The sequence below is a fragment of the Ochotona curzoniae genome, unplaced genomic scaffold, assembly GCF_017591425.1.
Source record: "Ochotona curzoniae isolate NIBS_2020 unplaced genomic scaffold, NIBS_Ocur_1.0 contig_2404, whole genome shotgun sequence".
In the NCBI taxonomy this organism is placed as follows: domain Eukaryota; kingdom Metazoa; phylum Chordata; class Mammalia; order Lagomorpha; family Ochotonidae; genus Ochotona; species Ochotona curzoniae.
The window spans coordinates 12,033,015-12,103,700 of NW_024465451.1; the positions used below are offsets into that span (position 1 = coordinate 12,033,015).

A 70,686-nucleotide genomic window follows, 5' to 3' on the forward strand; every position below is an offset into this window, starting at 1 on the left:
CTGTGTAATCCATGAGCCAGTAATAAATTTGACAACTGAAAAGAAAGTATTTGGAATAAATGAAACTGAAATAAAAAACATCAAAACACATGAGATACAGCCAAAAAAAAAAAACCCCAGTATGGATCAGGTTATTGGTTACACTTTCTATGATGGTTTCCTTATATTAGAGAAAACATATGGTATTTGTTCTTTTGTGATTGACTCATTTCACTGAGCAAAATGGTCTCTTGTTGGGACTACCTAAGTTGTAAATGGCATACTTTCATTCTTCTTAATAGCTGAATAATATTCCATGGAGTAGATGTACCAGTTTCTTAAATCACTCTTCTTTGGAGACACATCTGCTTTGTTTCCATGTCTTTGCTATTGCAGATTGTGTTGCTGCAAATATAAGATTACAGATCCCCTTCTCACATGCAGATTTCACTTCTATTGGGTATATTCCTAGGAGTGGGATAGCTGGGTCATATGGCAGATTTATTTGCAATTTTCCAAGCACTCTCCATACTGATTTCCACAGTAGTTGTGCTAACCTACACTCCCACCAGTAGTGAAGGAGGGTGCCTTTTCCCCATATCCATGCCAGCAGGTATTATTACTTGTTCTGAATGTAGGCGAATCTCACTGGAGTTAGGTGGTACCTTATTGTGGTTGTCATTTGTATCTCTCTGATGGCTAGGGAGCCCGAGCATCTTTTCATATGTCTGTTAGCCACTTGAATCTGTTCTTTTGAAAAATGGCTATTCATTTCCTTTGCCCATTTTATTACAGTGTTTTTGTTGTTGTTGTTGTTGTTGTTTATTGTCCCTAGGTTTCTGAGGCTCTTTGTAAATTCTGAATATTAATCCCCTATCACTTGTGTAGTGTGCAAAATTTTTCTCCCGTTCTATTGGTTGCTTCCTCACTTTGTTAATTGTTTCTTTCGTTGTACAGACACTTTTTAGTTTGATGTAGTCCCATTGGTTCATTTTGGCTCTGATTGCCTGTGCTTTTGGCATCTTTTCTAAGAAGTCTTTCCCTGTTCCTTTATTTTGGAGAGTGCTTCCTATGTTTTCCTGTAATAATTCGATGGTTTCTGGGTGTAGATTTAGGTCCTTGATCCAGTTAGAGTTGATTTTCGTATGATGTAACAGGTGTGGGTCTTGCTTCTTAATTATGCAACCTGCTATCCAGTTGTTCCGACAGCATTTGTTGAATAGATGAGGATTTTTGCCTAGATTGTTCTCAGTTTTCTTGTCAAAGATTAGTTGACTATACATGTGTGGGCTCCCTTCTGGTGTTTCTATTCTGTTCCACTGATTTTCTCTGTTTCTGTACCAGTACCAGACTGTTTTGATAACCACTGCTCTGTAGTATGTCTTGAGGTCTGGAATTGCAATTCCTCCAGTTTGGTTTTTGCCTTTTTTTTTTTTTTAAGATTTATTTATTTATTGGAAAGTCAGATATACAGAGAGGAGGAGAGACAGAGAGGAAGATCTTCCGTCCGATGATTCACTCTGCAAGTGAGCACAACAGCCGATGCTATGCCGATCCAAAGCCAGGATCCAGGAATTTCTTCCAGGTATCCCACACAGGTGCAGGGTCCCAAAGCTTTGGGCCGTCCTTGACTGCTTTCCCGGGCCACAAGCAGGGAGCTGGATGGGAAGTGGAGCTGTTGGGATTAGACCCAGAGTGCCCATATGGGATCCCGGCATGTTCAAGGTGAGGACTTTAGCTGTTAGGCCACGCTACCGGGCCCAACTCCAGCTTGGTTTTTATCCTTCAGGAATAAATACATTTTTTTAATCCTCTAAAACCTTCTTTATTTTATTTATTTATTTTTTCCATATTGCTTCCTTCATGTTTAAAGGCGGGTATTAAGGGAGAAGGCCCACCCAATTTCCCACCCTCCCCAGGTCCCGCATGTAGGGTATGCTCTGAGGTTCTTGCTCAAGTGGTTCTGAGAATCACTGCCCATCTTGCCACTCCATGCCCAGTTATGAATCACTGCCCATCTTGCCACTCCAAGCACGATGAGGTCCTTGAAGAATCCACTGATTGACATAGTCCATCACAGAGTCTCTGTTTGCCCCATATTTCGCTGCCAAGATATGGCTGAGATGGTTGGTTGACCTGTTCTGTCTTCTCTCTTTTCTTGGTTAGGGTTCTGAGTCCAGCATTTTGATTGGGGAGATCTCCAAAGAAATGTTGTCTGAGGTGTTCTCACAGTCCATTGCCCTGATCAGCTGATGGTTGCAATTGCTGGGTTGGTTCTGTTTTCACTCCCGACTTCCACTGGAATCAATGGGTGTTGCAGTCTAGCTTGGTTCTGCCCAGCACACACTCGGCCCTCGCATAAACCAGTGGGAGCTGCAGCCTAGTGGGAACGAACCACAATAACCCCCACCAGGCCCGCCCCCTACCCTGGTTTGCCAGTATGTGTAGCAGTAGTCCAGTCTGTCTCACACCCCATTCGGCTCTCGTACATGTCACTGGGTATTAAAGTTTTGTTCCATCTAACCAGCTCAACTATGCAGCCCACACCGATGCTGTTGGGTGTCTGTCTAGCCACCCTGGCCTCTATCCTAGTTTTCATGCCTTCCCATGGAAGTGGTAACCCAAGATGGAGGAGCCCACTATTTCCCTCCCAGGCCTCTCCACTCCCAGATTATGCACTCTCCAGATAGTTCTGTGGTTTGACTTCACAGAATTAGCCCCCAGTGCCAGCTTCTGCTAGCTGATGGTGTGGCTAAGCCCAAAAAACCCTCACCCACTCTAATTTTGTTTGCACCAGAAGGAATAATCAGCCCAGCCTGGCTTTTCCCTGATCTAGTCCACATGAGGTACACAGGTGTTGTAGCCCTGCCTAGTCTGGTCTGCCCTCATCCCAGCCCACGCTCTCCAGTGGGAGTAGCTGTCCAGCAAAGGAACCCTCCCTTATTCCCCTGCCGGCTCTGCCCCCTCTCTTTCTTGTTCTCATGCTTGCTGGTTGGGCACTGCGGTCCCTTCCAGTACAGGCAACCTCACCTTGGCATTCCGTATTGGGCACAAGTCTTTGCTGCGACCGAACCTGGCTCGACCCACACTGTCTTTGCAGGCAGCAAGTGAGGACTCAAGAAGCTGGGTTCCTGCCACCCATCTGGGGGACCTGGACTGGGCTCCTAGCTCTTTACCTTCATCTGACCCAGCCCCAACCCCAGCTCTTGTAGGCATCTGAGTGGTGAATAACAGGGGGGAATTTTTTCTCTTTCTTTCCTTTATCTCTCAAAGGGAAAAAAAAAAGGCAAAGATATATCACACTAAGAAATGCAAAGAAAATTGGAGTAGCTAAATTTCAGACACAGTAAACTTTAGAACAAATGACATTAGCAGGGACCAAGGGGGGGGGGTTACATATTGATAACAGAGCAATGTTCCAGGAAGACATAGCAGTCCTCAATGTGTATGTATGTAACAACAGTGTGTTAAAATACATAAGGCCGACGCTGAGACAACCACAAGAAGGGACTGATGAATCTACTAGTATAGCTGATAACTTTCAAAGTCATTTACTTGTTACATATACACAGATTTGGACAGAAATTCATCAAGCACAGAGCTGAACTCAATAGCACTACCCATTGACTGCCTATAACTGAGGTCTATTTATTACTTCATTTAATTTTTTTAAAGATTTTTTTTTTTATTGGAAAGGCAGATTTACAGAGAGGAAAGACAGAGAAAGATCTTCTGTCTGCTGGTTCACTCCCCAAATGGTCACAATGGCCAGAGCTGAACCGATTCAAAGCCAGGAGTCAGGTGCTTCTTCTGGGTCTCGCACAGGGTTCAGGGGGTCCCAATGCTTTGGGCCATCCTTGACTGCTTTCCCAGGTCACAAGCAGGAAGCTGGATGGGAAGTGGAGCAGCTGGGATATGAACCAGTGCCCATATGAGATCCTGGTACATGCAAGATGAGGACTTTAGCCACTAGGCTACCACACTGGGTCCTAATTATTACTTCATTTAACAACAGTACTTGCATATTCTTCTGAAACACACATGGAATATTCACTAAGATATATCACATTTTGGGCTATCTATAATCCACACCTTAATAGAAATCATACAATGTCCTTATTAAAAAAAAAAAAGTGGTTGGAAAATCCCAAAAGAGTTGTAGATTAAATGACACAGTTCTGGAGTTGTGGTGCAGTGTGTTGAGTCACCACCTGCAATGTGGGCCTCCCATATGTGTCCTGGTTGGAGTTGTGGCTGTTCGACTTGTGATTGGCTTGCATGCTAACCAGCCTGGGAGAGCAGCAGAAGTGCTTGGGCTCTTGCAACCACGTGGGAGACGCACACAGAGTTCTGGGCTCTGGCTTAGACTTGTCCCAACGCTGGCATGGCAGCGATTTGGAACCAATAAACAGAAGATCTCCCTCTCTGTCTCTTCTTCTCTTTGTAACTCTGTCTTTCAAATAAATAAAGACATAAAATCTTTAACAAACACACCTACTTCTAAATAACACAGGACTTAAGAATAAGTCTTCTCAAGAGAATTTGTTTTTAAGTATTTTGAACTCCATGAAAATGAAAACACAACTTATTCAGACTTTGAAGATGTGGGAGATGTAGTACTTAGGAAGAAATTTAACAGAATTAAATGTATGTATTAGAAAGAAGAAAAATATGAAATCAACAATAAAGCATCCATCTCAGAACATCAGATAGAGTAAACTAAATCTAAAATAAGCCAAAGAAAATAATCAAATTTAGATTAGAAAGCAATGAAATTAAAAATGAAATCAATAGGAAAAAAAAAAGTAACAAAATCAGAAGCTGGATCTTTGTAAAAATCAAGAAACAGGACAAATTCTTTAGCCAAACTACGAAAATAAGAGAAGAAAAAAAACATAAATTAGTAAAATCTCAGATGAAACATGTTATAAGCCCCATACAAGCCCCACGAGTGTTGAAATGACAATCAGGGTGGTGAGGCCCCATGCCACAATGGACCCCTTGAGTTTACTACTCATCGCTAGCTTCTGGTTCCTGCTTGCTGTTTGTGCAGCCCCTGGGAGGCAGCAGTGATGGCTCAGTGACAGACTTCCAGTCACCAGTGCAGAAAACCTGGATGGAATACTGGTCCTTATGGCTTCACCCTGGCCCTTGCAGGTATCTGGGGAGTCACTCACCTAATGAGAGTTCATCTTTTTTTTTTTTTAAAGATTTATTTATTTTTATTGCAAAGTCAGGTATACCGAGAGGAGAAGAGACAGGAAAATCTTCCGTCTGATGATTCCCTCCCCAAGTGGCCACAACAGCTAAAGCTGAGCCGATCCGAAGCCAGGAGCTTCTTCTGGGTCTCCCACACAGGTGCAGAGTCCCAAAGCTTTGGGCCATCCTCGACTGCTTTCCCAGGCCACAAGCAGGGAGCTGGATGGGAAGTGGAGTTGCCAGGATTAGAACCGGCGCCCATATGGGATCCCAGCGCTTTCAAGGCGAGGACTTTAGCTGCTAGGCCATTGCACTGGGCCCAAGAGTTCATATTTTATTCTCCCTCTCTCTGCTTCCCTTTCTCTCAAATAAATACGTCTTCATATAAAATGTATATTATCTTTTTTGAAAAAATGTATAAGGTAACCAAGAAACAGTATAAACAGCTTCATGTCCACAAACTGACTTAGCTCAAATAGACCAAATCCTTGAAACACAAAATCTGTTAGAACTGACACAAACATAAGCAGACAATCTAAATAGGTTTATATCCATGAAGTAATTTGAATTAAATCTCAATTAGTAAACTAACCCTAAAGAAAACACTAGAACCAAATGGGCTGACTGGTGAATTCTACCAGGCATTTAAGGAAGAAATTTTAACAAATCTCTACTGTATTGTCCAGGAGATTGCAGAAACAATATTTTCCAACTATTTTTTTCTTTAAATGATTTATTGCCGGAGTCCAGCTCCAGCTGAGGCGTAAAGAGGAAAGAAATGGACCACTGTGATTTCATGATCATAATGGACAACGTGAGAAAGCTGTCCCCTTTATTTGTACAGAAGCAGTCAAACTCTGGCTGAAACTTTTTACATCATGGTCAAGTGGGTGTTCCCAAGGATAATTCTGCCGTTTGTTTCACCTAAAAACTCTAGAAGTTCCTGCTACAATTCTTATTCTACAACTCAATCTTATTTCACAAATGAGAACCTAAAGATCAAGGAAAGAACGAAACACTAAATACAGGTCCCATGATTAGTATAAAGTCTTTGGGGACAGCCAAGACAGTATGAATAATAAAAGACACTTTTGCAAGACACTATTATTGACATTAACCTCCAAGCTCACATTGAGTGAAAAAGCCAACTCCACAGTAGCAAACAATGCCTGAATGGATTAGAATTCTTCCGCAGAGTGGTCCGGTGTCACTGCAAAGGGAGGTGGAGCTGCATTCAGGTGGTTGTAGAGACATCCAATGGGCCCTGCCATACAGCGGGAAATTCCTTGCGGCCCTGCCTGCAATGGAACAAAACTCTTCACACCTTCGTGTCCCCCACATCCACTGCACCGACCCCAACAATTTATTTATTTTTATTGGAAAGACAGATTTCTAGAGACAGAGACAAAGATCTTCCATCTATTGGCTCACTCCCCACATGGTTGCACTGAAGCCAATCTGAAGCCGGAGATTCTTTTGGGTCTCTCACTTGGGCACAGGGTCCCAAGGTTTTGGGTCATCCTCCACTGCTTTTCCAGGCCATAAGCAGGGATCTTAATGGGGCACAAACTGGTGTCCATATGGGATGCTGACACTTACAGGCAGAAGATTAGCCAGTTGAGCCATCCTACCAGCCCCCTCCAACTATTTCTATGGGGACAGCCTTATCTCAATACCAAGCTTTATTTAAGATTTATTTTTAAAGCCATCACAAGAAAAATGTAGACCAATATTTCTTATGAACATATATTAAAAAATTCTCAACAAAATAATGAATCAAATCCCATGATATGTAAGTAAAATATGCTATGAATAAGTGGGCTTTATTCTAGATTTATGAGGCTGATCAGCATTCAGAAGTCAGTCGATGTAATGCATCACATCAGCAGGCTAAAGAATAATAATCACATAATCATATCAGCGGAGACAGGAAAAGTATTTGGCAAAATCCAACATCCGTCCATCCATGATTTAAAAAAGAAGAGACTCAGTAAAGTAGGAGAAGAGGAAAACTTCTCCAACTGGATAAAGGATAGCTATAAAAACACTGGAGCCAATATCATCACCTAGGAGTGAGGAATTTGAAAGCTCTGGCTGAGACCAGAAACAGGACCAGGATCCCTCTTCTGACTACACCTTTTCAGCATGTACTGAATGTCCTCGTTTATGCAATAAGACCAGAAAAGGAAGTGAACATCCACAGAGCAGGAAGGAAGAAATAAAAGTATCTTTGTAAACGGATTACATGATTACTTACGTGGAAAAATCACAAAGAATCAACAGTAAGTTGGCAGAATATGAGGTTAACATACAAACTTTCCTATAGCTTGTCAATGAATAACTTTCATCTCAAAGTTCAAGTATATCATCATTTACTGCCTCCCAAATATGCATAGCATGAAATGCATATTAGGAATACAAAACTACTTCAAAAAGTTTGTGGACAGAAGCCAGTGTTGTGGTGTCGGTAAAAATGCCAGCAGGGACAGCAGCACTCCTTCAGGTGTAGGCTTGTGTCCTGGCTGCTGCACCTGTGATGGAGCTCCCAGCTAATACACATGGGAAGGCAGAGAAGCCTGGCCAAGTATTGGGGTTCCTGCACCTACATGGGCATCCCAGATGAACCCCTGACTCCTGGTTGGCTTTAGCTGATGGAAGATCTCTCTCTTCTCTCTGTAACTCTTTCAAATAAATAAATAAATAAATAAATAGATCTTTAAAAAGATTTTTGTGGGGGCCAGAACAGCAGCCTAGTGGCTAAAATCCTTACATGGCACACATCAGGATCCCACATGGGTGCCAGTTCGTATCCTGGCATGCCCACTTCCCATCCAGCTCCCTGCTTGTGGCCTGAGAAAGCAGTCGAGGACGGCCCAAAACCTTGGGACCTTGCTCCCGCATGGGAGATCCGGAGGAGGCTCTGGAATCCTGGTTTCAGATTGGTGCAGCTCCAGCTATTGTGGCCAATTGGGGAATGACATTGGACAGAAGATCCTCTTTCTCTTTTTATCTCTGTATATCTTACATTCCAATAAAAATAAAAATATATTTTAAAAAGATTTGTAGGCAGTGGAGTTAACAGTATTGTTGTAGGGTTTTTGACCCGAGTATGGCAGCAACCACAATTCTTGTCTCGCAGGAAAGAAGGATTTTCGTGCGGATACAGTTTAGTTTTAAAGCAAGATTTATTAGAAAAGTTGAGAAGAGAGGCTCCCGTCCTAGTGATGGGAGGGAGCTCTGAGATAGGAAGGACCCTTACCCCCTGCCATAGTGGCAGGAGGAAAAGTGGAAGAGAACGCCCTAGTCCTCTGCCATTGTGGCCGGAGGAAAAACAAGAAGAACCCGTATCAATGGTGGGGAAAGCATCTTTTAAAAGTTTACCTTGAAGATGTTTCTCCATAAACAAAGAAAATTCCTGGTTTCCATGGTACCTGGCCTTGGGACAAAAGGCCAGAAAGGTGTCGCTGGCCAACTTCCTTGGTCCCTTTCTGATGATAAAGAGGCCAGTCTGAAGCCCTCCCACAATGGCAATGGCTGGAGACAGAATCACAGAATCGGGCTGAGGGTTCAGGTGGGGAACTGCTATGTTCATGTCGCCCTTGTCTCTTGGGGAAGGGTGTTCCTGGTATGTTAAAATATGCACTTGTCTCAGGAGAGATGTGCTCTGGTGAATCCAAGACATGGTGAGGGGTTTTATATTTGAGAAAAAAATGACTTGGGGACCCAGAATACCCTAACTGCCTACTACCCAGTCTAACTCCTCTCGCAGTATGAGCATTTGACCTAGTAGTTACGCTACCAGTTGGGGTGCCTGTACCCCATTCTGGAATCCTGAGTTTGAACATGGGCTCTGCTTCTGATTCCAGGTTCCTGCTAATACAGACCAGCTCCCATCTGCGTCCTCCACTTCGTTTCTCTTGAGAAAGAAAACTTAAGGAACCGGCACAGTAGCCTAATGGTTAAGGTCCTCGCCTTGAATTTGCCGGGATCCCATATAGGCACCGGTTCTAATCCTGGCAGCTCCACTCCCATCCAGCTCCCTGCTTGTGACCTGGGAATGCAGTCAAGGATGGCCCAGAGCCATCCTGCATGGGAGACCTGGAAGAAGTTCCTGGCTCCTGGCTTCGCATTGGCGCAGAACTGGCCGTTGTGGCCACTTGGGGAGTGAATCATCGGACAGAAGACCTTCCTCTCTGTCTCTCCTCTCTGTACATCTGCCTTTCCAATAAAATAAACAAATTAGGAAAAAAAAAAAAAAAAAAGAAAGAAAGAAAATTACCTTGTTTCAAAAAAAAAAAAGTTGAGTGTCCAAGCTCCAGTGCAATGGCCTAGAGGCTAAAGTCCTTGCATTGAACGTGCCGGATCCCATGTGGGTGTTGATTCTAATCCTGGCAGCTCCACTTCCCCCCATCCAGCTCCCTGCTTGTGACCTGGGAAAGCAGTCGAGGGTGGCCCAAAACCTCGAGACCCTGCACCCATGTGGGAGACCTGGAGGAAGCTCTTGGCTCCTGGCTTCAGATTGGCACAACACCGACCATTGCAGTCATTTGAAGAATGAATCATCGAAGAGAAGATCTTCGTCTCTGTCTCTCCTCTTCTCTGTGTATCTGACTTTGCAATAAAAACAAAATAAATCTTAAAACAAAGTTGAGTGCCCAGTGCGATAGCATGGAGGTTAAAGTCCTTGCCTTGCACACGCCAGGATCCTATATGGGCGCTGGCTCTAGTCCTGGCAGCCCTGCTTCCCATCCAGCTCTCTGCTTATGGCCTGGAAAGCAGTCAAGGACAGTCCAAGGCTTTGGGACTCTGTACCCGTGTGGAAGACACGGAAGAAGCTCCTGGCTTCGGATTCGCTCAGCTTTAGCTGTTGTGGCCGCTTGGGGAGTGAATCATCGGATGGAAAATTTTCCTCTCTGTCTCTCTCCTCTCTGTATATCTGACTTTGCAATAAAAATAAATAAATCTTTTTAAAAAAGTTGAAATCTTGACATAGCTTTTTTGATTAAAAAGTTCATAGAAAATTCATATTATGCAAGATTGCTGTATGACTTTCAACTCTTTTTACACCAAAATAAAATTTTAATTCTATTTTCCATGAACTTTTTGAAGTACCTTTGTAAATCAAACAAAATAAGAATATACATATTTGAAAGGCAGAGTGTTGAGGGGAGAAAGAGAGACCTTCCATTTGCTGATTCATTCCAAACAGCCACAGTAGGCAGGGTGGGTCAGGCTGCAGTGGGAGCAGAACTCCATCCATACGGATACCAGAGGCCTAAATGCGTGGACTTGAAGAACCCAGCGTTTTCTGCCTTTTGTGATTCTGCCTTAATGGCTTGGCTGGGGGCTGTGTGAACTCCAGGCCTGACAGTCTATGTGACACCCGGCAGGACCCCTGGCAGGTCACGTAGGCAGAGCACTCCTCAGGAAGGAGGAACCTGGTGTTAGATAAGATCCACTGCCCTATAGCTCATCCATTTGTACTGTTTGAAAGTTGCTTGTTTCAAATCTACCAATAGCAGCCTGCTAAATCATGACTAAATAATTAATAGCCTGAAATGTATAAGAACTGGGGGGCTTGGGCTCTCTTTCTCTCTGGCTCGCGCTTTTTTTTGCCCTCCCTGCAGGCAGCTGCCCCTCCCCTGGCCCTGGGCTAACCTGAATAAACCACCTTTATGCCTCAGCACTGACTTCAGACTTGATGATTACCTAGGGATTTCAAAATCCAGCACAACAGACCATTTTCCACTGCTCTTCCAGGTCTATTAAAAGGGAGCTGGAGCAGAAATGGAGCAGCCAGACTTGACAGTGCTCATATAGAATGCCGACGCAACAGATGGCGGCTCTACCTATGATGACACAACGCTGATTCCAGATTGCCTAAGTCACGGATATGGATATCATATCACTGTGGCATGTGGTTGAAAATAGTTAGAAGGGTAATATAACAGTTTCGTTTTTAAATGGCAATATGAGAAGTTAAGCTTTCCTACAAATATTGACATTTAGGATTAAAAAAAAATTATGTCAATCTTCAAGTGTGCAGAGTTTTTCAAAATTCTTTTGCAAAACATGTGAGCAAAATGAGTTTAAAGATAACTAGGATAGTGCCTGGCGTGGTAGCCTGGCAGCTAAAGTCCGTGCCCATATGGGATGCTGGTGCTGCAGGCAGGAGGATTAGCCTGTTGAGCTACTGAGCCAGCTTCCTCTTGGACCATAAGTGAAAATCAACCCTTTGTCCATGAAGATGCTGAGGCACTAGAAGCCAGCTCTTCAGGAGAACGGGATCAAAACAGGGCATCCTAGAAGGGAAGGAATCCATTACCACCTCACGCATGCCCGGGGGCTTCTCAACCATGGCTTAATGGAAACATGCAGGATAAGTTTTTCAAAAGAGTGCAAATTGTATTCAGGGGAGGACTGTGATTCCCCAAACTCCCTCCTAAAAACCGGTTAAAGGGCAGTGCAAACAGTTAGACGGGCAGATCCAGCTGTCTAGCCCCTGGACATCCGAAAGCATGAGCCATGATCTCTGCTAAGGAAGGAGTAGGGCAAACTGGCTGGAGTTCAGGCCAAGAGCTGGCGCTGAGGAAGAGGCCCAGGGCTCTACATGACTGAAACTCAATTTTAGGTCACACTGCTGTAACTTAAATCGCTCTGCCTTAAGCGTTCTGAAAAGACCTATGGGCGGGGCTGGCGCAGTGGTACATTTAGGTTAATCCTCTGCCGGCAGCACCGACATCCCAGAGGGGCACTGGTTTTGTGTTCTGGCTGCTCCACTTCTGATCTAGCTCCCTATTTACGGGAACGCAGCAGAGGATGGGCTAAGACCTTGAGCCCCTGGATCCATGTGGGAGATCTGGAGGAAGCTCCTGGTTTCCAGTTTGGGATCAGCTCAGCTCAGGCTGCTGTAGCCATGTGGGGAGTGAACCAGCAACTTAAAAACCTCTCCCTTTCTGTCTCTCTTTTTCTCTCTGTAAAAATCTACCTTTTAAATAAAAATAAATCTTTAAGAAAATCCCCAGATTTCTGGGAAGTTTAGACCAGTGTATTTATCTGCCTTCCACCCAGCGTCTTTGTTCCAATGTGCACAGGCATCCAACTCAACACAGCCAATTTCCATGATGCTCTCCTTTCTCAGTTAACAGCACCACCACCAACTGAGTTGATCCTGCTACGTTTTATTTCTCTTATTCTAGAACCACCCAGTCAACCCTATAAGCAAATGCTATTGGCTGAAATGTTTAGATTCATCCTCACTTTGACCATATCTACTTGCTGCTACCTATGTGAGGCAAGCCACTGTCACCTCTCACCTGGACAACTTTAACTGCCTCTTTCCTCATCTTCCCACTCTTCTCTCTCTCCCGTAGTTTATGGCAGCCAGATGATTCTATCAATATAGCGGTACCCTTCTGGCCAATATTCTCTAGTGGCTTCCCATGATCACTGAAATAAAACGCCAAATCCTCATGTGATCCACGTGGTCCTACATGATCTAGTGTCCACCCCTCCGCCTCCTCTGGGGCTCTGGTCCAGTTGCTCTGCTTCCTTGCAGACTTTTCAACTAAGCAAAGTGGTCCTGCCCTAGTAGCTTGGAACTGAATTACAAACTCGGCTCCAGATTTGTGTCTGATTGGTTCGCTTCTTGACTTCACTCAAGTCTGAATTCAAACATCATTTCTTCAGGGAGGCCTTCGCATGATCTCACTTAAAGCTGACACCCTCCCTCTTACATAATCCCTTACCCGCTCTCTCCTTAGATTGCCGCCTTCTATATATTTTCTATATGGGACACTGTTCTTGTACATATGTTGATTGTTTATTGGATTTTCCCGCAGCAGAATATAAGGTCCACGAAGGTAAATCTATGTCTTCTTATTAGTGTGTCCTTGGCACTAAACAGCCTCAGTAAATGAACACGTTGAATGAAAAGCCACAAAAGATGAGTCCCATGACAGGCAACATGCTGGAACCTTGTACCAGGCAACTTAGGGGATGGCAACCCGCAGAGCCGAAGGATGACCTTAAAATGAGAGGACAGCTCGGGATTGCCCAGAAACCTTAGGGGAAAGTGCCCAGTTTCTGAAACACATAGAAGGGGGGGGGAGGGCCCAATTCCAGCAGACACCTGCACTCTACCTATCTTAATTCTTACGTCGCAACGGACAAGGATGCCCAGGAAGTCATGTTTAGCTAAGTGTTAACAGGGAAAGCATCTGAAATTAGTTCTTTTGCACTCTGGAAATCATGGTCTATGCAACAACTAGTTCAGGAGAGAACAGTACATATTAGGAATGTGTGCTCAGCAAAACAACAGTGAAAGGAACAAGCAAATGCTTCATAGAGAAAGTGAGAGCTAACTGGTCTTCTGCAATCCGACAACCCCACAGAGACTGAAGGCAGCTCAGGAGAAAGGAGACAACCAGAGTGGGACAGGCTGAGCAGCGGGCCGTTTAATAATGAACAGGTCAGGATGGCTGCAGCTTAGGGTGCTGGAGGAGTCCAGTGGCAGCTAAAGGCTGTAAGGCCCCGAGTGTGGCCAAGGATTTGGTTTGGAATTTACCATGAGGCAGGAGTGAGCAGAAAGCCACAGGGTCACAGGGTTAGCACACTATTTTCCTAAGATTAGTCGTGACACTGGGTTACAGTAGCTGGAGTAGGACCAGGGATCCTTCCCAAGCAACCCGTGCCTCTTAATCCCCCGGTTGTGGTAAAAACTGGCCTTCACCTCAACGTTCACACGGCTACCACCAGTTGGCAGCAGTGTGCCGAGTGGTGGAGGAGCCAGCCCTGAGCCCGCCGCGCGGAGTGTTCAGCTTAACTACTCCTCGGTTTGTGTTGGAGTCATCACTAGGGGACAACAGGAATATGGGAGGGCAGACTGTGTGGCGGCAATCCCAAACGCCCGGAGAGGGACAAAGGGAGGAGCCTCGCGGCTGGAGGACACGGACAGGGTGGCCTTGACTTTTCAGGCTAAGGAAGGGAAATGGGGACTGACAGAAGGTTTCTATTTTTTTTAAAGATTCATTTATTTTTTTATTACAAAGTGAGATACACCGGGAGGAGGAGAGACAGAGAGGAAGATCTTCCATCCGATGATTCACTCCACAAGTGAGCGCAACAGCTGGTGCTATGTCGATCCGAAGCCAGGAGCCAGGAACTTCTTCCAGGCATCCCACATGGGTGCAGGGTCCCAATGCTTTGGGCCATCCTTGACTGCTTTCTCAGGCCACAGTAGGGAGCTGGATGGGAAGTGGAGCTGCTGGGATTAGAACTGGCACCCTTATGGGATCTCGGAACTTTCAAGGCAAGGACTTTAGCCACTAGGCCACGCCACCAGGCCCAACAGGTTTTTAAATAGGAGAGAAGTATGAATAACTTGGCTTTTGAAAACACAGTTAAAATGGGAGTGTTCACAAATGGGTGGGGTGGGGTAAAGAAATAGGAAATAGAAGAATGGAAAGGCATCTCTGTTAGCTGTGTGTGCGTGTGGATGTGCACGTGGGGGGCATGAGTGGCCTGTAGCAAACTTGAAATAACCTGGAGTGCGAAAGAGGCCATGTGGTTTTGTCAGAAGAAAATGAATATGATTTCCTTATCATTAAAAACAATTTTGGGGGGACAGTGGTATGGCATAATGGGTTAAACTGGTTCAAAATCAGGCTGTTCCACTTCTGATCTAGCTTCCTATTCATGTGCTTTGGAAAACGGTGGAGGATGGTCCAAGCCCTTGTGTCCCTGTACCCACGTGGGAAACCCAGGAGAAGCTCCTGACTTCGGAATGGCACAACTCTGGCTTTTGCGGCTATTAGGGAGTGAACCAGTGGATGGAAGACCTCTCTTTGTAACTCTCAGATAACTACACACACACACACACACACACATACACTTTCTGGACATTTGGACACTCTTCCTGAAATGGCACTGGAAGATATTAGGTTTCAGAAGTTTTTTGGACCTAAAGTCTAAATCCTAAAACGTTCATTTAATTCCAGCCAGCTCTGCTGTGGCAACCGAGGCCCCAGGAATGCCCTGACGCCTACTGCTCGCCCACTCCGGGGAGCCCGCCAGGGGAATCTCACTCAGTAGGCTTCCGGGTGCAATTCTGAGCCTAGGATTTCAAAGGGTCTCACAGAACAGCGAGTGATTTACATCATCTCTGAGAGGTGAGGACCTGGCGGGCAGCGCCGTTACCTATCAGCCCTTTCCGTCAGAAAGCGTAGACGTCACCTGATGCGCAACTGGTTCCCAGAAGTTACGTTGCCCGGAGCGCTCGGCGCGGAACAGGCCCCGCCCTCCCCGAGCGGAACGCACCCCCCAGAAGGCAGTCACGGGGTGGGGGCTTCCACAGAGGTTGACGTCAACGGCCAGGCTGCTATTGGTGGAAGGCTGAAGTCCGTCTTAGCTCCAAGGCGGCTGATTGGTGAAAATCCCTCCAGGCCCCGCCTCCTCTTGCCCTGCCGCGGCGCCACAGCGAGGCGGGGCCTGCCGTGGCGCGGTAGGGTCTCGCCGGGTGGAGGAGGATCGCCCTTCCGCAGGAGGCAGTCCTTTCCCGGCCCCACATCTTCCACTCTGAGATAGGGTGGTGGTCTCCATTGAAAAGCAGTAGGGGACCGGAAGCTGTGTCTCCCCGAGCCTCCCTGCGCCTGCGCATCATTTCTCATTAGGGAAATGGCGCCTTTCTTGGGATTTGGATGCTAACTGGCTGCGGGAGGGAAGCCGGAATGGGTAGGGACCTTAGGGCCTGGGCGGGATGCTGAGGGGCGGTGCCATGGTTGCATCAGGGTTTCTGGGATCTTGGACACGGAGGGAGTAGAACGATCCGGCACTCTGCCATCTTTTTACTCCGTTGCCCCCAACAAGCCCGCTGGTGGTTCCCGCCCATCCGCACCTCAGCCGGTTTTAGGATGCAGGGAGACCAGCCATTGGGTAACGCGGAGTGTGTACCAGGGTTGTCTGCCTGGCAACCTCTCAAGGTCCCTTCACTGATCCATGAAACCGGACAGTGACTCCTCCAAGAAGCCTTGGGGGGAACACATGATAGTTTCCCTTTTGAGGCCCCAGACTCCGGCAGGCCCACTGTCTTTTGAAAGATGGCCAAGTTGTCATAAATTCCATTACCTCATAATTATACACTCGGGCACTGCCAAGGACTGATTTTCCCTTTTCATCCCCTCTTTCATTGTCAGGATCTTACAGATCTAACCTATGTGTGGTTACTGCCCCACCCCACCCTGCCGCTCAGCTTTTGTCATCTAAAGAATTAAACCCTTAATGTTTTACTTCCTCTATGTGTGAATTACTTTATACTGAATGATGCTGGGGCCCCAAGTAAACCAAAGGGCTTTTTCACCGTGACATTTAGACTTAATGGGACAAGGACCTGTGACAGAGGGCAGTGTCCCCAGAAAGGAGCCAATCAGGTGCTCTTACATACAAGCCAAGGGCTGAGAGGATGGGTTGGCTGTCTTCAGAGGTGGCAGTGGCCAGTCCCCGTGAGGTGGAAAGTGGGCAGCAGTGTGTTAGCTCACTGAGACAAAGACCACCGAGTAGGGGGCATGGGGCTGTCCAGCCTAAACGTCAAAAGCTGGATTTTTAGTGTATCTGCTAGGATGCTTGAAGACGCAACCTGACTCTCTAACCTGTCAAATGAAGACACAGTGAACACACTTCCTGCTTTCCATCTGAGATAGCGCCTATCATGCCTGAGCAGAAATGTTGGCACCAGACTCTATGGTTTGCTGAGCAGCAGCTATGAGTGAATATTGTATCACGGAATGCCTTGAAGGTCAAGATAAAGAACTTAGATTTCCGGGGGCGGGTGGGGGTGTCGCAGGACTCATGCAGATTTCTGGGCAATATAAGGCACAGACCAATAGGTGCTGAGGAGGAAGGTGAAGCTCTGGCCACGGAAATAGTGCAGCCTGCCACTCTCCCACTCCCACCCAACCCACCCCCTTACCCTCAATCCACAAGCATTCCAAAGCCACGTTTCTAAAAACCAGCCATTTATATCTGTTTAGGTAAGTTACAGAAGGAGTGTGTTGGTGTATTTACAAGTTGGTTTGTCCAGATATAACTATAACTTAGTGTCTGTATTTAATATTGACAACCAAAAAAATATATAAATATCTTGCATCTATTCACAGCAGGGCAGGAGTGTCCGTGTCTTCTTGCCTGGTGAGTTTCCGCCTTGCAGGGCTCTCCTCTCTCGGTGATCATCTGGCCCTCAGTGCAATGGAGGCTAGAACCTGGCAGCCCAGCCTGGCTCGTCCCCTTCTCCTCCCTGCTCTCCAGTGCTCCCAACTGGTCTCAGGCAAGGAAAGATTAATCTGAGTGGTTTGAGTAGGAAGAGAAGGGGAGGGAGGTGGGTGAATTCTATCGGAGCCTGACTACCCCTCCCCCCCCGGAAGGGAGAGCCAGGCTTGCAGAAGTGGGTGGCCACAGCCACCTCCTGGGGTTGAAGCCTTGAAGTTCGGAGTTCGATTAGTGTGTCCTGGGTCAGAAGTCCAGCCCTACAGATTAGCTTGGTGGAGAAGGCAAGTGTCTGGACAGGGCTTGGTCCCCACACTCAGGCACTGAGCCATTCAGCCTGGGGTGTGGGGACAGGAGACTCTGGCTGATAAAAAAATAATAACAAAATCAGTAATAAAAAACTTATAAAACCTGTTGCCCATCTGAATAGATTGGAGCAACAGTCTTGGTTTTGTTAAAATCCTGGTGCCATGGAAAGTCCTGAATGTTCTTGCGGACATTGCTGCTAAGAAAAGAAGGCCCGGCCTGGCTTGGTTGAGATCTGTCCATCTGGAAGTCTCACCCAGCTGCCTGTGCTCCAGGGAGATCCTGGGGGCTGTGGGGAACAGGCCGGGCTGGCGGCGTGGGGCGCCTCACACCTGGGAATCAGCCCCCAGAGGGTGGAAGAGCTCCTCAGGTGTCTTGTCGCTCTGGCTAGCTCCCCCCTGTCGGAAGCCGGAAGCAATCTCGTCGAAGGTCCGGCCTTTAGTCTCGGGGACTTTGAAGTAGGTAAAGATGAAGAACAGAACCAGGAGCACGGTGAAGATGATGAACACATAGGGACCGCACAGTTGCTGGAAAGAGACAGACACGTGTCGTCATGGTATGATCCCACCGCCCGGCTGTAGGAATGGGGACACCCACCTGCCACCCAGGGATGTTCTGTTGATTACAGGGGACTGTGTCTGGCACCCATCAGAGCAAAAAAGGACAGGACATAGTCAGGGAACCAGGGCCTGGGTTATTCCTAATGGAATGCCAGGACGGGGAGTCCCCAGCACTGTGCAGTGGTGCACACAGGCAGGAGATGGGGTCCTCACCTCCACATACTGGAAGCACATGCCCACAATGAAATTTGAGGTCCAGTTGGAGAAGCCAGCAACAGCAACAGCAGCTGGGCGAGGACCCTGGCTGAAGAGTTCAGCCACGATGAACCATGGGATGGGGCCAGGGCCCACTTCAAAGAAGGCCACAAAGCCGAAGATGGCCACGATGCTCAGATAGGACATCCAGGGAAGCTGCTCCTGTTGAGGGGGAAGGGAGAGGAGCACCAGGCATTAGGCATCAGGATATAGCAACAGCAGGCCAAGAGCCTTGGGCGGCCCTGGCTTCCCCAAGTCTGTTTTCTTACCCTGAAGTGTGTGGCTTCCAGCCAGAGTTCACCCTCTGGGACTGGTAGTAGAGTGTGCATGCATGGGTTGCTACAAGGAGGCCCCTGTGGCACCCTGGCTTTAGCAGGAGAATGGAGAACACAGGGAGGGGGCTGGCAGGGAGTAGGCACAAGACTTCCCCAGGTGGTTCTGCACACAGTCCTCCAAGAGGAAGCCATGGCAGGGATGTTAGGGAAGGGACTTTGGTGTGATTCAGCCTCACATCTAGTGCTCTTCACTCACCGCACTCATCCCTGACCTCAACAACTACCAGACTTTCCAAGCTTGGGTTTAGATATAAAATGAGAGCAATGCTTTCCTTGCCCAAAGGATGGACAAGTGAGTATTCCTGTGTGTGGGTGCTGAGGGAAGGTTATTCACAATGTCCACAGTCACAGGCTGAAGTTGATTCCTGGCTTCAGCCCTTATCTGACACATTACTAACCTCACTGGGAGTTAGGTTATGAAGAAGGGAAATACAGGCTGGACATCCCTGATCTGAAAATCCAGAATCCCAAATTTCTGAGTGCTGACAAGCCACTGCTACAAGTAGAAAATTCTACACTTGGCCTTACATGATGGGTTGCAATCAAACTCAAGCATGCTAAAAATACCAAACGAAATTATCTTCAATGGTGGATGTCTAGTATGGCAGCTAATGCAGACCCAGGGAGGGAGTGGTCATGCACAAGAAGACCTGGATTGTGTTTCTGGCTCCCAACTCCAGCTGGGGCCCAGTCCTGGCCACTGTTGCCATTGGGAGGTCAAACAGCAAAGGGAGGCTGTCTGTACCTCAAGCAAGAAAATTCAAACTGAAAATTACCTTCAGGATAGATGTATAAGATGTATAGGAAACATAAATGAATTTCACATTTAGACTTGGGGCCTAAGATTTCTTACTATGTACAGGAACATAGCCTAAAAGTAAAAAAAAAATCTGAAGTCCATGGGTCCCAAGCATCTCCAGCAAGGGATGCCCAACCTGTAATAGCTGAACTACACCTGAGGTGTACAGCTGTTGGGACAGGTGGCTCTGCACCTCTGTGCTGATGCTCTGGAGGAGTGGAGGCTGTAGATCACTCTAACACTGGACGTGGAACTACCCTAGGGAGACAACAGCCTGGGGTTTGTTTGTGGCCAGGGGTGTTGTGTTGAGAAACTACCCACCTACTAGAGAGGAGCAAATTTAAGACAAAAGGCAAATGGGTTGGATAGAGACAGCCTCAAAAGCCGGAGGTCAGACCCAAGGATCAGGGACAAGACAACACCCATGTGGCCTGCCAGGCCAGGGCTAAGACAGGCAAACTTGCCACTATCTTCTTCTACCTTCTGGGTCACCTCTCACAGTGGGGTCACTTACCAGCAGAGCCAGTGCGATGGTCATGAGCACGGCACAGCCCGCCATGCCCGCCAGGCCAATGAGGTGCAGGGTCCGCCGGCCAGCTCGCTCCACCACAAACAGCTGTGGGCAGGGACAGTGTCAGTGCCACCCCTGCCTGACCCCCCTGGGAACTCCCCCACTCGGAAGACTGCACCAACAGCACTGGTGTGGAAGACAGTCCCACCTCCTCCCTGGAGCTATGCCTGGAGGCCAGACAGGAGGAGAGGGGCAGTTCCTGACAGAAGGGGATGGAAGGGAGTGGAACAGGTGGCCCTGGAGACTCAAGATAGTGTCCCTTGGCTGTGATGTTGGGAACCTCCATGTCAGCCAGGCAAGATGAGTAATGAACTTGACAAGTTGTTGTTGGTGAAAGGAGATATGGGTTACAGAGCAGGTGACACATGCCTGACTCTCAGCAAACGCTGCCCTTCTGTCATGAGGCCTTGAGTTGCACCCTGCCAGCTGACCAAGGGTAAGCCAAGACTCACCGACACAACAGTGAAGGCAGTGTTGACGATGCCAGAGCCGATGGTGGCATACACAGGCTGCTGCACCCCTGCCTTCTCGAAGATGCTCGTGGAATAGTAGAAAACCTGTCAGGGTCAGCAAAGGCATGAGGTTCAGCTGGGCGCTGGGGCCCTGCCCCTACCAGTGTGCCAGCCTGTGTGGGACTGGGTGAGAGGAACGAAGAGGACCGATGCCTCCTCCTTGACAGGCGTCTCCTGGCAGAGGCCAGTTTGTTGCCTTGTCTGGGATTTAGTGGCAGCCCCCACTCGATCATGGGTTTGTCTAGAAAGGGCGGGGGATGGTACTCACAGCATTGATGCCGGACAGCTGCTGGGACAGCTGCAGCACCACAGCGATGAGGATGGGCTGGCGGTAGGCAGGCGAGCGGAACAGCTCCAAGATGGTGACCTTCTTCTCCCGCATCATCTGTCGGCTCTCCTCCTTCATCTCTTGCAGGTCTCGGGTCACGTCAGCATTCCCACGCAGCTTCTTCAGCACTACGGTGGAGGAAAGGGGACATGGCTCAAGATGGGAAGGCAAACATGGCTGGGATGGGGGCCACTGGGGAAAAGGGCAAGCCCTGCCCATACCACTCTTGGCCCGGTTCTCCTCGTTTCGGTTGATGAGCAGGAAGCGGGGGCTCTCGGGGCACAGGGGCAGCAGGATGCACTGCAGCAGGGCTGGGACGAAGATGATGCTCAGCAGCAGGGGCCACAGATCCTCGTTGCCCATGATGGAGTCAAGGCCAAACACCTGGGGGAAGCAGGGGAGGCTATCAGTGCCCCACTCACCATGGAGCCCCTCCCTGCTGCAGAACAGGAGGCCTGACCACTGGGAGGACTAGCTGGCTGGATATTGGGGGCTGCTCTGCAGCCACAGGGACATTTCAAGGACGAGAGGGGAGAGCCAGAAAGCATGTGGGCCTGTAGGAGTGAGAGAGCTCAGCATGCTGAAAGATCCGTGGGGTCCCCTGTGCTGGGGGTCCCAGAGTTGAGAGGGTGGGACACCTTGCTCTCCTGCCAAGGATGTCCCCCTGGGACAGGGCATCCCTGTCCTTCCGAGAGATGAAGAGGGCTGGAGGGAGGACTCGTGGGCAAAGCTCTTTTCTGTTACACCCAGACACTGTAGCTTACCTGGGCAATGAGGATGCCGACGACGATGCCCAGCTGGTGCAGGGTACCTAGGGCTCCACGCAGGGCGGTGGGCGACACCTCCCCAACATACATGGGCACAAAGCCGGTGGTCAGGCCACAGTACACACCAATGATGAAGCGACCCAGGATAAGCATCTCGAAGGACTTGGCCAGCTTTGAGAAGCCCATGAGCACAGCGGACACAAAGGCCAGCAGGTTCATCATCAGCATGGAGTTCCGCCTGTGGTGGGGTTACAGGTCAGGCAGATGCTGGGGCATAGGTCACACCCTACAGTAGGTGGGGCACAATGGGAGGCCCTCCTCCACCTCCCACTCCCTTGCAGGACACCCCCTGGCAGGGGCAGGGCCCTCCTGCTCACCGGCCAAAGCGGTTAACGAAGAGGCCCACAGAGAAGGAGCCAATCATCCCACCAACAGAGAAGATGGCCACTGAGAGGGACCAGAGCGTGGTGAGCGTGGTGGGCAAGATGCGCTCCCCGTAGCGGTGGATCCATGTCTGGTTGTAGAATTCCTCAATCACCTACAGGGGCGAAGCAGCCGGGGTGAGCAAGTGCTGGACCATGCACCCCTCCCTCGGGGGTGTTCTTGAGCCAGCTGCTTCTTTCTGGGCAGGCCTTGCTTTCCCCAGAAACAATAGGGAGTGGACAGAAGCACAGAGACACCACGATCCTTGTCACTGGCCTCCTTTCCTTCCTCCTCCCTGTGCCCTAAGGCCCCAGTTCCTGCCACCAAGCCTTCTGTTGCCAACCCCTTGCTGGGGAGGAAACACAGCTGGACAGACAGGTTCTGCCATTCCCTGGGCTCTGAAGGAAGTGAGTGCGGGTGAGGGCATTGCACCCAGGGCCTGATGGGTCAGGCTCATGCCAGGACTCTTCAGCCAAGCCCTGGAGTCTCAGTACTGTCTGCTGTCCCCTGGCCCCAGCTCTCCCCTGGCTAGCCTGGGAGGGCTACCTGGAAGCACTGTGGCTTCCTCCCTCTCCCAGGTACCCAGCTGAGAAAGATATAGGGAAACACTGGACAAGGAAGCAGTTCCAGGAACTGGAGCCACCTGTCCTGGTACATGCTTGCCAGCCCTGCCCCCACCCTAGGGAGGGCCTGGACGGAAGCCAGCTATGTGGCAGGCAGGCAGTACTGCTTCTGAGCAGACTTGCTATATTTCGGGCGACACAGACACAATCGCGGTACCATGGGACTGGCTAGCCTTGCCCAGCAGACAGGTAGCTAGCTGGTCCTAGGCCCAGTCACCTAGCAGCAGCTGCCCGCATACACATCTCCTCAACACATACTCATTTCATCTGAATGTACCTGACCTCAGCCAGTCACATGCCTACATGCCTTCCTCCTCCACTCTCCCGCCCCCGCTGGGTCCCTTGCAGCTCATACCTGATACCAGGCCAACCCAATCCACCCACAGCCCCTCCCCAGACTCTTATCACAAATTCACACACAGCAGTGTGCAGCCCCCTCATCCCCCACTGCTCTCCTTCCTCCCTGGAGTCTGACAGAAGAGGTTGGGGGGCAGCCACACTTGCGGGCGGGAATAACAAAGTCCATACTCCCAGGAATGCTGCCATGGTCTGCCCCAAGTCTGAGGACACCTGACAGGGAAGCCAGACAGGGTGGGGCTTATTAGGAACCTGTGAATTCAGACACCGTGAATTAGATCCCAGCTCTGCTCCTTATTTCCAGTGTGACTAAAGGCAAGTTATCTTTACAGGAGGGACAGCGCTGCAGGGAATTAGGGAAGTGGACTCATCTGGTTCTAAAGCCTCATCCCAGCATGTGCTGGGAACAACCCCAAGACAGTGCAGACCACTGACCATGTCCAGCTAAGACCTCACCTCACAACTCGAAATCAAGGCCTCTCTCCCACATTGCTCCCCACCACCACCACCACCTTCCACCCTCAACTCTGTGGCCACCCCTTGGCTCCACTCGCCTCCTCCCCACTGGGCAAGCCTCTGTGAGGGCTGTCACTGCTGCTGGGAGGGCCACAGAGCCAAGAGACTAGGAGGAAATGGAGGAATCGCTCTTTAGATTCTCTCTAGAAAGGCTCCGTTCGTGCTGGGGGAAAGAGAAGGGTGATTTTCACTGAAGCAAAACACAAAGTGCCTGTGTTCTTCAAGGCACAACACCAACTCCAGGCGACTGGCTGGGAACGGCCAGGTCCCCTCTATCAGGCCCTGCATGGAGGGAACAAGCCGTCCTGGAGATAGAGGATGCTAGTCCCCTGGGAAGGCCGCACTGCCCTCAGCCATCATGGGGCTCCCCATAGGGACAGGGGAGAAGCTGCTTCATGGTGCTTTTGGTTTCTACATCCTAGGGTTCTCGGGGTCTTCTTCCATATCATTCTGACAGCTCAGTCTGCCAAGAAGCCAGCTGATGGGACTTCTGATTTGAATGCAAGTAAGTGCTAGAAGGGCTTCCACAACCTGCAGGTTTCTGCTTTGGCGGCTGGGTCTACAGCTCACTCCCCGAAATATCCAGCAGCTGAATAGCTGACTACATATAAAGGAGGTCTTATCAGAGCCCCACCACCAGCTGAGTCTCTTGCCTTGGGAAACACCATTAGAGAGGGCCCAAAGTTTAGGGCCACAGCCCTAACAAGACCCAACAGACCAGGTTCCAAAGGCTCCGGATTCCCTCCTTGGTCGGTCCTGGCTCACATGTGAGGCAAGGCCAGGCACGTGCCTATTCTGAACACTATCCATGTGCCATCACAAGCCTGGGCAATACCCTGGGTTCTGGCACTGCCCCTGCAGGCAGCCATCACCAGCTCTGATCGATTCAGCCCCCCTGGGCTGTGCTGCTTCTCCATGCATGCAGCACTTGGCCTAGGTTTCGCCTGGCTTCTGCTCAGTATCCTCCCCATCCAAAGCCAGATCCATTTCCCATGACTCACTCGTCAGCATGGCACAGCCCCACAGCCGCCACCACTTCCCAGCCCATCTATCCCCTTTGCACCCTGTGGAGGGGTCTGTGTGTGAGTGGGTGTGTGCCGGGGAAGGAAGGGAAGTACTGGTCAGTTATTTTCAGGGGTGGAGATGGTAGGTGCTGTCTTGGCATTGGCCTGCCTAGAGCTGAGGGACTATCAGAGCTCTCTGTCCAAGCCCCACAGTGAGCCTAGAGACAAAAGAGGGGGATGCTGTTGGGGCTGGCAGGGAGCATACACTCTGGCAGCTGAAATGTCTGGGGATGGATGGTTTCCAATGAATAACTGTTCCTCACCTGGGCAGCTGGGAGGCCTACAGGTGCCCAGGTATGTTGCGGAAAGCCCCCTGTTGCCCCTACCTCATGGTGCCTACCCACAGAGAGGAAGTCCTCACTTCCTCTCGGAGTGCAGGCTGGGTCTGTAAAAGGGGCAGGTGGCAAGCACACTGCTTGGTGCACAAATGGCTGGTTTCTGCCTTCACTGCTGTTCTCTCCAAGACGGAAGCCTCTGCCTCTGCGAGCAAGTGTTTTAGCCTGGTGGTCAAGACAGTGCTTGGGGGTGCTGGCGTGCCATTGGAGAGTGCCTAGGTTCATGCCCCGGCTCCCCTCCAGATTCCAGCTTGCTGTCAATGTGCATCCTGATGGCTCTTGTGCCTGGACCCCTGCCACCCAGAGAGGAGACCTGAGATAGAGTTCCTGGCTCCGGGATTCAGCGGGGCCCCATCTAGGAGAAGGAAGATGGCCATTTCTGTCTTTCAAAAGGCGCAGTGGCAGCCACTATTCTCAGAGAGGCCCTTGTGACGGGGTTCCTGTGTCTGCTGCCAAGAAGAGGCCCAGTTACCACCTAAGGTCTACAGAGGGCAAGGAGGAGAGAGCCTGCTCAGGGAGGTTCAGCTTGGCGCTGGCCGAGCTGCCCGGTGGAGGGGCCATGCAGATACAGAGGGCAGAGCCCAAGGCCTGGCTTCAGCTCAGGGGGAGGAAGAACAGTGCAGTTCTAGGGTGCCCAGTTCCAGGTAGCGAGCTCCCTGTTTGGAGGAGCATGCTCAGCTCAGAGAAGGGGTCCTGTTTCAGACTTGGCCTTACCTTCCTTCCCTGTGGACTCCCCCCAACCCGGGTAGCCTGCATTTCCTCCCTTGACCAACTTCCTCTCTCCTAGGTGGTACTGTGGGGAAGAATGGATTAAACAGGCAACCAAACTTTCAGCTGCAGTTGGAGAAAAGGTTAGCTTGTCCAGCTCAGTCCTTCAGCCTGACCTTGACCTCCTCTCAGCCTTCCTTCCCAGTTGGGCTGGCCTCCCTGCCTGCTCCACCCACCATGCAGAGCTCCTATCTCCATAGCAACTCAGACACCCAGAGGGTCAGTTGTTGGTGTCCACAGCCAGATGCCTAGGTGGGGCTGGACAGATAACTGCCGGCACTGGGTCCCTGGAGGTCCCTCTGAGGCTGGGAGAAGAGTCCCAGGGTAGAGCCAGAACAGAGACCACCTCTGTGTAGACACAGCAGCCTCCCCATCATGGTGGCAGCCCCCGATGAGGTGGCTGCTCTGCCCACACCTGGACACTCACGTGCTGTGCCCTTCCCTTGGCAGACAGTGACCCCTGCACCTGACCAGGGAACCCACATCACTGAGCTCCGCTCAAGCTCCATCATGTTTCAGAAGACACGCTGGGACTCCCGCCAAAAGCCAGCCAGGTCTAAAATGGGTGCCCTTGTTCTCCTCTGCAGGAAGACATTGGCCCAGGTCCAGAGACACTTTCTGGTTGTCACACTGGCTCATGGCACCTGGGAGGGCAGCAGCCAGGGATGGTTGCTGAACCCTGTGATGCATCAGACAGCCCACCACACCAAGGCACCGGCTAGCCAGCAAAAATATCAATGGTCCCCAGGTGGCTGTCAGGGCAACTTTCTTGTCCCTCACCCATCTCAGCTGCTTCCGCTGCCTGTCCTATGTGGCTGTCACTGTCTTCAGAAGAATCCAGCTCAGTCACTTGACTGTTGCTGGTACAGAGGACGAGGAGGGTGATCACCAGTGGACTGTGTGTGCATCCGATTGAGGGACTTGTGAGAAGAGGTGGTTTGTGGCAAGGTGTGGTGGTGTAAGAGATTATGCAATTGTGTGTGGGAAACTGTTGAGACGTCTGTACAAGACTGGGCTTGACTCAGGTCCCCAGTCAGAGCATGGGGTGGGGAGGAGGGTGGCAGCAGTGGTAGATGAGAGAATGCATCGGTACCCATTTTCTTTGGACTCCCAGCCCTGCCACCTTCTAGCTGTGCAGCCTGGTCTTTGTAGCTTAGCGCCTCTGTGAGCTGCAGTTTCTTACAAACCAGGGATTACAAGAACAGGGTTACAAGGAACTGAATTACTACGGTTTGTGGTAGCGGGACAGGGCAAAGGGGAAGTGGAACCCAGGATTCTCAGGACAATTGGGAGGAGCTACCTGGAGACAAAGTGGGAGGGGTGGGGAGGTGTGTCTTGCATGCAGCCCAGAAGACAGGCTGTTCTACTCAAAGTCAGCTCACCAAGCAGACTTTCACTCCAGCGAGGAGCAAGGTGGAGCTGACAGCCACCAGGCCCCTCCCAGCCCCAACTCTGCCTTCTCAGACAAGCCTGCCACTGTCCCTTGGCCAAGACCTCAGAGTTTCTCAATGGCCTTTAGTCATCCGGATTGGCAACTGAGCCACTTGGGGAGGGAAGAGGAGGGGTGGCGCTTGGATGGGCCCCGTGGGGTGGTCAGGATGCCTCACACTCATTCACTCGTCCCCACTGTGGCTGGGCTCGCCACGGCAGCTGCTGCCGACCTCCCCACCCTGGGCAAGGGGAACACCCAGTAGGGAGGGCACCAGCAGTCACAGTGCAGGACAGGGGTGGGGCACACAGCCGCCATGAACCCTGAGTCCACCTCCAGCTCAGCCTCTCACTTGCCCAGTGACCTCATCCAGCCTCAACCTCAGTTTCCTCATCTATAAAACCAGAGGGGGTGGGGAGTAGTGGGGAGATAATTTTACCCCACCTGCCTGTAGGAAGGCATTTATAGGCCAGTGCTTTGTAAACAGTTAAGATAATATTAAGATTAATTAACCACTTCCAGGAGGAAGCCCTTTGGGGCCTGTTTTATGGCAGAGAACAAGTTTCTGGTAATTAGCAACACAATTGGCATCTTCACCATTGGTGGGGAGAAGCAGCTTTGGGAGAACCGGGCAAGCCCATGCTGTCTCTTGTACAGACGGGAGCCTGATCTGCAGCAGAAGCCCCAGCTGGATGGTGTAAGCTCCTTGGTCCCAGCAGCTATGGGTAGGGAAGGGACATTGTGTCGTGTTCCAGCACCTGCTTCTTGCAAGGTCAGCATCCCGTATGGGAGTTCTGGCTGCTCTGTGCTTCCGATACAGCATGCACATAGGAAAATAGTGGAAGATGGCCCAAGTACCTTGGTTCCTGCTACCCATGTGGGAGACTTGGAAGGAGATCCTGGCGTCAGCATGGTCCAGTCCCAGCTGTTGCGGCCATTTGGCAAGATAACTATGGTACAGACGATCAATCTCTCTCTGTCTCTCTCCACCTCCCCCCCTCCCCGTCTTTTCCTCTAACTTTAACTTTCAAATAAATAAATAAAGCTTAAAAAAATAGAGGGGCCAGTGCTGAGGAGTAACAGGTAAAGTCATGGCCTGTATTGGGTGCTTATTTGAGTCTCAACCACTCCACTTCAGATTCAGCTCCCTGCATGGCATGGGAAAGCAGTGGACGATGGCCCAACTGTTTTGGACCCTGCCACTCACTTGGGAGATCTGGAAGAAACTCCTAGTTCCTGGCTTCGGACTGCCCCCAGCTCTGTGGTCATTCAGGGAGTGAACCATTGGATGGAAATCTCTCTTGAAGAGAAGAGGGGGGTAAGGATACCTGGACTGGCAGTACAGACTTTCCCTCAGCACAGCAACTCTTAGGATGCATTTACATTGTCTCTTAAGGCACTGAGTTAACTGGAGACGAAGCAGTCTACGGGAAGATGTGCAGAGGCTTGCTGCAAATACTGCACTGCTCTCTGCAAGGGACTTGAACATCCCAGATTCCAGTGTCTGTGGGTGTCGGGGGCCCTGGAGCTTCTCCCCCTGTGGATACCAAGCGATGCCTATCTCTAGCTCTCTCCCTGGAGGGGTAGGTGGGCCTTGGAGGACAGGGACAGAGCCTGGCTCAGATAGTGCAGGAGGCAGCTGGCCGAGGGTGGCATCATGCTCCACTACCGAGGACAGGATTTGGCACAGAGGGACACTCAGGAAGTTGTGCTGAATGATGGAACCAAGTGTGCGCGTAAACACCCTGCGACCACACCTTCAGGGCTTACCCAGGCACGGTGGCCACTCTGCCTTTTACTACACCTTGGCTCCGAGCCACACTTTCGTTTCTTGCCCTTGGATCCTTCTAGCCTTGCCTCGCATGTGAAGCTTACGATTCTGATTGGCTTCTGGCTAGAAAACCTCTGGCCAGGCTTGTTTGTAAAATAGAAAAGTAAACGGACTGAGAACACAAGCTTGTGGCCTGGAACACGGCTAGTTCTACATGTGCCCCAAGCTCTGGTCCCCAGAGCCAGTTTTGGGGGTGACTCTCGGACAGGAGCTTCACCTGGGCCCTTGTCCAGTCCTCTTGGACACCTGGCCAGCTGCTCTATCCACTGTCCCCGGGAGTGCTGATCTTTCACCAATTTTTGATTAGATGGGAGGACCTCAAGATTGGAGAACCTGATTCTAGAATTAAGAAATTTCTTAACACTTACCCATATGGGCCCAGCATGGTAGCCTAAGTGGCTAAAGTCCTCACCTTGCATGCACTGGGATCCCACATGGGCACTGGTTCATATCCCAGCTGCTCTTCTTCCCTTCTAGCTTTCTGCTTGTGGCCTGGGAAAGCAGTAGAAGTCGGCCCAAGGCCTCGGAATCCTGGCTCCTGGCTCTGACTCCTGGCTCTGGAACGGCTCAGTTCTGGCTGTTGTGGCCACTTGGGGAGTGAACCAGTGGATGGAAGATCTTTCTCTGTTTTGCCTTCTTTCTGTAAATCTGACTTTTCAATAAAAGTAAATAAATCACAAAACAAAAAAAAACTTACCTGTACCTCCTCATTTTTACTCTCTCTGCCACTGATGGCTTATGGCTTAAGTCGACATCCTCAATTAAAAAACAACAAAAAGCCTGGCCATGTGACCAGCTGGCTTCGGCCTCCTTTCTTCCCTCTCTGGGAAGGGCCGCCTCCACTCTTCCATTTGCCTCTCGTTCTTCTGTTCCTCACAGCTAGGCCGCTCCACCCACCAGCTTTTGCAGTCACAAGGATGCCACTGGCTCTTTTGGCATTCAGCAATGTTAAGTGGCCAGTCCAGTTCAACTCCAGGGCATCTGACAGCACTCCATGCTGTTCACCTGCCAGCATGCCTGTTAACACCACAGCAATGAACTCACCAGATACTCCAGCCCTCGGTGAGCTCACTCTCCTTTTGTCCTGGGCTTCTTGTCTCCTCTTATACCCTAGGGGCCCCTCCTCCTACCAACAGGGGTGTTTTCTGGGGCCTTCTCCTTGTGGTTCCTTCTATTCTGCACAATCTAACAAGGTCTTCCTCCACCCTTGCTTGGATACCAGTGACCAGCTTCCCACACCTCTTCTGTGTGAGCTGGACAAACCAGGCAGGTGCCTCCCACCTATCCTCAGCTGTGTGCTACTGAGCCACGGTTCCTGCACACGCCACACGCACCCATCAGCTCTCATGCCTGCTCCTTCTCCACACCCCACATCTTCCAGGCCATTTTATACCCTTCCCTTGTCCTTGCACGTAACCAATGACAGAATCCTGCTCATTCCTCCCAGCAAGTGCCGGTTTCCCCATCACCGATGCAACAGCAGGTGGCTCACTGCTTCCCCTGGCTCCAGCCTCATGTTCTCAAACTCCTGAATTGTTTTCCTGAAAGGCAGATCTGATCACCTGGGTCCACTTTAGCAGGTCCCTGTGGCTCTCACAAGTCCCTGCTCTCAGGTTTGGAGTAGGTGCTGGTGAATGACTGTTTACAAGTGAAGCCTTGCCACATGGCCTTTTGTGGCCCAGCCCTTGTGTGCATTTATGTCACAGGCACACCCACGGCCCATCCCCCATCTCCTTGCCTTCACCCCAGGGACACGTTACACTCACTCTTTCCTGAATGCTGGACTTCCCCTCTTCTGCCTATTTGACTCTAACCCTTGCACCTGCCAGTGCTGTTCTGCTGAAGAGTTCTTTCTCCCTGCCCTGACGGCTCCTTCAGTCACCCACTCACTTTGTGATCACCCTCAAGACATCATGCAGTCATTTATTTCCATGTTGGTACAATTAGAATGAGGATGGATGCTCATCCAGGGGTGTGCAGGAGCCGCCGGTGTGCAACCTTGGCTGCCTCCTCCCTTGTCTTGTGGACATCCCTTGGGCAAGGATTCCCGGGGGGACAGCTCCAAAGCACACACCTCGGCAAGGGCTGGAGCACTTAGCCAAAAAGCTTGGGGCTGTTCCAAGCCTGAGCCCACGGTTGCCTTTCTGGCGAGCCTGGAAAAGTTCATCAGTGCTACTGCAGCTGGGCATGACTCAGCAGCCCCAGGCTTCCTGGCAACCTGCTCCTCAGCATCAGGAATGGCTCCTACAGCCAATCTCCACCCATTTGGAGGGAGCCCAGCCCACTCTCCAGGCACTGCCCTATTCCCCCAAAAGGACCACTAATCACCAAGAAGCTGGTCATACTCACTTGCAGACAGCCCCAGCCAGCTGGCTAGTGAACATGGTCCTGCCAGCAGTGCAGTCCCATCTCCCTGGGAAGATGTGGGTATTTAAACCAACCAGGGAGTGTTAGGAAGACAGCCTGAAGTTACGGTAACAACATAATTTGCTTCTGGCTCAACATTTCCTGGCTATGTCACCCTGAACCTTCTATAAAATGGAAATCACCACCCAACCCCCAAAATGTATGCAAAATACCTGATACAGAGAAACGAATCAATTCAGTCTTCTTTCCTCCCTTTAACCTCCCCACCTTGTCCCCACTTCCTCCTCTCTCCTAAGGCATGTAGGCTGGGCTACAGGTGATCACCAAGGTCCCTTCAAGTCCTGACATTCCAGTGAACAAGTGAGAACAGATCTGAGATGCACTGTAGGAAGAAGGAAGTCAGCACAGACCTCCAGCCACTGCAGTTCCCTAGGGCGAGACGTTTTTTCTGCTTTGCCTGGCACAGGGCCTCCAGGGAGAGGGAGGCAGTTCCAACCTAAAAGTCGATGCCTTACAAGGGAGTGAGTCAGGTATGGTCAGGGGAGGGGGAGGCAAACGAGCTCCAGGACCACCTGCAGGGGAGGGCCGACACCAGCTTTCTCTATGCAGGCTGGGTGGTGGTGGGTAGGTCTCTTCCCTCCTGCCAAGCTTAGAGGGCTGCACAGGGCCACCAGGAAAAGCCTGCAGGGCCTGGGGCTGCCACATAGAAGGAGCATCTCTGTAGTGGGTCTGTCTTTATTATCAGCACTCACAAAGGGTGGAAGGTTGCAGACCTTCACCTACAAAGAACCCCAGATTCTGCAGGCTGAGATTCTAGAATACTGCAACCCCAAGAGACTGGAAGCCAGAGCAAAGAATCTCTGATTCGTTCAGGGAACAGAAAATTGACTGTGGAGACAGACGTGGAGCCGAGGGTGGCGCTGCACAGGGGGCAGAGTGCGTGCTGTGTGTAGCCAACAGGTGTCAGTAAGCCAAGTGGGCCCCAGCACTCACCTTCTGGGGGGCGTTGATGACTCCAGTGTTGTAGCCAAATTGCAGGGAGCCGAGTACTGCCCCTCCCACGGCCAGCATGAGACGGCCTGTCACCTTCTGCAGAGAAAAAAAACCACATGGTTACAGGCGTGTCTGGGCCCAGGTTACTGCAGGGCAGGGCTTGGACTGGCAGGTTCCCACGTCCAGCTATCTTGCCTGACTCCTGGCACCACACCCATCCTTCTCCCAGGAAACTTGACCATTTCCTGACCTTAGGTGGCCAAACCAGCCCTGCTGCCTTCTAGATATCAGTCTGCCAGGGGCTCTTCCTGAGGAGAAGGGAGCAATGAGGGTCTTATTTTTGTAGTCAGGTCTTGGTCAAAGGAAAGAGAGGCTTCGGCATTTCTGGAGTCTCATTTAGATGGGGTGCCAGGGAGCCACCCTCCTAGGCAACGCAGTTGGGTATAAAGTACCTGGAAGCTTCTGATTCTGTCCACCTTCAGTGAGTGTCAACAATGACCTCCCCTCCAGTTGCTTTCCCAGATGTGGCCCAGCCCCACTCTTCCCATCATTCACAGCATGGGCAACCAAGTCTTTGGAACTCCAGCTTACTGCCAGGCCAGTAGCCAACCCCAGGAGGGAGCTCAAAGTTCTGGACTCCCTACCTAGCACCGTTCATGGCAAATGTTCCCCAAAGCACAAGTTTCCCAGTGTTGTCTGGCCACAGATGACATACCAGCCAGGAATGTGCTTTGGAAAAGTACACGACACAAGGCGAGTAAGCATGTTGGACCAATGTGTTTCTAAGGGGCTGAGGCAGGAGGGAAGGTCCCTGGAAGCCTGGAGGGTGCAAAGGCAGCAGGAAGAGTCGGAACCAGCAGGTGAAAGGCCTCTGCTTACACACAGGTAAAGGTCAGTGAGGTGCCCGCCTTGCTGTCTTCCGGTCTTTCAAAGGAGGAAGCCAAGAAATGTGACATCAGGCAGGCTATGGGAGCTCAGAACTGGGGGAGGCTGGCCCAAGGCAGGGCTGGCATTCAGGATGGGCAGCACAGCGGGAAGGGTGAGTAGGAGGTTCAGCCTGAGTCACATTCATGGAGGATTGCCTCAGCTTGCCACAGCCTGGCTGTGTCCCCTGGTTCTCACACAGAACCTACAAGCGGCCCTGACTTGGAGATGGCCACCGATAGCGTGGGGCGTGGCCATTCACCAGACAGCTTCCCAGTAGGGTCACTGCTCCTCCAGAAGCCACCAGGCAACCATTGCGAAAACTAAGGCTCTCACACCGGCTAGAGAGCCAAGGGACTTCGGGTTGGCTGACCTCGACACACAGCTCAGAGCCCACTATGTCAAGGCCTATTGGCCAGTCCAGTTGCCCACCCTTGTCTAACCTCTGGACCTTAAAAGCCTCCTTCGTCTCAACTCTCCTGGGAGACATCAGTTTGGGATCTGTCAGTTCTGAGTTCTGAGTCAGTACAGGTTCTGCTGTGGGCCCCCAATGAACACCAGGTCAGACCTAAGTCATCAGGAGGCCATCAGGGGTTCAAGAGGGTACAGTAAGGCAGCGGGCAGTGGGAGGAGACCTTAACAAGTGAAAGCTGTGTGTGCCGCTGTGGACAGTGCACCCTGTACCTCGCCTTCAGCCCACACTGCCTGGTGAGCCACACGTGTTAGCTCAGAGTTATCCAGGAAATAATGCTTAGGGTACACAAGATAAATTTTTCCAGTACCACATTGGAGTACACAGAAAACCAGCAATGCAACCCTTTGATTTTACAAGGTATAGCACGACTATAAAATGGAATCCTAAGAATAAAGCTCCTTAGGTTCTGATTTGGGATATTCCCTAAACGGTATAGTATAAGCTTCAGGGCTGTGTGCGTTGCATGTTACCCTTTGTGCGAAAACATCAAAATCAACTGGTGGGCAGTTACATCCATCCTGGCTGAGCACTTGTTCCCACTTGCAATCCAGCTCCCTGCTAATGTACCAGCAAAGACAGCACAAGATGGCCCATGTGCTTGGGCCCTGGCATCCATCCGAAACACCCTGGTGGAGTTCTGGGCTTTCAGATTCAGCCTGGCCCAGTGCTAGCCACTGCAGCCATTTGGGGAATAAACCAGTGGATGAAAGATCTCTCTCTTTCCCTATTAAACTCCATATTTCAAATAAGTTAAAAAAAAAGAGAGAGAGATGAGCAAGAAAGTGAATGCTGCCTTTGAAGGAACTAGAATGGCTGAGGAAATATGAAAGAAAGGCATCATCATGTGTTCTTTTTGCACCTGTCTTGGATTCTAGATAATGTTAATAAATCATTCAAAATATTTTTATGCACCCAGCGCGGTAGCCTAGTGGCTAAAGTCCTAGCCTTGCATGTGCCAAGATTCCATATGGATGCCAGTTTTAATCCTGGCAACCCTGCTTCCCATCCAGCTCCCTGCTCGTGGCCTGGGAAAGCAGTCGAGGATGGCCCAAAGCCTTGAGATCCTGTACCCATGTGTGGAAGACCTGGAAAAAGCTTCTGGCTTTGGATCAGACTGGCTCAGCTCTGGTCACTGTGGCCACCTGGAGTGAATCATTGGATGGAAGATCTTCCTTTCTTTCTCTCCTCTCTGTATATTTGACTTTCCAACAAAAAATAAATAAATTTAAAATATATATATATATATATTTACAAGTCCTACAACTTCTACTACTCTAAAAAAGCAATCCCAGTAAAAAATATTAAGTGAGGAAGAAGAGCATGGGCCAGTGACCCACAGAGCTGGTCAAACACAGGTCAGTGGAGCCATGAGCAAGAGAAGGATGCATAGTAGTGACTGCAGGATGAGTGCCAACAGTGCAGGCGCTGCTTTACCTAAGCCTGCTCACATCTTCCAGGGTCTCAGGGTCCCTGACATCATCCTTCAGGCCCCACTGAGTGGCTGTTCAACCACAGCCTCTCACAGTGGGGGCTGCTGGGAGCCAAGGACAAACTCCTGTGTAGGACATTTGCCATTGGCTTGTCAAGGTCAAACTTCACTTTAGGAAACCTGCCCCTGGAGGCCTGAGTTACGGCGGCTACATCCACCCAGGCAGGGCTCACTGTGGTAGTTAGTAAACCCAGTTGCTGGCCCCATGCTGGAGCTGGGGCCCCAGTCCCCATGACAAGCAAGGAGCCTTCAGTCCCTGAGGGTCAGTGGGAGGCAGATGAAGATGCTAGCATGGTCTTGGCTTCAATAGGAGATTTCTAGTTTTTCCTGGGGACAGAGATGAGTTCCTAGGAGGTGCATTGGGGTTGGGCTGCGTAAGGTACGTAGGGAATCGGCCGAGTGGAAAAGCAGCAGCGAAGCCACATTCCAGGCAGACAGAACAGCATGTGCAGCAGGGGGATGGACAGGCAGGGCCAGTTAGGAAGCAGATGCTCTGTGCGACTTGCTGCTCCATGTACAGGGGGACTCTGCAGCAGTTCTGCCTCTGTACAACTCCTAATCAGTGCCCACCACAGGCTGAATAGAACAAATGTTGCCCGAATAGAAGCACGGAAGGGCAGGAAGCCGGAAGGCAGGAACAGTAACACTTACTTCTACCAGCCTGCAGCTGAGACTGAGACGGGCATTGATGAAGTCCATTCATTTGATGGGTTAGAGAAGTGGTAGGAACCTAAGCTGGAAACCTTAGGAGAGAGAAGCCAGTGGGAACCCAGATTCTGGGACCCTCCCTGATGTCCCATCCCCTGTGGCAACCTATCACCACTCCCTGGGAATGTGGCTGCCTTCAGAAATACTCTCGGCTCTTCTAGACAGCCTCCAGCTTAATTACTGCTCTCCTGCCATTCTCACTGGCAACTCCTTAAGGATGGAACCTGGGGGGGCTGGTGATGTCTGCATCCCATTTGGTCATGCATTTGTGTCCTGGCTGCTGTGCTTCCCAACCAACTTCCTGCTAATGGCCTGGAAAAAGTAGCATACGATGTACCACATGCTTGGCCCCTGCCACTCACGTGGGAGACTGGGATGAAGCTCCAGGCTCAACCCTGGTCATGACGTCACGGCAGCCACGAGGGGCACAAACCAGCAGATGGGTGGAAGATCTTTCTCACGCTGTTTCTTTCAAATAAGTAAATAAAACTTTTGAAATAAAGAATGGAGCCCAAATCTTCCCCCTGCCATGGGTATTCAGGAAATTAGAGTACTTACAGCAGGGACAGCATAGATTAATTATGAAACAGAAAGCAACACTTCTCCATGTGACTTTTCTATGTGTGCCTCTGTCATTCTACCCTAACCCAGCTGTTCTTCATGTGGGTTGGCACATGAGCTCTGAGAAGTGGAAACAGGCCAGCTGCAGCCCCCAGACCCTCCACCCCAAGCCCATGAAGTCAGGGGGGCCAGTTCAAATCCTGACTGTCCTAGGAGAGTCACAAAGCCCAGCCTAGCAAGTGCTGGGGGCTCGAGGTCCCCACACTTTGCCCTCAATGCTGCATGTCCTAAAGTCCAGGAGGAGCTCTCTCTGTGCCAGGAAGCCCCTGAAGGGGCCCTCTCCTCCACACACTGGGATGCTGGATGGCCCTGGCCACACTGCACAAGCAGCCAAACTCTATGGCCTTTTGACCATTGCCTGCTGTGCCCTTCCTCGGCAGGCTGCAGCCATGAGCTCGACCTGCAGCGGGCCCTCAGTCAATATTGGCAGAGGAAGGGTGTGTAACCACTGCCACTCAGAGGCAGGGTGTTCCTGGGAGGAGGAGTGTCCCAAGCCGGCAGCACCCAGATGTCACTCCCTCTTGTCTTTGTCTTCCTCCCACGGCTTCCCTTGGGACTCCTAAGGTGCACAGGAGTGGAGGCCCCTCTAATCGCTTCAGGGGAATGGAGCAGTTGGCATCCATTTGATTCTTGAAAGCTGTCCTTTCACTTACTTCCTATATGCTTCTTTTCTAATACTTGAACAAAGTTTTGGATTTAGAAAACAAGCCCAAAGGATTACAGATTGCTCTCGCATGGTCACTTGATGGGCAGGAGTCAGAGATCCAAGGACACTCAGCCAATAGAAGCCTGGCCTGCTGTGTTCTCTGGGTTCCTGGGCTGGTGTTTTACCCCAACCTCTTCCATCCAGTCAGGTCTTTTCAGAAAGAGGTGTGCTGGCCCACAGGCAGCAGTGACCTCAGGCGCTGGCTGATCCCTCTCCAAGCCATTTCCTCTGAGCCCTTGTCTGGATTTCTGCATGACCGATACCCCACAGGCCCCAGGAGGCTGCAGACGCTCACCAGATTTTAAAGTGGAGCCCAGAGGAGACGGCTGGCGTAGTTATCAACAGCAGCACTGGATGTAGGAGGTGGGCACTGTGCCAGGGGCTGCTTTCACATTCTAATTTAACCACTGTAGACCAGCTTTGGGGGAGATGTCTGGCTCACAGATGAGCAAGCTCTCAGAGGAAAAGGCTCATAGCCAGAGGGCCCTTGGCTTCCCTGAAGTTTCAAGTTGGGGAGGGGTGTGTGTGTGTCTCTGATGCCAAATTCTCTACCCTTCCTGTTCGTGCCCTCCCCCTTGCTTCCGGGTACCAGTCCCCTGAAGGAAACAAGGTTTCTACCTGGTGCTTTCTATGTAGGTCAGATTCTGTTCCAGCAGCTCTCCGAGCTTTGCCTACTTGCCTGTTCTGAACCCAGATAGTCTAGTTACAAGCTCAGAAATTCTTTGGCCACTTGGTTGGATTTTATTCTCTAAGTTCAGGTTGACAAATTCTGGTCCATGGGCCAAAATGTAGCTGTCAGCTCACAACAGACTTTATATATTTTTAAGTGGCAGGGGGAGCAGATGACTGATACTTTGTGGTACATGAAAACTAACACTGAACTCAAATCTCAGTGACCAGGTTTTATCAGAACACAGCCATACATGTTTCTTTAGGTCATGTTTAAGGCTGCTTTTTTGCTGCCATGAGTGGTTGGGACAGGCAGAGACCAGACGGCCTGGGAGTTGATAATATTTACTACTCTTTAACCCTTTACAAAAAGTTTGTCAACAGCCGCTTCAATCCCCAGGTACCCTGAACCCAATGGATGAACTGCACAAAATCTTCCAGGAAGAAACCAAGTCTACTTACCCTAAGTAATCAAAGACCTGCACATCCTACGGGATGCTAAAGGTAAATGACTGGCCCTCTAGGCTGTGTGCCTGGACCCTTGGGCAGGAGCTGCAGACTGGATGAGCTGACATCCTGGAGGCCATGTGTATCTAGTGGTGAGATGGCATATATGCACTGGTACTCTTAGCAAATAAGTTGAAATTCCACCTCCAGTTATGGGTCATTTCTCAGAAACTGATGTTTGGCCAAGATGTTAAAACACCCGCGTCTCTGCCCAAAATGTCTGGCTTTGTTGAGCTCCGGACTCCTGTGTCAGTGATGGCTCAGTGACTGTGTTCCTGCAACCCCTATGCGAAACTTAGATGGAGCTCCCTGCTCCATGTTGAGGGACTTTGGGGGAGTAAATCAACAGGTGGTCATTTTTCTTTATGTCTCTCTCTCCTCAGAAAAGAAAAAAAGAAACCTCTTTTCTAAACCTGCGATTCTCTGCAAGATTTTTTTTTTTCAAAGACTAAATTATACTGCTAAGGAAAGACTACGCCTGAATGTATGTTTCTAATTCTATCCTGATTAATGGAGACTGGGGGATACATTAAATCTAAGCCCTGCCTAGGAAACTTGATATTTCAGTTGAGGACTAAAGCAGAAAATAAATTCTTGGAATATCATCAGGTGCCAAGTGGCATGAAGAAAGGAAGTGACAGAGGTACTGTTTTTTAATCACAGTGGAATAGTACGTAGCTGTTGGAAAGAACGCCAGAAGTCCTGGGCTTGGACAATGCGCTCGCCAGCGTGCACAGAGAGAAACACTGCACATGGCTACCCCCAAGGGCTACACAGAACTATGTAGAAAGTGTGATCCAGTCGCACGAACCTGTCATTGACAGGAATGCATCAACAGATGTATAAAATGAGGTCTGGGAAGGCCAGTGCCACTCCGTTACACCTAGGAGAAAATGCTGTTTTCACTTGTAAAGTTTCTTGAGAGTTGGCTCCATTACTTCTATATTTATAAACAAACAAACAAAAAGTTTTTTTGTCCAGTCTCATCTAAGAGCTCTACCGGACATAGCTCTAATGCCAGGTTTGTCCTCCCCCCAAGAAGTGGGAATACATCACACATCGCTCCATGTGAAGATTTCATTGGCAAATTCTCTACAAAGTTCATGGACAATAGTGTTCAAAGTTTAACTTGATGGGAGCATTTTTTAAAAATGTATGCAGGTTTTCCATAATATGCAGTTTCTATAAACTTTCTAGAGAGTCACCTATATTGGGAAGAGGGTAGGGAGGAGTTCCACAGACAAGAACAAATCAACATCTTCGAAAACAGACCATTCTCTGGTTAGGCGGGGACAGCCTCATGGCAGTGGCGGGGGGCCTCACGGGCAGAAGGACCAGATCAACAGCTGATGGGTCCCAGCAATGGGCCCACTGTGCATTTCTGAAGTTAGTTACTAAGGGGGCAGCTATCCCTGCTCGTGTCAGGGTGTTGTGTTTGTGTCTGGTGAGCTGAGGGAGGCGCTACTCTGCTGAGAAGATGAGGACCAGGACCACGCCCACAAGTAGGCGGAGCTACTAGGCAGTGCCTGGTGCATCGGGTCCCTCAAAGCCCGCTGCCTGGACGCTTTGGTCAGTGCTCCGATCAGAACCAGCAAGAGGAAACTCCTGCAGAGATCAATGCCACCACTCAAGGATGGTCACCACCAGGCCGTGAATGGCGATGATGCAGCCATGCCCACTGGGACACTGGTGTTTACGTTGACGATTCCAAGGTCAGTGCTATTCCTGGCCATGCCACAAGAAAGGGTGAGAGAGAGGTTATCTCCAGCTTCCAAGTTACCACACACCAGGGGGAGCTGCAAGGCACCCAGCCTGGAGCAGAAGCTGGTCTCTTTTCCCTCAAGCTGGGATCCCAAGAGGGCCCATCCCTTCCTGCAAGCAGAAGGCCTTACAGCGCCTTGCAGGGCCCTGTCTTGCCTCGCCAGGGCTCCTGTTGGGCTATGAGCACTCCCCAGCTCCCAGGGGATCCAGATGGTAAAAGTGCAAGGCTGGCCCAGCTCAGAGGCCAGAGCCGTTCTAGAAGCGGTCCTTTATTCCTCACTCCCAAACAGTAGCTCATGGAGAACTCAAACTCTGGGATAGACCATGGGGTAGATGTTCCATCCAGTGAGGGGGTGGGAGGGCCGTTAGCAAAGGCCTCATCACCTGGGGCTCCCCTAAGAGCTCTCCCCCCTTTGGGAGCACCCAGGCCCCGAAGCGGCAAAAGCCAGTGAAGCCAGGTAAGGGGCAGCTTTGACTTCTTTCTGCCTGGGTTCAAGGCCCACTCAAAAACCCCCATGTTTATGCATCAGCCATCACCAGTCCCAGTGGCTTGAGGACAGAGCCTCAGGCTGCACTCCACCCCTCCCTCCTTCAGAGGGAAGTAACAATTGGAGGTTTGTTTTGGTGGCCAGGGCTGGGCCTGTTGACCTGGACATAGCCTCTCCGAGCTCATGAGTCCAGCCAGGAGCCTCCCTGGCCTCTGCCCTCCTGGGGAGGCCAGCTACCAGACTGAGTGGCTTTGTCACCTCTGTGGCCAGGAGGGAGGTGGGGGAGGGGCTGGTGTCAGGCCCCAGGCCAATGATGCACACTTTCCCCTTTGTTCCAGGCCTCCTGAAGCTGGCCAGCCTGGGGGATAAGGGAAGAGATGCCCACACCCTTGGTGCTGGGACAGAGGCCTGGGTCCTGATGGTGCCCCGTGACCAGAAGGCATGGGGCAGAGATGAGCTCTCTGAAGTCACAAGCTGCTTATGGCGGATTTGGGGCTGACCCAGCTCCCGGAGCAAGCAGGGCTGGAGCCCTGGGCGGCTCAGCAGTGGGCAGGGATCATCTTGGGATGTGTACATTGTCTGTCCGCCCCCAGCTGACCACACAAAGGGGCCTTTCCACCTAAAGTAGGCACTAAGCTGATGGTGGGCATGGGGCCAGTCTCACCACCTCGACGTGGGGCAGACACATTACAGAAAAGGTAACCACAGCTGCCGCTCCTCCAAGGTCAAAGTGTTGCACACTTTGTGGGAACTGCGACTGTTTCATTTACACTCATGGAAGGGTTTCAGTTGTCAAGTAATGTCTAATCCAACTTGTAAAACTCCCGCTGCATCCACAGCTTGGGAAGTTTTACACTCTGGGGATTCCTGCCCTTTGAGGTGGCAGAGGACAAAGAAAGCCTTTTACTTTAATTTATTTAAATGCCGCAGAGTGGCTCAAATTTTTTGTCCAAGTGTCTTCTCTGGCCTCGGTTTCCCCATGTGTTAAATGGGAGGGCTAGGCTGTGACCAAAGATGCCTTCCGGGCCCGATTTCCTGGCTCTTCTGCGTCATTCTGGATGGCAGCGTGGTTTGGGGTGGCCGACTCAGTGTATGACCTTGGCAAAGTCACTTTTGATTAGACTGTGGGGTTGCCATGTGGATCTCAGGAGCTAATAGCCACAAAAACATCTCTTTGAAAGGACCCAAATTCAGGCAGGGAGGGGGGAAACCTAAGGTAGAGCAGGGTAGTCCTGGGGGCTTGGGGCCTGGCACACACTGCTGCTGGGAAGAACTGGCTGAAGGAAGCTTTAATGATTGACTGATTACAATACTTACAGGTGCCTGGGCCTCCTAGCTCCTGAAAGCTCCCATGGCCAGAAGGCCCGACTTTCAACAGAGGCCAAAACCCAGGTATAGGTCCTAGGAAGCTCCAGGACATTCCTGGAGCATCCACGGGTTCAGAAAGACACAATTATCCGAATTCTTGCAGATATTCTAATGATAGAATATGATACCATCCTCTGAACGAGGAGCTGAGCAAGGCTGAGGTTCAAAAACCACATCAGCGAGGCCCCAGGTAACCACTGAGGGGCGGAGGGGCCCGACAGATCTCTGCTTTCTCCTGACTGCAGCACTGAGACTGCTCAGGAGTAGCCGCTTGCCCAGAGGAGGGCACGAGGCAGCCTGGGGATGGTGGACGAACTGGCTGGGAGAGGCCATGCCACCTGTGCCTTCTTTCGTGCCTGCTCTGTGTGCAAGGAGCACAGAGCGTGTGCCGCTCAGTGGAGTTCCAGTTCCCAGGGGATGAAGAGAAACAGCAGAACCGAAGTTTGGGGGCCAGACACACTGGACGAGCCATTCAGGCTCCCCTGATAGCAGGCAGCTCGTCATCCTGCTCTTGGTGACGAAACCAGCAAGTGTCCAAAGGCCTGGCCTTCGCTCCAGGCTGAATTCAAAACGCCCCACAAAGACTTAGGGGCACAGAGGCAAACTCACTGCAACTTCTACCTCAAATTCATCTTCTGAAACCCTCTGGGGGCATATGATCTAAGAATAGAACGACACGTGAAATCAGCAGACATCAGGATTTAAGTTCTAAATACAGATAAACCTCAAGGAAGGCGGTGCTCCGGAGGTTATTTACCGACGGGGCGGACCGCGGCAAGTCTGGCCCACACAGTACAGAATCGCCCAGCACTGTGAGGAATTGAGAACCAGCTGGCACGGGGACTGCCCTGGAGGTTGACCCAACTTTTTCCGCCCTCTATCCCCCAAGATGCAAGAAATGCTGGTGGGAAATGGGTCAGTGGGAACAGAAATGAAAGCCCAGTCTAGGTAGCTGGGGTTCCAATCCAGCATAGCCGAATACCGGCAGTGTGATTTCAGGGACGGCACTTGCCTCCTCGGAGCTCTGGGCAGATGAGGAGCCAGCGGGGCTACACCAACAGTGACCTGGATGGAAACGGTTCTTTCAGCCAGGAGCCCGGGAAACCATAAGCGGCTGCCGATTTTTCTCCTCCACCCCTCGGTCTCCATTGCTTCCATCTATTTTTTCACTCAACACATAAACACCCATGCCTGGCGTGTCCACACTCAACAGACCGTTGTTTTTCTTGAGGAAGAGAAACCACAGACCCCGAGAAGTGGTGTGGTCTGCCCAGCCCTGCCTGGGACGGCACAGCTTCAGCCCTGGCCGCTCCAGCTCTTGGCGTTCCCCTCTATCTAGTTCTTGCCCTCCTTGCCACAGCCTGTGCCTGTCCAGGGGGAACTCCTCCAGGTCCGGCCTCACCTGCAGCCCTAGGCTTGCGGAGAATGGAGCCAGGTGCTCCCGACTTCAGAGGGACGGGGAGGCCTGTCTCCCACCCCCCGACCCCCAAGGGTTCAGCCTGGCGACCTCGGTCCCCGTGGACAGCTCCAAGGCTCATGGAGTGAGCAGGCAGTTGAGTTTAAAGCTACCCTTGTGTCCCAGAAAGAAAGCAAGGAAGGGAGGGCACCACTACTGTCTTCCCAGCCGGACAGGTGAAATCCAAGTAGGTATAAGAACATTTTCAAAACAAAAAAGTGACCTGAGAATGTTCTAGACGAAGCGGAAGAAGTGGGGGGGAAAGGCGACCATGTCCTACGTGCCAGGAGAGGCTCCAAAAACGCTTGGAGCAAAGGAACGACTCTGGAGAAAAGTTACAGACCCCGGACAGGACAAGCCAGTTCACAAAGGGGAAACAGATCGAGCGGCGTCGACAGTCGGCCCCCGAGAGGCGCCTCTGTGGGTTCAGAGGAGAGTCGCTCATCCCCCAGCTTCCTGGCGAGCGCTCGGCCCAATCAGCCGCAGCTCAGGAAGCCTGCTCAGCCCCAACCCCGAACCCGGCCCCCAGCCCGGGGAAGCCCGGCGTGCTCGCTTCTTCTCAGAACGCTTCCCCGGGACTGGGCGAAAAATTTTCAGGGTCCGAACGACTCTCGCAAAGTTCCGAGCGGGGCCTGAAGAGGGTCTCTCGCCACGGCCCCTTGGGGAGGCTGGCGCAAGGCACGGTCAAAGCCCCGGGCCAGGGTAAAGGGGAGCCGCGGACCCCGGCCGGCCGAGCGCGGGCGGGACCCGCCTCCACCGCGCCGCCTGGGCCGGGCTGGGGGCTCGGCCGCCTCAGCCAATGGGCGCCGCCGCTCGGTCGCCCTCCCTCGCCCCGGGAGGAGCCGGCGCAGGGGCCCGCCGCCGCCGCCGAGGTCGTGCGCGACGTGCCGGGCCCGGGGCCCTGTGTCCCCGGCCCCCTCCGGGCCGCGTGGACGGCGCGGCGCCCCCGGAAGGAAGCCAGGCAACGGAGAGCGGGCGCCAAGGGCGCGCGCGGCACCCTCCGGCCCGCCACCTCCGGAGCCGCCGCGCCCCGCGTGCCCCGCTCCCGACCCGCCGCGCTGAGCTGGCTCGGAGGGGGCGCACGGAGAGGCCGCGCGGTCGGAGAGGCCGGGGTCGCGCCGGGCAGGACGAGGATGGGCGCCTTTGTTCCGGGCGGGGAGGCCCGCGGCGCGCCGCTCACCTTGCTGCTGGGCTCCATGGCCGCGCTGCGCTGGTGGCTCTGGCGGTGCCGGGTGCGCGGGCGGCGATGGGCGGGTGGCGCTCTCCTGCTCCGGGACTCGGACTGCGGCTGACTCCGACTTCAGTCACTCGGCCTCCGGCTCCCTGGTGCGCTCGCTCCGGGACCCGCAGCCTGGATCTGGCACGCCCGCCGGTGCTTGCTCTTAGCCTCCCGCCTCCTGCCTCCTGCCTCCTGCCTCTAGCCTCCTGGCCGAGAGCGCGCGGACCCGTAGCGTTTATAGGACCCCAGCCATTGGTTGACGCCGCCGGTGTGTCGGGGGGTGTGGGCCGAGCTCGGGGCGGGGCCTGGGGCCCACACGTCCGGGGCGGGGCGCGGCGGGGAGGGGGCGCTCGGGACGGAGTGGAGGACCGCCGGCCGGGGCCTCGCTCGGGCTGCGCGGCTGCCCGATGCGTCCGAGGCCCCCGAGTGGGGGTGAGGGTGGGGCCCTCGCTGTGTGACCCTGGGCAAGTGCGCGCACCTCTCTGAGCCTCGGCCGCCTCCTCCAGCAAGATGGTGGCAGCTGGTACCCGGCTGTGAGGCAGTCTAATCCGGAGCGGCCCGGGAGGGCGCTTCAGCCCGCAGGGCGCTTGAGGCTGAACTACTTCGGTAAATAGGGAATACTCGGCGGTGGCAGCTCCTGGGGTCTTTAGGAAGATTGAGGGAGTTAATAGTAAAACCGCACGCGCGGATGACTGATACTTGGGCAGCGGCACTGAAGTGGGTCCAGAACTGGACTCGCTCTTCTAGCCACCCCACCCCCCAAGTCTGCACCCTAGCCCTCGCCTGCAAATGCACAGCCACTTCTTACCTGGGCTGCAGAATCAACGCTTGTTCCTTTCCCCCTCTGGACAGTTCAGATGGATCTCGAGTGACCGGTCCAGCTTAACGGAGTGGTTAAGGGCACAGGAAGGCATGGGCTTCAACCAGCTCAGCTGCAGGCAGGCACTTTTACAGAAGTTTGTAGAACATGGAATTAAAAGGTAAGCTTACTTGGGTGTAAAAGATCTCACAATCCATTCATAGCCTTTTTTTTTCCTTTGGTAGTATGCATTTCCCATTCTGTTTCTGAGGTCCCTATATGTAACCAGCTCTAGTAGGGTCCCAGGCAAGCTCCTGGCCCTTTGAGTCTGTTTTCTTTTCTTTTTTTTTTTTTTTTAAGATTTATTCATTTTTATTACAAAGTCAGATATACAGAGAGGAGGAAAGGCAGAGAGGTAGATCTTCCATTTGATGACTCACTCCTCAAGTGAGCCACAACAGCCAGTACTGCGCCAATCCGAAACCGGAAACCAGGAACCTTCTCCGGGTCTCCCACATGGGTGCAGGGTCCTAAAGCTTTGGGCCGTCTTCGACTGCTTTCCCAGGCCAGAAGCAGGGAGCTGGTTGGGAAGCGGGGCCGCCGGGATTAGAACCAGCGCCCATATGGGATCCTGGGGAGTTCAAGGCGAGGACTTTAGCTGCTAGGCCACACTGCCGGGCCCAAGTCTGTTTTCTTACACATCAAATCCCATGTGCAAAAGTTACAGATGGGCTCACCAGCAGCTTAGCCCGGGCTGACACCACCAAGTCCTGTTGACGTCTGAGGTCACCTTGTTGCCCCCGTGCCTTAAAGGAAGGAGACACACACACACACACACACACACACACACAGCCTTGGCCTGCGGTGCATGTGTCTAGCTAGAGCCCTGAAGTGGGCCAAGAGTCCTCTTCCCCATGGAGGGGATCGTTGTGGGGGTGACTTGCAGTCTATTGGAAACAAGGAGCCTGAACTAACCACATGACCCCCCTGCATCCACTGGGCAGCGTGTCTGGTGCTGGCATGGGTTTCTGCTGGGGAACCTTGCCCTTTCTGGATATCCCTGCTTGCAGCTCTGATTTCTGTGGCCTCTGGGTGTTTCACCTGGGAAACTTGGAGTTACTCGTCTCACTCTGCACTGATATACCAAAGCCACCCAGTCTAGCTCCCCTGACCCTCCATGCCACCACAGCTGCCCTCCTTCCCCTGCCCTCTCACCTCCTCCAGCTCCGGATGCTTTTGTTCTCCAACTCCTATGTCTGCCTTGTTTGGCAGGGAGTGAGGCTGTCTGTCTCGGCCATTCTTCAGCTGACAACTCAGCCACATATCACCCGACGGCACCTCACAGCCACAGCTTTCCCCTGGGAAGCCCCACCATCATCTCAGCCTGCCGACCAACGCCCTAGGCCTGGATCCTCCCCCAGGAAATGCTCCCAGATCCTCCAAGCTGGGATCTGTCTCTTCTTCCCTTTGTTGTGTTTTGTTCCTTGTCCCTGGTCTTTCCCAGTCCTTGAGCACCCGGAGAAGCGCTCCCCCAACTGAGATGCCTAGTGGGTGAGTGAATAAAGGGGTAAAGGAATGAAGGAATAAGGAAGCGGTTCTTCTGTCCCCGGCTTTCCTTCCACTCCAGTCGGTTGGGACACCTGCTGTCTCTCTCTGTAAGACCTTTCGGCTTTGCCCTTTGCCTGCTGTCCTATGGCTCCTGGCTCCCTCACATTCCATGAGCTGTCTCTTCCCAGCTATGCGTTTGCCCTACACTTGCTAAGGTGGGCTTGGTACTGTCACTTCCCCAGAGACAGGGGTATGAACACCTACTGCCGACCTTGTAGAGTCCTTAAACCAGAGAGGAGCAGGAGAGATAGGGGGAGAGGACCGTACCCAGGACAGGCTATGGGGATAACAATGTGTACAGGAGCAGTGTTGTGGCTCTGCAGGGTAGGCCACTGCTTGGGACACTGCATCCCAGGCTCCCGTCCCAGCTACTCCACACTTCAGATCTGGCTTCCTACCAATCCACCTGGGAGGCAGCATTTGAAAGCCATATGGAAACCCAGATAGATTTCCTGTCTCCTGGCTTTGGCCTGCCCTAGCCCCTGTTGCTGTAGGCATTTGGCTGGTGAACACACAGAAAATCCTCTCTCACTTATTCAAAAGGATGTGTACAGGAAAAGGCTTTGTTCCACGGGGAAGAAGAGAGAGTAGGGAGAGCTTCTGGAAGAGGAGATTTTGCTGAGCCAGGTTTGAGAGGCTGAGTCTGCTCGGTAGGTGGATCAGGGGAAGCTATGCTCTCACAGGGGGATGTACTTGCTGAGCCCACAGTCAGGGTGAGGGATGAGTGACCAAAGAATCTCTGGACCACTGAGACCGCACGTGGGACACCACATTCAGACTCCTGAGCTATTTACTTGCCAAGCATCCCTGAGCAGCCCTCTCTTGGTTGAGCCTCCCCATCCATATCCATGAAGAAGGTGAAACAGTCCCCTGTTGGGTCGGCCCTAGGAAGACTGCATGTCTGTGCAAGTAAACTAATTCTTATGCAGTCAAACCCCCATCCATAGCAGAGACAGCCCGGGGGACAAAGCCAAGCAACAAGTAGAACAGTTTTGCCTTCGCGCAGCCCCACCCTCCCCACCTGCCCAACACAGACCCCATCACGTGCAGGAAACTTTACTTTTAGGTGTTCTTTCTCTGCACATATTTTATGGACCCAGAGGCTACTGTTGAGGGGCAGTTCGTCAGAAACCACTGGCCCCAGGCCAGCGGTTTTAAGGTGGACAAGTTACAATTTTGGTGACTAAGTCCTAGGAGCAGAGTTTAACTCCAGCTGTGGAGGGAGCACCCAGAGGAAGCCTGAGGAAGTAGTGTTTGGGCTCAGAAGGCTGTCATGAGCACAAGTCCATGCCTGGGGGTGGGGCAGGCATGAAGGTGCAGGCAAAGCCAGAGGGCTGGCCAGGTCCTTCCACATAGGGGCCAAGAAGAAGGAGAGAAGTGGAAGATGAGGGGATCTGGGAAAGTTCCTGAAGAGGTGAGATCATAAAGACCCCTCCCCCAATGCCCCCTACAGGGACTAGGAATTTTTCAGTAGGCAGTAGGGAGCCATCAAGAGATTTTGAGCAAGGGAGGAGCCCGAAGAAATCCCCACTGCTCACAGCTCGCCATTCGTGAGGTTCTAAAGGGAGTATGAGTAGGCTCCAGCATGGAGCCCCAGTATTGGGTTTGGAATAAGTTGGTGTCCCCCTTCCCAGTCTGCGCCCACACTGGCAGCTTTGTTCCCTGAAGGCTGCCTTCAGCCCTGGAAGGAACGCAGGCTTTTCTGGGTCCGGTTCCAAGCAGTTCCAGCCCCAGCCAGTCGGAGGCAAAGAGCTCCCTGGGACCAGCGAGGAGGTGCCAGGTGCACAAGCTGATGCTGGCGCCTCCGGGTGCGTGCCTGAGCGCACGCACGTGGGCGGGGCGGGGTGGAGGCGGGTCCTTGAGCTCAAGATTCTAAAGTGAGTAAGACAAGCCTGGAAAAGACTCTTGCCTTTAAAGGCAAGCGTCCCTGGGAGTCTGAAGCAGAGGCTTTGCTGAGTTAGCAGGAGCTGATGCAAGGGGAGCCAGCAGGGGCTGGGGTGGAAGAAACCCCTAATCTACATTGTTTTGCAATTCGGGTCCTCCCAGCCCGTAGGTGATCTGCAGTGAGGAACTCCATGCTAGCAACTTTCTGTGTTGAATAGGTTCATTCTGATTTGCACACCTGCAACCAGAAAGAAAACTTTTTAGCCCACCTTCTGTAGCCTGTTGTGCCACCACCATGGCCCCTGCAAGCGCTCTCATGGATCCCGTTAGCTGCTCGCTGATGCTAGGAGATACCCAAGGAACTTGGTGCTGTTCAGCCCTCTCCTGCGCACCAGGCTTGCCTGCTAGGACAGTTCTTGGGATGTCCCATAGGTCCCTTATCCTGGCCAAGCTTAAACTGAACTCATCACCATTGTCTCTGTTGTCCCTCCCCCGCCTCTCCCTCCCGGCCCCACTCTTCTTCCAACCAAGTTGTCCTAGCCAGAGATCTGGCAGCTTCCTGGCTCTTCTTTCTCTCCCTCGTTTTGAATCTCCAGTGGACTCTGGTGTTCTGAAATGAACACCAACCCTTCTATCTGTTTGCACGTGCCTTCATCAGCGCTAGCCAGAGCCAATGCTCACTTCTGCATCCTCCCTGCTGCCACCAAACTGGTCTCTCCAAGATGCATGGAGGACTTGGCATATTCCTGCCTCTTTTGCACACTTTCCCCTAGCGTGAAGCAGTGTGGCTACATTTCGTGGGCATCTGTGGAGCAACAGCAGCTTCTGCAAAGGCATGCGATTGCCTGTACGTCAAATGAGGAAGAACAGAACTCATCCATGGGACTGGAGTTCTGGGGAAGAGTTGCCCTTGGAAGGTAGAGTTGTGACTCCCAAGGCAGCTGGCATCAGCACGGGCAGGTGCAGACCTGAGCAGTAGTCCTGATGTTTTCCTTTTGCCCCAAGCTTTAATATGAGTCAACACCACAAGCTGAACTAATCCTGTCTTCACTTCAACTTTTTGGTATTTTGTCATCATGAATTTGGCTTTAGTTTTTCAAAATGTTGCATCGAAGATATTATTTGAAGTGGGCATTTGGTACAGTGATTAAAATATGTACCTTCCATAACAAAGTTCCTGGGTCCAAGACCCAGCTCCGATTCTAGCTTCCTGCTGATGTGCACACTGGAAGGCAGCAGCAGATGGTCTAAATGCTGAGTCCCTGCAACTCATGTGGAAGTCTGCATTGAGCTTCTGGCTCCTGGTCCTTGGCCCCTGACTTTGGGGACTTTTAAGGAGTGAGCTCTGGTGTGTGGAAAATGTCTCTCTGCCTCTCTTTCAAATAAAAAATAAATAAGTAATTAAAAAAATCATAAATATGACTTATCCCAATGATGAAAGTTTCTGGCACCATCCCCCTTAGGGGTGTGTGTGTGTGTGTGTGGCGAGTGCCTCTCTTGCCAGCTTCTGCTCGCTTGCCTACTGGGGATGGTTTTGCCTTGCCAGGGTGCCAGACCACAGATAAATGCAGTCTGTGAAATTCATGGAGCCATGTAAATTTCCAATTTTTGTTCTTTGTTATGTGCATATTATGGTTCAATGAAAAATCCTTTTTAAACTTAATTTCCTTGCAATCCCAGGAATAGGAACAGTATGTATTTTTTAAAGACTTATTTTACATTTGTTGGAAAGTCAGAAATACAGAGAGGAGAGACAGGAAGATCTTCCATCCTCTGTTGATTCACTCCCCTGGTGGTCATGATGGCTAGAGCGTAGCCAATCTGAAGCCAGGAGCTCTACCGGATCTCCCACATGGGTGCAGAGTCCCAAGGCCTTTGGGCTGTCCTCCACTGCCTTCCCAGGCCACACGAAGGGAGTTGGATGGGAAGCAGGCCTGCCAGGATTAGAACCAGTGCCCATATGAGATCCTGGCACATGCAAGGCGGGGACTTTAGCTGCTAGGTTACCACGCCAGGCCCAGTATGTATTTTTTGAATGACTGAATACAACATTTCAGTTAATTTCCACAGAAACTCTGGGAGTATTTTTTTTTGAGGACTTATTTATTTGAAAGGCAAAGTGACAGAAACAGAGATCATCTAGGTCATCCCTAGTGGCTGCCAACAGCCAGATGTGGCCCAGGAACCCACATCTGAACCCTGAAACTCCAGCTGAGTCTCCCTGATGGGTAGCAGGACCCAGGTTAGCCTCAGTGTCTCCCCAGGTGCATTAGGGAGCTGGACTGGAAGCAGAGCAGCCACAACCCCAGTCCCTGGAAAGGCTTTGCCCACAATCACATAGATCACAAATGTGAATTCTAGCACTGGCTGGACATTGTGGTACAGTGTGTTGCTTGGGACAATGAGGGCTCGTATTGGAGTGCAGGTTTCGAGTCCTAGCACTTTCACTTGCCACCCAGCTTCCTGCTGATGTATCTGCAAGGTCAACAGCTTCCATAGCACCTATACAGAAGAACCAGATGGAGTTCCCAGCTCCTGGTTTCATTGTGGTCTGGCACTGGATTTTTTTTTTCCATTTTTTAAAGTTATATTTTTGACAATCTTTACATAGTTAATTAGGGTAAAAAGGTTCAAGGGCTACAGGAAAATGAGTAAGACTATTAGTTCCATATTGTTTTCTTCATGTATCTGAGGTAAAGGAGGATTTTAAGGGAGAACCCACCCAGTCTCCCACCCACCCCAGGTCCCAGATGTGGGGCATGCTCCGAGGGTCTTGCTCAAGTGGTTTTGATAGTTCACAAGTTATGAATCGTTGCCAGTCTCGCCACTCCAAGCACGATGAGGTCGTTAAAGAATCCACTGATTGACATAGTCCATCACAAAGTCTCCATTTACCCAGTTTTTCACTGCCAACATATAGCTTAGGTGGTTGATTTACTTGTTCTGTCCTCTGTCTCTTCATCCTTAGGGTTCTGAGTCTGGCAGTTCAACTGGGGAGATCCCCAAAGAAACTTTGAAGTATTCCCAGACCAGATTTTTGTATGCACTAGCAAGTACAGGGTCCAGCAAAGTCCATCGCCCTGATCAGCTGATGGTTGCATTTGCTGGGCCGGCTCTGCTTCCAGCACTGTCTTCCACTGGAACCAATGGGTGTTGCAGTCTAGCTTGGTTCTGCCCAGCACACACTCGGCCCTCGCATAAACCAGTGGGAGCTGCAGCCTAGTGGGAACGAACCACAATAGCCCCCACCTGGCCAGCCCCCTGCCCTGGTTTGCCAGTATGTGTAGCAGTAGTCCAGTCTGTCCCACACCCCATTCGGCTCTCATACATGTCACTGGGTATTAAAGTTTTGTTCCATCTAACCAGCTCAACTATCCAGCCTTCATGGATGTTGAGTGTCTCTCTGTCTAACCACCCCCCCCCATTCCTAGTGGTAACCCAAGAGAGAGGAACCCACTATTTCCCTCCCAGACCACTCCCACTCCCAGATTATGCATTCTCCAGGTGGTTCTGTGGTTTGACTTGACAGAATTAGCCCCCAGTGCCAGCTTCTACCAGCTGATGCTGTGGCTAAGCCCAAACAACCCTCACCCACTCTAATTTTGTTTGCACCAGTAGGATTAATCAGCCCAGTCCGGCTTTTTCCTGATCTAGTCCACATGAGGTACACAGGTGTTGTAGCTTTGCCTAGTCTGGTCTACACCCATCCCAGCTCACGCTCTCCAGTGGGAGTAGCTGTCCAGCAAGGGAACCCCCGCTTACTCCCCCTGCCAGCTCCACCCCCTCCCTTCTTGGTTCTCACATGTGCTGTTGGGCACTGCGGTCACATCCGGTACAGGTCACCTCACCTTGGCATTCTGTAATGTGCACTAGTTTTTGTCGCGACCAACCTTGACTCGACCCACACTCTGTTCCGGTGCTCGAATTTGCCAGTGGATGATGTGAACTGAGTCAGCCTGGATTGCCCCTGACCCATGCCACATGTATGCCAGTGGGAAGCTTTCCATGGTCTGTTCTGGACTGTTTCCTATCATGCTTCATGCGCTTACCTGCTGGGTCTGTGTCCTGCCAGAGGAGTTGCCCAGGCTCCTCCATCAGGACCCCTCCCCATGCCAGATTTTGCACATACCAGTGGGTCCATGAGCCAGCACTACTCAGTTCACCTCCTGTCCTAGCAGGAACAGTGGCTTTTCCTGATTGGCCTTCAACCCAAACTGGTTCTTGCTGTTGGATGTTTCAGCCCAGCCACAGCTCGTCCATACCCACATACAGCTCACACATGGCTCAGCCTAGTCCTTCCCACATCTACCCTGGTCCTCCAGGACACCAGACCCTGTTGGAGTCTGGCCCTGGATTTTGTGGGCATTTTTGGAGTGAATGAGTGAACCAGCACATAGCAGCTATCTTTCTCTCTCTCTCTCTCCTTTAAGTAGATAAAAATAAATAAACATTTAAAAATAAACAAGCAAACCCTCTGAGCAGCAGTGCTTATTCAGACACCTGACCTAGTGCCTGGGCAGCTGTTTGCCTTGCCCGGCTCTTATCACCCAGATTGCAATTGTTTGAACCTTATCTTCCCCTTAGATAACCGGGGCAGGGGCTCAGACATTCCTACTTTCCCTGTGTCCAGCAAGAAAAGGAACTGCATGTTTAATACACGAATGAACCAAAGTATAAAAGAAGAGGATGCCAACAAGGGACTATGGAGACTGACCTGCTGGTTGTGCATCTTTGGGCGTATTACCTAAACCCACGGCTCAGTGTTCCTGTCTGCAAAACGGCAATAATGTCAGAGATGGCTTAAAGAACCTGTCTCTCAAGTGTATTCAATTAAAGAATTTGTCTCTGTGCATTGGCACTAAAATATACTGAAGACCAGAATCAAAACATCAGATTAGCTAATAAGAAGTTGTGCTGATCCATGCAATACAAGAGAATTGAAAGCTTTATTTCCAAATTAGTCATTCCACATAGTTCAGCCAAACATGAGTGTAGTATCTAGTGTATTGTGACCAATACCTCTCACAGCTCTGCACTTGGCTTTATATTTGTCCCATGGTCGATGTTTTGGGTATGCTTGTCAAGGGACGACATGAGACAGAAATTGGGGTCACTATGGTTAATTGGAGCATGTTGTAAACCAAAGAGAAGCTATATGCAGCCCGTGAATTGTGGTGAATGGCAGCATCAAGCCGAACTACATGTGGCAAAATAGCAGAACTGTAGATGGTTGCCAACAATTTCCAGATAATCAGTAGCTGGCCGAAGATCTGCAATATCAAAACCCCAGACTTCCTCTTTGGAGCAGAGCTGAAGTACCTGATTGTATGGCCAGAGCAGGACTTGTCAGTTTGTACATAGTAACTTGAACATCAAGCTGCCTTGGCTGCAGTTCAAAGTGACACTCACACACTTTGGGACAGAAATTACAAGTATCGAGACCATGACTGCAGCAACTGCTTTCTCTGTAATGTCTGTTGACCTGGGAATGGAAGATGAGGTTGTGTTTGCAGTTGATGTTCTGAGGAATCTTCAGAAGCCATGAATAACAAGTCATGCTGCTTTAGAGATCCATAGTAGCTGCTGGCCTGGTGCTGCAGTGGGCTGGGCCTCCGCCTGCAATACCAGCATCCAATCCAGAGTGCTGATTCAAATACTACTTCTCTAATACAGCTCCCTGCTAGTGTGCTTGCAAAGGCAGTGGAGGATAGGCAAATGGGAAACTTGGTTCAAGTTCCTAGTTCCTGGCTTTCTCCTGGCTTTGGCTTAGCCCAGCTCCAGCTGCTGCAACCATTTCAGGAGTGAACCAGTGGATGGAAGATCTCACTCTCTCTTTGTAACCCTGCCTTTCAAAGAGTTAAATATTTTAAAAATTAGTGGCAGATAGCATTGACAATAATACGTTTCAGTGTTTCTTAAAATAAGTGGCAATCTGTAAAATACAAACATTCTGAAGAATGAAAACCACTAAAAAAATTAAATTTGAACTATGCAGGTCAATCATAATTGAGGAATTTGACCCTCTGCCCCCCGAAACAAGTATCAATCCAGTATTAGTTCTCACCTGGGGAGACACTTATTTTGGAAATGACTGGTGGGTACCTGGGACACAGCAAGTCCTGGAATCATGGAACTATTGTTATTGTTATCCAATTTTTTCCCTTTTATTTTGTTTTTAATTTTATGATACAATTTAATAAGTTGCTATCCAATTTTTTTACATTCTCAAAGCTTGATTTACTTTGGGGCGTGAGAAATCTGCTTCTCTCTGTTTTCATGTGTTGTTTGCAGGGGTCTCCAAGATTGGAAGGGCTGGACCTGACGCAGACCCCAGGACTGTTCTACAACTTCACAGGAATGACTTCTGGAGGACTCAATGCCTTGGCCCCAGGCCCAGCACACAGTGGACCCTGCATTAAGGTTGTGTCTGAGGAATTAAGCTGGCTGTCTGGGGTTTGGGGAGCAGGCAGCAAGGAGACCAGGAGGACTCAGAAATCCTGAGAAGTCCAGGGACTGGTGAGAAAAATGAGAGCCTGGCCTGGCTGCTTTGTTCTTAGAACCCAGAGAACTTTCTCTAGAGAAAAGGAATGGCCATGCCCCTGATGCTGATGTAACTTTATAACTGTGCAAAACACTCCCACGTGCCATTTCTTGGCTCCTCCCCACTCACATACCTACTCTTAAGGTAGCTGGGTACAAAGAAGTTAGGGCACTGGCTTGAAACTACCCTGAACGGTGAAGATGGTAGCCAATGAGTGCCACAAAGAGTTTAGACCCAAAGAAAATGCATAGCTTTCCTCCCCCAGCGGAGCAGCCACCACCTAGCTGGTGTCCTACTGAGCTTGTTTCCCCACCCAGCCCCCACCTGGCTGCCACCTGGCAGTCACATGCATATGCATCAGGAGGCACTGGCTGACTCACCTCTTAAGCTGAAAGTGAGTCACATTTTACGAGAGGGAGGGAGAACCGGCAAACAGCCTGGAGGACCCTTTCCTTGCTGAGAGGAACCTTTTCTTGCACACTGAGGCTTACCGTTAATTGCTCCCAGTCCACAGCAGTTTCACTGGCAAGGAAGAGAATGTGCTGTGGGCTGTCTGGATACAGAGATGGGAGAGGTTCTTTCTTTTCTTTCTTTCTTTCTTTCTTTCTTTCTTTCTTTCTTTCTTTCTTTCTTTCTTTCTTTCTTTCTTTCTTTCTTTCTTTCTTTCTTTCTTTCTTTCTTTCTTTCTTTCCTCATTTTTTAAGCATTTATTTTATTTATTTGAAATGCAGAGTGATGGCCGCACGGCTGGGCTAAGCCAGGCAGAAGCCTGGCGTTCCATCCAGATCTCCCACATAGGTGAAGGAAGCCTGAGAACTTTGGACCATGTTTCACTGCCTTCCCAGGTGCATTAGGAGACAGCTGGATTAGGACTTGAATCAGTGCTCTAGTTTAAGATGCCAGTGCTGTAAGGTGGCAGCTTAATCTACTGTGCCACGATGCCTGCTACTGCAGACCAGACTTTGCTACGGGTTCGCTAAGCTGCTGCAGGAAGTCATGATTCTTTAAAGTGCTTAGTTTTGTCATGAAAAGGTTGCCATTGGAGACCTCAGAGACTTGTCACAAATATGGCTATCAGAGAGCCTCTCTGTATGGCATGGGTGCAGAAAGGACCCAACCCTGAGGTTGGAGGTTGTCCCACAGGCAAACCTGTGGCCAATAGAATGCTGAGCAGAGATGTTCACTCACTGACATGGAAAGATAGTAATTAAAAAATATATATATATATATCTTATTTATTTATTTGAAAGAGTTACAGAGAGAAAGAAATCTTCCATCTGCTGGTTCACTCCCCTAGATGGGTACAGCAGCTGGGACTGGGCCAGGCTGAAGCCAGGAGCCAGGAGCATCATCCTAGTCCCGCATGTGGATAGCAGCAGCCCAAACACTTGGTCTACCGTCTGCTGCTCTTCCCAGGAAGAAGTGGAGCAGCTGGGACAACATCCAGGCTTGCATATGGTGCCAGCATGGTAGGAGTGGCTTTATTCTGGTCTGCCACAATGCCAGCCCCAGTCATGGTGGTTTTGAGTGGAAAAAACAGGTTATGAAACAATATGTTTATCACATGTTTAACATAAATACGTGTGCGTGTGACATATTTGGGTTTCTATAAATACACACTAAATGTTAACTGAAAGTCTCTGGTAGTAGAAGCAGGGGTGATCATTTCCTTCTTTTGTAACGTGTACATGTCTGAGTTTTCTGTAATGAGGGTATCAGTTGAGTCACCACGCATTAACTCTCAGCTCTCCAGGCTACAGTGGATGTTAATATATATTAAACACCCCGTGGGTGATGGTGTTTGTGAAGGTTGCACAATGATCGGCTGGTGGTGGAGGCTCACTCAAGACCTTCTGAGAATGCTCAGGGAACCTGGGGTACTCTTGTGCTGGCACTTCTACATCCTGAAACCCAGAAAATAAAGCCAACAGGGTGCCCAGCTCTCTGAGGTTGAAGATACACTGCCTCCTGCCTTTGCGGCTTTAAATAGCCACGACTTAGTGTTTCTTATGATTTTGTGGATCATACTGTGTATCTACTCCACATGATGTCAGCTGTGGGTCGCTGATGCACTTGACTGTGGTGGAACACATGACTGGGGCCATTCCCTATAGGGGCTGTCACAGCATCCTGTCTCCTGCAGGTCAGCCCGGACTTGCTTAGAGGGAATATTGCAAGACAGCAAACCCCGTTGCAGAAAAGCTTCCCCAGCCTGACGGCAGCAATGGCGGTTATTCTGGATCTACGTTGCTTTGTCTCCTAATCCATATGGAACTCTTCTCGGAGAGTAAGCAATCCTGACACTGTGATTTTTATTGGTTGCTGTAGAGTCCATCATTGATTTGCCACTTCTCTATTGATAATACTTAGGTGGTTTTTCACTTCAGAATAGTTGTAAACAGCCCTGGGAAGAACAACTTTGAACCGAGAACAGGATACAAATCCATCTAAGAGGGGGATTACAGGGCCGAAGGACAGGTGCATTGTTAATGCTTTGCCAATTGCCCATCAAAAAATAGTGTATATCTGCCTCGATGAGCTGTAAATGAACCTTCCTGTTTCGCCATCCTCTGGTCTGTATTGGGTGTGGCTTGTGTTTTTAGTCACTGTCACTTGGATCAATGAGAAGGGGTTCTATTGTCCTTGGAAGAGAGAAGGCTGAAAGTGAGCTGAAAGACGTTGCAAGTGTGATGCATAGAATCTGTCTGCCTGCTGACTCAGGCTGTAAAATCGCAGTGTCGTGCTGACAGTCAGGCTCTTGGCTACGGGCATGAGGTCACCGTGTCTTTACTGTACCACTGGGACAAGCCCACTGAGTTCCTGTCCTGTGTCTGTGAGCCTTCCTGTGGGTACAGGGCACATAGCCTCACCCACAGTGCCTGCCATGCCCATCTTAATCCTGACCCTGCTCCCTCTGACCCACACTGGTGGGCATGTGCTGATCCAGGACCTGGCTGGCCATCATAAATGAAGGTAGTAACAGAAGGTATAGAGAAAGTTTGATCTTTACCCTTGGACAGCCTTGGGAACTCCTGAGCTGAGAGCTGCTTTCCTGGGTGAAAGTCAGGGCTCCCAGGCTCAGCCCACGTGTCTTGTCAGCTGGAGCTTACAGCCAGCAGTGGAACCTCTCTGAGCCTCAGTTTCTTTTGCTAGAGATGGGGGGTGGGCACTGGAACTCTTGGATTCTGATGTATGTCCTCTACGCCTGAGGTTTGTGCTCCTTGCAGGGTCCCTCCAGGGTGGAGAGGCTTTGCCTACTCTTCAGCACGGAGAAGTTCACCTGCCCAAGCCCACCCAGCAAGCGAGCCGGGACCAGAGTCCATGCAGACTCCTTCTCTAGGCATTGTAAAGGAGGATAGAGACTCCTGTGTCTACAACGGCTACAATGCAACTTTCAAACTCTGCTACTGCCCAGATGCATGTCTTGCCTGGATGGGTCACTAGAGGTATTCTCAGTGGGTGAAGCGGCTGGATGGGGACTGGGTTTCCCACCTCACCTCTTCTGTATGGTGCCTGACTTTGCAGCTCGGATTCCATAGAGGGAGGCAGGGCTTTTTCTGCTTTCTGGCTCCCTCCTCACCTGCAGCATTGTCTTTACTCTGTGCTACAGACTCTATGTTCCTGGAACTCCTTCCTGCAGTCTACTGTCACGGTGGTTCTACACCAAAGCTACTGTGGTGATTCCCATCCTTCCGCTGGGGCCTGGGGAGGTGAGAGAACCAGCCAGGGTGGCCCGGCTAGACTCCTGGCTGGTTCCAAACATCATTCTCCTTTTCTTCTCTTTTTTCCTCCTTTTCTCTTCTTTCTTTTTTTTTTTAAAGATTTATTTTTATTATTTTTTTTTATTGGAAAGGCGGATATACAGAGAGGAGAGACAGAGAGGAAGATCTTCCGTCCGATGATTCACTCCCCAAGTGAGTGCAACGGCCGATGCTATGCCAATCTGAAGCCAGGAGCCTCTTCCGGGTCTCCCACGCGGGTGCAGGGTCCCAAAGCTTTGGGCCGTCCTCGACTGCTTTCCCAGGCCACAGGCAGGGAGCTGGAAGGGAAGCGGGGCAGCCGGGATAGAACCGGCGCCCATATGGGATCCCGGGCGTGCAAGGCAGGGACCTTAACCACTTGCGCCACCGCGCCGGGCCCTCTTTATTTTTTTAAGATTTATTTATTTTTATTGGAAAGGCAGTATACAAAAAGGAGAAACAGAGAGAAACATCTTCTGTCCGCTGGTTCACTCCCCAAGTGGCTGCAATGGCCAAAGCTGAGCCAATCTGAAGCCAGGAACCAGGAGCCTCCTCTGGGTCTCCCAGGTGGGTGCAGAATCCCAAGGCTTTGGACCATCCTCAACTGCTTTCCCAGGCCACAGGCAGGGAGCTGGATGGGAAGTGGAGCAGCTGAGACTGGAATCCAGCACCCATAAGGAAACCTGTGTTTGGAGCCAGGTCTGAGGCCTCTTCCCCCTACCACGACCCAGGGGTGAGGGGCTCAGGCCTGAGCCACGAACACTGATGGAGCCTTGATTCCGTTATCTCATCAGCGCCTTTTCTCAGGGTTGTCAGAGGGTCAGGGCAGGGCCACGTGTCTGGTACAGATGGAGAGACTGAATCCAGGGAAAGGGGTGGGTGCCTGCTCCCTGCACTGCCTTAGTCACTCAGCCTGAGTTTAGGAGGGAAAAGGGAAGTTCAGCAGTGTTGCTGGGCTCTTTGCCTGTGAGGGCAGCTGTGAGCTCAGCAAGGGCTGGGTGTTCTAGAGAACTTGAGGTGGGGCAGGATGGGTAGGGAATAGGGTCAGAGGGGAGGCTAGGTCAGGAAGAGGAGAAGGCAAGTCCCTGGAGGCTTGTGGGGAGGGAGGAAGGAGCCTGGAGCTGGCTGGGAATGAGGGCCTGCGCAGTGATTACTTAGCAGAAGGTGTTAGCAGGGGCCAAGTGGGAAGGCACAGCTCTGGGGTCAGAAGCTCTTCTTGGGTGCAAGTTCTGACTTTGCTACTTGGCAGAAAGGCGAGTTGAGGCAAATGATTTCCGTGAGCTTCAGTGCCCTAAACTGTGAAAGGGCCAAAGCCCAGAGAAGACATGGAGCCTGGGCTGGCTCCTGGCTCTACCACATACCAGGTGATCTAGAACAAGCAGATTTGCTTCTCTGGATCTCAGTGTTCTCATCTGCAGGATGGACCTGATAACCAAGAACTGATGTCACAAGGCTGTTGTGAGGAAGCAAGGGTGTGGCAGAAAAGCAACCTTCTGCCAGGCCCTTCACCTGCCGGACCCCTGGTGCTGTCATCACCAGCCAGCTCAGGGAGAGAAAGTAGCATCGTAACTGGTCCTTATAGGACCTGCACAATTCCCTGTGTGGACTAGGGTAAGACTGAAAGACAAACTTGGCTATGAGAGACCTGAATGTGCGGGGGGAACACAGAGCACTTTGGTGAGGTTGTATATTCGCACTGAGGAGCAAGGTGCACGGCTCATAAGATCCCGAAGTACTGAGAATGCCTTGCTGAGTATCTTACCTTTAGCTACCAGGTGGTTGAGAAGTTCTTGAAGCAGAAATAGGATCCCTTGAGATGCCCACTCAAGACCTCCAAGACTTGAACAGAGAGCTTGAGACGTGAGAAATAGATGTGGGAGACCCTACCTTCTGATGTCCATCCACCTGGCCCAGCCCTGGGAATCTAGGGGTGCATCCTCCTGGAGCCCTCACGCTTAGCAAGGACAGCTCCCCTCCTTGTCCTCCACCCCACCCCACTCTCAAAAATCTTTCTTCCAGCACTTTTGGAAGAAGGCTCTCCTCATGTAGACCAGGTATGGTGCTGGGCCCTGGAAGTGCCCTTCTGAATACAGTTGATAAGGCTCCTTCCCTTTCCCTCAGCAAGTCCCAGTATCCTTGGCTGGCCTGAGTGCAAGTGTTTCCGTCATCAGGAATGCAGCTAAGCACCAGAGAGCTGGGACAGGAAATCCACCCAAGCGGGGCTCAAGCAGGCAGCATCATGGCCTTCAGGCGCTGTGGCTTCCTGCTCCCCACCTTGCCATGCCCTCAGCATCCCCTCCCCAGCTCCAGCCTGGCTCAGGCTTAGCCTGCTCAGTCCCTATTCTTCCCCAGGGTGGCCCCTGCCAGGAGGGGCCTGGTGCCTAGGGTAGGCGTGTGCTGTGCACCTGGCCTTCCTGCTGCCTGCCGACAAAGGCAACAACCTCCTTGGCAACTCTTCCCAGGGGCAGGGGCCGGGAATCATTTCCTCGCAGGGGTAGCAGAAACAACAAACAGGAGGAAATGACAGGGATTCCGGGGATTTCAGAGCGCACAGCTCAGGTACAGGATGCACCCCTGCAGGGAGCTGGGGTGAGACTGCTTCCTCACCTCCCTCTCAGAGCAGGCCCTTTGTGTCTTCCGTGCTTTGTTTTTCCTTCTCTTTCCTAGGGATTCTTTGCCCACTCCAGCCCCTCTCTCATCATCACCGGATGTCACTGTCTCATTCACTTACTACATGCCGCTCATTCACCCCTCTCTTAAACAGGTAGGCAGGCACCTGTTGTGCAAAGCACAGCCTCATGTGGAGTTCCCAGTTGGGTGGGGACACCGGTCTCATCAGACAGATCCAATGTGATGATTGCTTCTGGGAGGCTGTGCACAGGCTGTTATAAAACAGGAATAGCCAATAGAAAGCCGGTTCTTCAAAAAAGAGATTTAAAGAGTGTGCCGAACAGTGACAGCAGCAATGCTGAGGTTTGTGATGGCCAGAGCATGGGCAAAATGCAAGAGCGTAACGCTAGTGAAAGCTGCAGGGGAAGTTCATAAGAGGCCTTAGTTGCTAGGGTAAGAAACTTTCTGCCTTAGACAATGGACAGACTCTGGAGGCTTGCAGGGTGGGGAAGGACATGATCAGATTTGCATCTCAGAACAATTGTATATGATTTTGTCTGAGGGATGGGTCGGAGGAGAGGCCAGGCAGGAAAAGCCAAGGCCTCGCCTAGGGCAATGAGGGTGGTTTAGCAGGTATGAACATGCCTCAGCATACAGCCAAGGTGGGAGTGTGACAGGTGGGCTATCCAACGGTTGGACGCTTCTGGGGCTCAGGGTCAGAGGGAGGCTGAGGCAGGCAGGACTCGGGCTCTTGGCTTGAACAGGCGCAGAGTGGGTGGACAAGTTGGGTATGTGTCCAGGGGTCTAGAAAGCCACAGCAGAACCCACCCCGGAAATCAGGGCAGAGGTCAGCCTTTCCCATGAAGCAAAGTATTAGGCCCTGGTCCAGAAGGCCCTGGCTGTCGCTTTATGCCACAGTTCTCCCTTTTATGGCTGTGTATAAAGGTGACTCACAAGATACCTGGGAATATATTTTTTTCATGACTTTTATTAGGGAATTTTTTTTAAGGTTTATTTATTTACTTCAAAGCCAGAGTTGAGAGAGAGAGAAAGTTGGGAGGCAGCAGCTTCTTCTGGGTCTCCCACATCAATGCAGCGGCCCAGGGCCTTGGGCCATCCTTCACAGCTTTCCCTGGAAACATCTGGACTCTATCCACAGTCCGCTGAGTGAGGAGCAGGTCTGTTCTGCTCCTGGCTCTGACCTCCTGGTAAGGATGAACTGTGGTTTGGCTCTACCTGCCCAGGTGTCTTCAGAAAGAGTGTGTCACCTTGTCATTTGTAGTTTTAGGCTGATAGGTTAGGATGTAGCTGAGGTCCACTTGACTGCTGAGTCACTCATATAATCAATGCTTCCTTCCTTCTTTCCTTCCTTCTTCCTTCCTTCCTTATTATTCTTCCCTCCCTTCCCCTCCATTGCTTCCTCCTTCCCTCTTTCCCTCCTTCCTTCTCCCCCTTTCTTTTTTCTTTCTTTTAAAGAAGTTGTAGACTTTAAAAAATATTTATTTATTGTATTTGAAAGGCAAATTTACAGAGAGGAGTGAACCATCTGCTGGTTCACTCCATGAATGGCCATATCCAAACCCAGGAGTTAGGAGTTTTTTCTAAGTCTTCCATGTAGGTGCAGGGGCCCAAGGACCTGAGCCATACTTTGCTGCTTTTGTAGTTCATAAGGAGATAGGGGGATCAGAAGAACCAGTCCCTATGGGGGAGGCAGGTACTGCAAATAGAGGATCAACCTGTTGAGCCACTGTACTAGCAATTAACGTTTTCTTAATTGCCCAGAACATATCAGTTTGGAGAGCTGCATTTGGAGGATCAAATCAGGTTCATTGTTTGTGCCAGAAGAGTTCACAATGCAATGGAGGCAAACAGACTCAATGTGTTCAACAGAGCACACAACTCATTGTTGACTCAACACATTTCAGCTTGACAAAACACAGAGTCTCAGCTCTGGCTGTGGGCTTTGTGACACAGTTGGTGAGGACTCTCGCATCCCATAGCCCAGCTGCTCTGTTTCCAATCCAGCTCCCTGTGTAGGCTCCTGGGAAGGCGGAGATACTTTCCCAAGTTCTTGGGTTGTTGTCACTCAGATGGAAGAGCAGGATGCAGTTCCTGGCTCCAGACTTCGGCTTGCCCCAGACCTAGTTATTGTAGTGATCTGGGCAGTGAACTAGCAGATGGAAAATCTTTCTCAGTCTCTCTGTAACTCAACCTTTCGAATAAACATATAATTAAAAAATTCTATTCATGGGCTCAGTGCCCATCTGAGACTCACAGAACATTCAAATCTATTTTATAATACTCCATCATAAGAACCAAAGACCACAGGGAATTTTTGAATACCCCAAATCTTAACACTTGGGAAGAGGCTGTAAAAAGACTTAGCCACACAGGCCTCTGGTCCACAACGCTGCCAGCAGGTGCACCAATTGTCTCTGGTTTAAGCCCGGCCTCTCAAAAGGTGATTGTCTTCTTTGTGGGATGACTGCAGCCGCTGCCTTTGAGAGCAGGAGATAAGGCGGCCCTTAACTATCTTCTGTGCCTGTGGTGGCTCAGGTGGACTCCAGCCCCAAATGTGTGGAAAACTGACTTATTATGTATTTCATATTTTACATGAAGCTTTTACTTGTAAAAGCAGAGAGAGAGAGAGCGCTTTCATTTGCTGGCTCATTCTCAAAGCTGAGCAAAGTTGAAGCAAGGTGTTGGGAGCTCAAGCCAACTGTCCCATTTGAGAGGCAGGATGCACTTGGGCTGCTGCCTTCTACACAGGCAGAAAATCATGAACACAAGAATATCAGAACTCAGCAGCACAGCTGTGTATAGAAAGCTCCAGCCATCAACATGCAATCCTCTGGAGTAGTATGATGGGCTGTCTGTCACACAGACCAGCTCCATCCCACCCAGGATATGAATCATCACTTTGTCCAGCAGGCCCATGTTGTGTATTTTACCTGCCTATTAGTCACTCAGCAGCTGTCTGGGCCATCGGGTCATCTACTTTGGTATTGCAATGCTTCTATGTAGGGTCAGTAGACTCTGTCTCAAATACCCACTGGAGGTCTTAAAATGTATCCCTTTTGGGGGCTGGCATGGAATCCTGGGTTAAGCTGCTTGTATCAGAGCCACGATTGGAATCCCAGCTGCTATGCTTCTGATCCAGCTCCCTACTTTTGCACCTGGAAAGACAGCAGAAGATGGCAAAAGTGGTTGGGCCCCTGCTACCCATGAGGAAGACTAGTGGCTAAACTTTTGACTTGCGTATGCTGGGATTCCATATGAGTGCTGGTTTGTGTCCTGGTTGCTCCACTTCCCATCCAGCTCTTAAAAGACAAACAAACAAACAAATATACAAACTAACCAACCCAGAAAGTATCCCCAAGGGTAAAGGAAGGGATTAATAGAAGAAAATATTTATCTTTGGGATGGGTAAGAATTTATTTTATTTTTATTGGAAAGGTAGATTTACAGAGAGAAAAAAGATAGAAGATCTTTCATCTACTGGTTCACTCCTCAAGTGGCTGCAACAGCCAGAGCTGATCTGATCTGCTGTCAGGAGCCAAGAGCTTCTTCTGGGTCTCCCAGGTGGGTACAGGGTCCTAAGGCTTTGGGCCATCCTCCACTGCTTTCCCATGCCACCAGTAGGGAGTTGGAAGGGAAGTGGAGCAGCCAGGAGGGACATAAACCAGTGCCAATATGGGATCCCAGCATGGGTGAGGTGAGGATTTAGCCACTGAGTTACCATGCTGGGCCCAACAAAACATTCTTCCATCTCTTACTTCATCATATTAATTTCACTTATACATAAACTGTGATCAGATAGACATTGCTACCATTATTATACTGAGCAAATTGTTAAGTCAATTAAGAAAAATCTGTCAGTGCTTTTGCAGCACATAGACTAAAGTGGGAGCAATAGAAAGAATATTAGCAAGGATGATATGCAAATTCATAAAGCATTCCATATTTTTCATTACAATTAGGCAGGAGGAATAAATTACAAGGGTCAATTGTTAGCATAGTTAATGATGATATGTTGTATTGTTGCAGAGAATAAAAATAGTGGGTGCTAAGTGTTGTTCCCGCAAAACTAGAGATAATGCATTTGTTGATTAGTCAATATAACCATTTGTTCATTATCTAGATTTGAACATCCCATAGTGCACTCAAAACACCATACTGCACACACTAAAAATTGCAATGTTTTCTGCCAATTAAAAAAGAATATTAGTTTCTTTAAATCTTACTTTCAATTATTCCTTCTTCACTGCTCCTTCTTATTTGAATTTCTGACCTATATCATTTCTCTTCCCTGTGAAGCATCTATTTAAACGTGTCTTGTAAGGCTGATCTACCGACTACAAATTTCCAAATTTCCTCATTTTTCTTTCTTTTTTAGGATACAATTCATTTTATTATTATTATTATAATTTTTGATAAAGTTTCATAGGTCCTGGAATTTCTCTTCTCTCCTACCTAAGTCTCCACCCCCACACCGAGTTCCCCTATATCATTGCTATAGTATTGTTCTTCATACACAGTCCTATGTCCCTCATTGCGGGCATGGACAATGGCAGAGAGTCCAGCATCCTATCCTCAAGATATAGTTAACAGTTTCACTGTAAGTCCATCTTTTTTTTTTTTTTTTAAAGATTTATTTTTATTATTTTTTCATTGGAAAGGCAGATATACAGAGAGGAGAGACAGAGAGGAAGATCTTCCATCCGATGTTTCACTCCCCAAGTGAGCGCAACGGTCGATGCTATGCCGGTCCGAAGCCAGGAGCCTCTTCCGCGTCTCCCACGCGGGTGCAGGGTCCCAAAGCTTTGGGCCGTCCTCGACTGCTTTCCCGGGCCACAGGCAGGGAGCTGGAAGGGAAGCGGGGCTGCCGGGATTAGAACCGGGGCCCATATGGGATCCCGGGCGTGCTAGGTGAGGACCTTAACCACTTGCACCACCGCGCCGGGCCCCTGTAAGTCCATCTTTGATCTGCAAGTAGAGATACATCCTGTATTGTATCCTCACATCTGGATATGATTGTCTGCATTACACAGTTACTGTACATCCCCTTAAATGAAAAGCCACAATACAAAATCAACAACAGGAAGAAAAATAGAAATTTACAATGCCATGAAGTTAAATAACATGCTACTGGATATGATTGTCTCTATTACATAGTTACTGTACATTCCCTTAAATGAAAAGCCATAAAACGAATTCAACAATGGGAAGAAAAAAATAAATTAAAAATGCCATGAAGTTAAATAACATGCTACTGAATGACTAATGTGTCACTGAAGAAATGAAGAAGAAAATCAAGAATCTTCTTGAAGAAAATGATGCTATTGTATGATCTGAGTCAGTGAAGAATTTAATGAGAAAAAAACAGCATTTTGAAGAAATGAAACAAAAAATAAATCAAAACTATGAGATATAGTTTCTGCTGATCTTTGTTGGTGAGATGTGTCTTCTGTAGGCAACAGATAGATGAGATCTGTTATTTTAATCCATTCTATTAATGTATGTTTGATTGATGAAGTTAAGCCATTTACATTCAGGGTTAACATGACTGGGTGGTAATTTGGTCCTGTCATTTTGGCAATAGGTTGTGAATTGATTTAGTCTTCTGCTATTTTACTGGGATGTTCTTCACACTTGCCTTTGGTTTTGGTGAGTGCTATTCTTTTTGTCTGTCAAGAGAACATAATTGTTTTTAAAGATTTATTTGTTTTTATTGCAAAGTCAGATATACAGAGAAGAGGAGAGACAAAGAGGAAGATCTTCCGTCTGATAACTCACTCCCCAAGTGACCACAAAGGCCAGAGCTGTGCCAATCCAAAGCCAGAAGCCAGGAACTTCTTCTGGGTCTCCCACACGGGTGCAGGGTCCCAAGGCTTTGGGCTGTCCTTGACTGCTTTCCCAGGCCACAAGCAGGGAGCTGGAAGGGAAGTGGAGCTGCTGGGACATGAACTGACTCGCATATGGTATCCCAGCACATGCAAGGCAAGGACTTTAGCCACTAGGCTACCATGCCAGGCCCCAAGAGAACATCTTTAAGTATCCTTTGTAAGGCAGGTTTGGAAGAGGCATATTTTTTAAACTTTACTGTGAAAGAATTTTCTTTTGTTTTCAAAGACAAAGGAAAGCTTTGCTGGGTACATTATTCTGGGCCAACAATTCTTTGGTTTTAGAATCCGGAATATGTCGCTGTATTCTTTTCTGGCCACTAGAATTTTCTGTGAGAGGTCTCCTGTGAATTTAACTGGCATTCCTTTATATGTCAATTGCCTACCTTGATTTGAGGGAGTCTATTTCTTTTCACTTTTAAGTGGATGTCACAGGATAAGAACACTAGAGTGCTGCCCTCCATCTCTAATGTATTTTGCTGGGTTTCTTTTGGAGACGTTGAGCAATTTGGGCTCTTCTGGAGGTAATCCTTTGCCCTGCTTCCTCTTTGTTTTTTATGCAGTTGGAATATCTGTCTGCGTGTGGGTGTTGCATTTTCTGCTTGGTCATCTCTGTACCTCTCAAGTCATTAGTGCGTTGTCTGATAGCAGTTTGATGAAATATTCAGTCAACACTGCTCGCACTATTTCCTCTATTCCCTTCTTCTCTAGATGTTCTGGAAGGTGTACATAGCATGCCTTTTGCTTTTGTCTCCCCATTTTAGATATTCTTCCTCATTGCCTCAGTCTTTCCTCTCACCTTTCAACTTTGAAATTTCCTGTTGACTTATCTTTAAGCTTAGAGATTCTTTTCCTCAGTCACTTCCAGTGTATTAATGAGTCCATCAAAGGCATTCTTCATTTCTGTGATGGCGTTTTTCTTCTCAGTTCTTCCTCAGCATTTCCATTGCTTTGCTTGCATCGCCCATCTGTTCAGGCCTGTTATCTCTTTTTCTCAGGAGAGCTCTCAGCTTGTTAATCGTCATTGTTTCAAATTCCTAGTCTGATCATCTCAGCATTCTTCACATATCTGAGCCTAGTTCTGTTCTGATATCTGCTCTGTTTCTCCAAACTGTGCGTGTGTGTTTTGTCTTTTGTGTATTTGCTCATTCTTTTGTTGAAAATCACGCATGATGTGCGAGAGAAAAGGAATTCCAAAAACAAAGTCTTTAATCTCTGGTGAGGTGGTGGTGGGTGTGGGCAAGGGGAGCATACTACAGACCTCAGATGAGGTCTTGGTCTCCTAGCCAGTCTGGGCTCCTGGGTTGCAAACCTTGGTTCTCTCTCCTGGAGTAGGACAAGGTGGCTCTAGTGGGCTGGAGTTGGGTGTTTACTTACCCAGGTCAGCTAGGCACTGATAAAATCCCAGAAGATTTAGCTCAGATAAAATAGCTGCTCTGGAGAGCAGAGCAGGTTAAGAACAGAGTGCACTGGCATGTTTCAAAATGGTTTCTGGAGGCAGGAGGGGATGGTTTCTGGTATTCTCTGGGATAACAGGGTGGAGGGCCTCAAGATGAAGCTCACACACGTGAGCCCTTTTCTTCCCACAGTTTTTACTCTAGGAATTCTTCAGCTGTAGCTTGGGTTTTCCATGCCTGGCACTGGTTCTAGTGAGGTTTCTACTGTTGAACGCTTGTGTCAGAGAGTTATGCTTCTCTGCATGCACTTCTCCATTTTTAAGACAACGTGATCTCACGTGAAGGATGGATCTAGAAATTGTTGACTTGGTGGTTTGTTCCAAAGGCAGAAGGCATTTCCCAGATTCCTCACATGTCTGCCTAGAGGCTGAAAGTCTTGCTGCCATGGCTTGAACCCCCATGTGGAAGTGAGAACTTTATTTAAAAAAAAAATTTAGTTATTTATTTGAAAGAGACAGAGGAAGAGATTTTCCAACTGTTCATCCATTCTCTAGAATGCCACAGTAGTTGAATCTGGGCTATGTTGAAGTCTCTCATGAGAGTTGTGGGGCCCAAGGACTTGGGCCACCTTCTGTTGCTTTCTCAGGCACACTAACATGGATCTGGAGCATCTGGGACTCAAACTGGTGCTCAAATGAGATGCATGACAGGTGGCAGCTTAACTTGCTGTGCCACAACACCAGCTCTGGAGGCAAGCTCTTCTTCAATATTATTTTATTCAGTCCTCATAGTGAGAGCCATGACTTTGGTATCGTGAGTGAAGCTACTATCTGTGGTAAAGGCACCCCACATGGGCACTGCTTTGTGTCTCAGCTGTTCCATTTATAATCCATCTCCCTGTTAGTGAGCCTGGGAAAGCAGCAGAAAACGGCCCCAAAACTTGGACCCTTGTGCCCATGTGGGAAACCCAGAAGAACCTCCTGATTCCTGACTTTGGACTGGCCCAAATCCTGGGCTATCTGGAGAGTGAACCAGCAGGTAGATGATCTATCTCTCTCACTCTAACTGCTTTGTAAATAAATCTTAAAAAAAAAAAAAAGCCACCTCGTAGTCAGCCTGTGAAGTAATATGGTTTACTCTTTTTGTAGAACCACTTTTTGTAGCTCAGCAAGAATTAAATAGCCTGGTTGAGGTCACACATAGAAAGCAGGATTTGAACTTGAGCCTGTCTGTTTACA

At 50.3% G+C, this 70,686-nt stretch overlaps 1 protein-coding gene and 1 pseudogene across 2 annotated transcripts; one reads left to right on the forward strand and one right to left on the reverse strand.

The window, feature by feature from the left end:
• Window positions 1–17,172: 17,172 nt before the first annotated feature.
• On the reverse strand, window positions 17,173–45,134 carry SLC2A1 (solute carrier family 2 member 1). Of its 2 annotated transcripts, none has more exons than XM_040974325.1 (10): window positions 44,928–45,134; window positions 32,576–32,671; window positions 22,247–22,407; window positions 21,867–22,107; window positions 21,324–21,486; window positions 21,043–21,230; window positions 20,715–20,819; window positions 20,206–20,307; window positions 18,516–18,719; window positions 17,173–18,269 (listed from the first exon to the last, which is right to left on the reverse strand). In XM_040974325.1, the coding sequence occupies exons 1-10, from the start codon at window positions 44,943–44,945 to the stop codon at window positions 18,069–18,071; spliced, it is 1,479 nt and encodes a 492-aa protein (XP_040830259.1). In that variant the 5' UTR covers window positions 44,946–45,134; the 3' UTR covers window positions 17,173–18,068. The 2 variants fall into 2 exon arrangements, with proteins under 2 accessions (XP_040830259.1, XP_040830260.1); XM_040974326.1 differs by lacking the exon at window positions 44,928–45,134 and adding an exon at window positions 41,951–41,959.
• A 20,892-nt stretch (window positions 45,135–66,026) lies between these two features.
• On the forward strand, window positions 66,027–66,116 carry LOC121152428 (annotated as a pseudogene).
• Window positions 66,117–70,686: the final 4,570 nt, after the last annotated feature.

Excerpts from the sequence above, each read along its gene's own strand:
- SLC2A1 (XM_040974325.1), bottom strand. Across the intron at positions 20,308-20,714 it reads CTGCCTTCACTGTTGTGTCG|CTGTTTGTGGTGGAGCGAGC; the intron begins GTGAGTCTTGGC and ends CCCTGCCCACAG. Across the intron at positions 18,720-20,205 it reads CCATCGCACTGGCTCTGCTG|GAGCAGCTTCCCTGGATGTC; the intron begins GTAAGTGACCCC and ends CCCCCTCAACAG.